This window comes from Hipposideros armiger, unplaced genomic scaffold (assembly GCF_001890085.2).
Source record: "Hipposideros armiger isolate ML-2016 unplaced genomic scaffold, ASM189008v1 scaffold_3, whole genome shotgun sequence".
In the NCBI taxonomy this organism is placed as follows: domain Eukaryota; kingdom Metazoa; phylum Chordata; class Mammalia; order Chiroptera; family Hipposideridae; genus Hipposideros; species Hipposideros armiger.
The window spans coordinates 2,193,081-2,252,032 of NW_017731353.1; the positions used below are offsets into that span (position 1 = coordinate 2,193,081).

At 52.9% G+C, this 58,952-nt stretch overlaps 3 protein-coding genes across 12 annotated transcripts; 2 read left to right on the forward strand and 1 right to left on the reverse strand.

Moving 5' to 3' along the window:
* The first annotated feature begins 6 nt into the window (after positions 1-6).
* On the forward strand, positions 7-4,663 carry CDK9 (cyclin dependent kinase 9). Its single transcript, XM_019636806.1, has 7 exons — positions 7-730; positions 1,198-1,279; positions 2,073-2,163; positions 2,517-2,683; positions 2,791-2,962; positions 3,121-3,269; positions 3,735-4,663. Exons 1-7 carry the CDS (start codon positions 291-293, stop codon positions 4,098-4,100), a joined length of 1,467 nt encoding a protein of 488 aa, XP_019492351.1. The 5' UTR covers positions 7-290; the 3' UTR covers positions 4,101-4,663.
* Positions 4,664-8,796: 4,133 nt separating this feature from the next.
* On the forward strand, positions 8,797-27,348 carry FPGS (folylpolyglutamate synthase). 10 transcript variants are annotated; one of them, XM_019636848.1, is made up of 18 exons: positions 8,797-8,823; positions 9,199-9,286; positions 9,405-9,620; positions 20,420-20,518; positions 20,609-20,662; positions 20,743-20,807; positions 21,945-22,071; positions 22,219-22,299; positions 22,426-22,487; positions 22,576-22,678; positions 23,005-23,082; positions 23,293-23,440; positions 23,524-23,622; positions 24,418-24,568; positions 24,719-24,794; positions 25,639-25,705; positions 26,197-26,301; positions 26,468-27,348. In XM_019636848.1, exons 3-18 carry the CDS (start codon positions 9,498-9,500, stop codon positions 26,875-26,877), a joined length of 1,848 nt encoding a protein of 615 aa, XP_019492393.1. In that variant the 5' UTR covers positions 8,797-8,823; positions 9,199-9,286; positions 9,405-9,497; the 3' UTR covers positions 26,878-27,348. The 10 variants fall into 10 exon arrangements, with proteins under 10 accessions (XP_019492393.1, XP_019492373.1, XP_019492378.1 ...); XM_019636828.1 differs by having other exon boundaries at positions 8,798-8,823; positions 20,390-20,518; XM_019636833.1 differs by having other exon boundaries at positions 8,798-8,823; positions 9,487-9,620; positions 20,390-20,518.
* Positions 27,349-28,196: 848 nt separating this feature from the next.
* ENG (endoglin) lies at positions 28,197-57,685 on the reverse strand. The gene is made up of 15 exons (XM_019636894.1): positions 57,259-57,685; positions 48,506-48,648; positions 39,827-39,967; positions 37,201-37,366; positions 36,319-36,484; positions 35,896-36,022; positions 35,550-35,724; positions 35,161-35,303; positions 32,439-32,576; positions 32,162-32,200; positions 31,592-31,708; positions 31,011-31,262; positions 30,303-30,357; positions 29,141-29,242; positions 28,197-29,014 (listed from the first exon to the last, which is right to left on the reverse strand). The coding sequence occupies exons 1-15, from the start codon at positions 57,656-57,658 to the stop codon at positions 28,890-28,892; spliced, it is 2,289 nt and encodes a 762-aa protein (XP_019492439.1). The 5' UTR covers positions 57,659-57,685; the 3' UTR covers positions 28,197-28,889.
* Between the last annotated feature and the right edge of the window lie 1,267 nt (positions 57,686-58,952).

Sequence of the window (58,952 nt, forward strand, 5' to 3'; positions counted from 1 at the left end):
GAGGGGAGGGCGAGGCCCGGGCACCTCCCCCTTTATAACGCGCCCCCTCCCGGGCTCTTGGGCCGCCTCCTCGTCGGCTCTTCGCGTCTCGCCCCCTCGCCTGGCTGCCCCGGCCCCGGGCCCGGCCAGGGAGCCCCCAGGTCGCGGCTCGGGGGCTGTCCCCCCGCCCGCCACCCCGCGCAGCCCGGCGGAGGCGGCGCCGTCGGAGGAGGAGGAGCAGGGCACTGCGGCTGGCCCGGGATCGGACGCCAGAGCGGCAGCGGCTTCGGCAGCAGCGGCGGCCCGGGCCAATGCAGCGGGACGCACCGCCCCGAGCCCCAGCCCCGGCGCCACGGCTTCCCGCGCCCCCAATCGGGGCCGCCGCCAGCACTGGCGGCGGCGGAGGTGGGGGCAGCGGTGGCGGCGGAGGCGCCTCTGCAGCTCCGGTTCCTCCTGGCCTCCCGGGAACTACAAGTCCCAGGGGGCCTGGCGGCGGGCGGCGGACGGAAGAGGCGGGGTCGGCGCCTCGAGGCCGGAAGTGGCCGTGGAGGCGGAAGTGGCGCGGCCGCGGAGGGGCCTGGAGCACGGCGGCGGGACCCGGAGCGGGAGCGGCGGCGGCGGCGGCGGCTGGGGGCGGCGGCGGCGCGCTAGAGGCGGCCATGGCAAAGCAGTACGATTCGGTGGAGTGCCCCTTTTGTGATGAGGTGTCCAAATATGAGAAGCTCGCTAAGATCGGCCAAGGCACCTTTGGGTAAGGATGGGCCCCGAGGGACCCGGTGCCCTGGGCCTGCACCCCTCAGGGTCGACGTCGGGACGCCTAGGGCCAGGCCAGAGGTGGTTGGGGAGCCACCTGGCCCTAGACTTGTCCCCTCCTCGTCTCCCTAGGCCGCACCGCGGCCTGCCCGGGCCTGACGGAGCTGGCTGGCGGGGAGGAGCCTGAGGCCCATGGTGGGGAACGGACAGGGATTGCAGAGAGGAGCTTGTGAGGGGAGTAGGATCTCTCCGAGAGACGCCTGACTGAAAAGAAGAGACTGAGGGGAGGAAGTAGAGGTTGGGAGAGGGATCGCAGATAGCGGGTGGTGAGGTAGCCCACTGCCCTAGGTACCAGGCTCGGCCCTGCACGGGAGTCCCTTTCCTGCCCTCCTCCTCTGAAGGGGGAGGGGCGGGCCATGCGAAAACGGCCTGATGAACCCTTTGGGTCCCCCTCTCGGCCTACAGGGAGGTGTTTAAGGCAAAGCACCGCTTGACCGGCCAAAAAGTGGCTCTGAAGAAGGTACTGATGGAGAACGAGAAGGAGGGGGTGAGTATGGGTTGGGTGGGCCAGTGGGCCAGCCATCTCCCCTGGGCACGTGGGTTTCCATCCTGCTGCTTCTAGGACTCACGTGTTAAGGATCAGTTTATGTATAGGAGCTTGGGAATGTCCATAGCCCAGGGAATTTGACTTCCATATTAAACCTTTCAGTTCAGATGTTTTAAAGCATTTGGTTTAAAGCATTTCATTCTTAGGCAAATACTAGGCAAATACAGGCCTGGGGCCAGGAGAGGGAGCTCATGCTTGCACTGAGTGCACTTTGGCTTGCGAAGTTAGAAAGCCTTTATTAAACCACTTTTTCCTTAGCATTTAATTTTGCTTAATGCAAAAGGAAAATACATGCAATGGCTTTAAAAGGGTGACTAGTACTCAACTGAAAAGGAGTAGTCCCCTTTCGCACCCCATCTTAGCTCTAGTCCAGCTTCCAGAGATGTACTTTTTAGCAAGGAAATTTCTTAATGGTCATTTGTGTTCCCACTCAGCAAGTTCAGCACAGGCACAGAGCTAAAACTTAAAGGTTGAAGAAATTAGGGAGCATTTAGTGATCAATAATGAAGTGGTTAAGCATCACTATTTCAATTCACTCTCTCAAACCAACTCCTTGAGGGGTGCATACTGCTTTACACCCATTTTACAAGTAAGGCATCTGAGATAGCTGATGTCAGAGCCTGTGCTCTTACTGTGCCTCCCAACCTGTGCCCTTTAGTATAGACCCCGTGGCCAGTTCCTTGGTCTGCAGTGTGCTTTCACTTTTGACCTCTCCTTTCTTTACCCCTCCCAGTTCCCCATTACTGCCCTGCGGGAAATCAAGATCCTGCAGCTTCTAAAACATGAGAATGTGGTCAACTTGATTGAGATCTGTCGAACTAAAGGTAAGTCGTTTGAATGTTGTTGCCCTCCCTCTTCAAATGGAGAAAATGAGGCTTAGAACTTAAGGCTTTGTTTGCAAAGTTAGAACTGGGCACCCTCTTAACCCAGGCATACATACCAATGTGACTGCTTTCTCTGGTCCTTTCATCGTGGCTGGTGCTTCCCCAGGGCCCGTCACAGCACTCAGCCCAGAGGATGCACTCAAGAAATGTTTTACCAGGGAAGGAACCCGCAGATGGATGCTGGGTGTCAGTGGGTTGGAGAGGGGTAGGAGCTGGTTGTGGGAAAATGAGTTGTCTATGGGGTTTTTTACTTTCTTCTTCTTGCCCCTCCTCCCCCATTCTTCCCACTTCAGCTTCCCCCTATAACCGCTGCAAAGGCAGTATATACCTGGTGTTTGACTTCTGCGAGCATGACCTTGCGGGGCTGCTGAGCAACGTCTTAGTCAAGTTCACACTGTCTGAGATCAAGAGGGTCATGCAGATGTTGCTAAATGGCCTCTACTACATCCACAGGAACAAGGTGGGGAGGGAGACTGTGGCTTGGCCTGCCCGTACTCCCACTGCTGGGCAGCTGGGCTAAAGGACCCTTGGGGACCTGACTGAGCCCTCACTTTTGCCCTATTGCAGATCCTGCACAGGGACATGAAGGCGGCTAACGTGCTCATCACCCGAGATGGGGTCCTGAAACTGGCAGACTTTGGACTGGCCCGGGCCTTCAGTCTGGCCAAGAACAGTCAGCCCAACCGCTATACTAACCGTGTGGTGACGCTCTGGTACCGCCCCCCAGAGCTGTTGCTCGGTGAGGACTCCTGAGTGGGCAGAAGGGGGCAGGGGCTAGGCACTTAACCTGGCCTCAGCCCCCCACTGCCAGGGCTTCTTGAGCCGCCGGCCCCGGGGCACTGCGTCTCAGGAGGCCCTCGGGCTCAAGGGGCACTCCTGGTGCGCTCTTCTTCCCAGGGGAGCGGGACTACGGCCCTCCCATTGACCTGTGGGGTGCTGGGTGCATCATGGCGGAGATGTGGACCCGCAGCCCTATCATGCAGGGCAACACGGAGCAGCACCAGCTTGCCCTCATCAGCCAGCTCTGTGGCTCCATCACCCCTGAGGTGCGTGGCCAGGCTCCCTGGGCCCTTGGGCCCTGCAGGATGCACAGGTCTCTCTGGCAGGGGAGGAGTGGGGAGTGGAACAGAAGGAAAGCTCTATAGAGGTGGCTGGTGGAGGGACAGGGCCTGCTCTTTAAGCCACACAGGCTCTTAGCTCCATCATCACTTAGTTCTGTGGCCTTGGGCAAAGCATTTGAACATCGCATCCCAGAGCTGAGTTTGTCTTCTGTGAAGCCTGTGTCAGCCTTGGCGCACATATTCCAGGCATTTTATGTGAAAGGGCCCAGCACTCGGGATGTGCCAGATACATGGTCACCGCTGCTTCACTTTGGAGGGGTGGAGTTGGCCCTCCAGGCGTGGCCTGGGAGCATCTGAATGGAGAAGTTTTAGTCCCCATCGGGTGCTTGACCAATGGACAGGCCACGCACCCGCTGAGCTAACTTGATCCTCTTTCCATGCCCGCTCCAGGTGTGGCCAAATGTGGACAAGTACGAGCTGTTTGAGAAACTGGACCTGGTCAAGGGCCAGAAGCGGAAGGTGAAGGACAGGCTGAAGGCCTATGTGCGTGACCCCTACGCGCTGGACCTCATCGACAAGCTGCTGGTGCTGGATCCCGCACAGCGCATTGACAGTGACGACGCCCTCAACCACGACTTCTTCTGGTCAGACCCCATGCCCTCGGACCTCAAGGGCATGCTGTCCACCCACCTGACATCTATGTTTGAGTACCTGGCACCACCACGTCGAAAGGGCAGCCAGATCACACAGCAGTCCACCAACCAGAGCCGAAATCCCACCACTACCAACCAGACGGAGTTCGAGCGCGTCTTCTGAGGGCCAGCCGCTGCTGCTTTTCACTGGGGCGCTTGTTTATTTTTTCTTCTGCTTTGTGACTCACATTGTGGAGATTATGGGGCATTTGAGTGTTTTCTCTAGTGCGTATTTTATTTAATCCCCACCCTGGGCACTGGGAATGCCAGCTGAATGGACTGGAGTAAAGCTTTGGCTGGAAGTCCAGGAGGGCACTGGGGCTGCCTCACCTGGTTCCCTGGCTTTCTGGTTGATGCCCAGAGGGTCTCCATTTACCTTAGGACAGGAATGGGGTGGGAAGAGAGGTGCACCCCATCAGTGACTCTTTAAGAGTTCTCAGCATGATGGGAAGAGGGGACAGGTCCCTCACCCATCTCCAACCTTCCTGTTGGGATGAGAAACTTGAGTGGGGGACATCCAGCTTCGGAAATGGGCTGCTTTTGGCCTGACCCTCAGAAGCACCGGGGCTGGCAAAAATTTGGTTTCTTCAATAGGAGAATTTTATCGTGTTTCTGATATTCGGTTGTTTAGAGACATTCCTGGACAAAGTTTGGCCAGTTATAATTAAAGTTGACTTTTTTCAGTAAGTGGCTGTGTGCTCTGTTCTGTGTTCAGACTCCCAGCTCTTAACCATACAGCCAACAGGTTGGGCCTCACGGTTGAATGTTTTGTTTTTTTTCCTAAGATTTTATTGGGGAATTGGGGGAAGGAGCAGCGTTGGGGAATCGGGGAAGGGGAACAGACAAGTTGCTGTCCTTTGGTTCTTCAGTCTAGTTGTGGAGAATGTCGCTTCAGTGGTCCATGTTGGTATTGTGATCATTGTGCTCCTCCCAGGTGAGGCAGATCTGTTGCCGGCCATTGGACAGCCGCTCATGGCAGCTCACACTGGCTGCCGGCCACTCATGGTAACTTACGGCAGCCCCTCTGCAGCCTATGCCATAGCTGGCAACTCATAGCAGCCCAGCTCCAGGTTGAGCTGTTGTTCAGCATCTTAGCTGTAGAGGGCAGTGTCACTGGCCTCTATATGTGGGATCCGAACCAGGGCCCTCTGGCATCCCAAGCCAGCTCTTAACCAACGCGCCACTCGGCTGGCCCTGAAATTTTATTTAATCAAAATTAACTTGTTTCTTCATCCCAGTTCATGTCTCCTGACATAATTATACAGGAATTTCATATTTTTTTCCCCTTCTCCAGTACCTTCCAGAACACTTGCCATCATGTTCCCCAAAGGTCAGGCTCCATGGAGCTCCCTATCTCTTCTCCACTCAGTATCAGAGGGAGCGGGAAGACAGATGAGAAAGGGGAACCTGGAGAGGGTGCTGTGAGCTGCGTCTGCAGTGGTGCCCCAGGTGGGCAGTCTGCTGTAGATGACAGATGTGTTCAAACTTGACTCATGAGCACGGGAGGCTGCAAAAGGTTCTCAATGGAATGGCAAGAGAGCTGTAGTTTGCAAAGGTCCTTCAGTAGCTGAGTAGGGGTTGGCATACAGAAGCAAAGAGAGAAAATGAGTTGAAGGATCTACAAGGGCTTGGGAAGGTGGCAATAGCTTGGATTAAAGTGGTGAGGGGATAGGACAGAAGTTGGTGTGAAGGTTGGATCTTGAGGGCTCAGAGCTGGGACCCTTAGAGGAACAACGCATCCCGGGTCTAAAGTTGGGGACAGGCGTTTTTGAGGCAAGCTCTACATTCTGTCACAGGTGGAGGCCTCTTGAAGGATTCCAGGAAAGGGAGGGTTGGCAAATCTTTCACCAGGACTGTGCTTGTGAAAATTGACCCAGATCACAGCTTCACAAAAGGCCGGTGAAAGTAAAAAAATTCTTGAGGATTAGTTTCTCGGGGCTGCCGTAACAAATTACCACAAGTGTGGCTTAAAATAAATCTGTTCTGTTGGTTCTGGAGGCTAGAAGTCCGAAAGCTAGATGCGGGCAGGGTTGGTTCCTTCTGCAGGCTCAGGGAAAATTGGTTGCGTGCCTCTCCTAGCTGCCAGTGGCTGCCAGCAGTCCTGGTGTTCCTTGTCCTGCTGTATCAGTCCCCTCTCCATCTTCACATGGTGTTCTTACCCTCCTGGTCTCACAAAGACACCAGTCATTGGATTTAGCATTCACCTTGAGCCAGTATGACCTCATTTTAACCAATTATATCTACAAAGAGCTTTTCCCATAAGGTCACATTCTGAGGTTGGGTGGACATGAACTTTGGGGAGACCCTATTCAACTCAGTACAACTAGTAATCAAAGAAATCCAAAAACGCAAGGTGTCCTATGGTGATCAAGTCGATAGGATTTGAATGACAGGTAACTGATGGAAAACTTGCAGGGCTGGTTTAATTGTTCAAAGTGTGAACTTTTCCTCTGAAGGATGAAAAGCTTCTATAAAAGGTTCATATTCTTGGACCCAGCAATTCCACTTACAGAAATTTTTTGTGAGAAAGTTGTACAGCCTGGTACCTCATTGAGTCACTGGAAGAGGGGAGAAGCGGGGCATAGTCATTGGGGCACTCCAATGTTTAGATGTCATCCAAGAATTGGGGGAAACAACAGATGAAGAAACTAGAGGGAGAGGGTTCCAGAAGCTAAGGGACAGAGTGGGGAGGAAGGGGTGGTCACCCACACAAGTTCTGCTGGTGGGTCCAAAGGGTGGGAGTGAGGATTGGCCATTGGGTTTAGGTCGAGGTCAGTGGTGACCTTGGCAAGAGCCACTTGAGTGGAGTGCCACTGAAACCCCACCGGGAGCAGCAGGATCCCTGGAGAACCTGGGGGGAAGGGAACTGAGGATAAGAAGTAGCATCTACTGGGCCGGCCGAGTGGCGCGATGGTTAAGAGCTCGCTTGGGATGCCAGAGGGCCCCGGTTCGGATCCCACATATGAGGGCCAGTGACACTGCCCTCTACAGCTAAGATGCTGAACAACAGCTCAACCTGGAGCTGGGCTGCCGTGAGTTGCTGGCGACGGCATAGGCTGCAGTCCCTGTGGCAGTGGGTTGCCATGGGCTACCGTATGTAGCCAGCAGCCAGCATGAGCGGCCAGCAGCCAGCGTGAGCGGCCAGCAGCCGCAGTGAGCGGCCGTCCAGAAGCCGGCAACTGATCTGCCTCGCCAGGGAAGAGCGCAATGATGGTGCCAACTTGGGCCAGTGAAGCAGCGTCCTCCACAACTAGACTGAAGAACAAAAAACGACAGCAACTTGTCTGTTCCCCTTCCCCTAATTCCCCAGCACTGTTCCCATCCCCCCCAATTACCCAATAAAAATCTTTAAAAAAAAAAAAAAAAAAAAGAAGTAGCATCTACCATGAAAAGAAGGATTAGGGATCAAGTTAGTATTTTTTTTTTTAGATTTTATTGGGGAATTGGGGAAGGGGAACAGTATTGGGGAGGAGGACTAGCCAAGTTGTTTTTCAGTCTTCGTTGTGGAGGCGCCAGTCACCATCTGGTTTCCCGTTGGCAGCTCGTGGCCTCTAAGCTCAAGGTGCTGTGTTCAAATCTTAGTTGCGGGTAGGCGTAGCCACCATTCCATGGGGGAGTCAAACCAGCAGCCTTGTTAAGAGCACGTGCTCTATCCACTGAGCCATCCGGGTGGCAGCTCAGCTCAAGGTGCTGAGTTCAGTCTTAGTTGCAGGTGGGCATAGCCCACCATCGATCAGGCAATCTTGTTACACCAGCAGAGCCATCCTGCCACCTGTTGGCAGCTCAGCGACAGCTCAGCTGAGGCGCAGCGTCACTGGCCCATGTGGGAATCGAACCGGCGGCCCTGTTGCTCAGAGCTCGCGCTCTTAAGCCAACTCTTAACTAACTGAGCCACATGGCCGGCCCCAAGTTAGTCTTTGTATAGGTCTAAGACTAGAGCCCTGACTTCATGGAATGACCCAGTAGCGAGGGTGCATGTTGTTTCTTGTCCCATAGACAGAAGGGCCATGTGGCCGAGTGTACACTGACCACACCAACGCTGTAGCCTCAAAGGTTGCACCCCTCACCTGTTTTCTGCTACCTCTGCCCAATGCATCCACGCTGTTCAGGGCAGCCCTGCATGTGGAAAAGCTGGAAAAGCAAAGCGTCCATCCGATTAAATAAGTTAGAGCAGCTCTTCTCCAACTTCAGGGCACTCCAAACCCTGACTCAAGGTCTGGGTGGGGCACGTCTAACAAGCTGGCGGGCAATGCCCACGCTGCTGGGATCTGAGCAGCATGGACAGGGCAGGGCCCTAGGATTAAATGCTGGGCAATGAAGAAGGATGTAGAAGTACATACACTGCGCTAGAAAGACGTTCCAAAGACAATAGGTGGAAAATACCTACCGCTTGAGCTCATTTTATAAGAAAAATGCAAGGAATCACATTAAACTACCCATGGTTATTTGGAGTGGTTCGGTCTTTTATGCCTCTCTGTGTTTTCTCATATTTCCTGGATTAATATTTTTATTAATGCAAGTAAATCATATTTTAAAACACCCAAAGCAGGCCCTACACCCTGGAGCTTCTGGCTCCGAGCTCCCCCTACACCTCACCTTCCCACAGAACACCCCTCGAGGAGGCCAGGACAAGTGGCAGGCGTGGGTCTGTCCCGCGTCAGCCTCCAGCCCTGGTTTGACAGGGGTGTCATCACAGTCTGTAGTGGAAAGTGCATGGCCCAGAACAAAAGATCCCAGAGGGCAGGACTTGTGGGGTCATGACCCTGAGGCACCTAGGGTAGTGCCTGACACCTGTGAATCTCTCAGACCGGAGTGAGTTAGCCAGCTGGGAGCAGGGGACTGAAGAGGTGGGTAAACAGGAAGAGTCTCTACCAGTCTCTACCAGCTTGTATGGACTGGCCCTGCAGCCCAGGAAATGGGTCTGTGGCCTGCCTTCTTTCTTTTTGACCAAACGATTTGGTGAAACACAGCCTCTCTCCGTAGCAGGCTCAGACTCCTTAGGTCAAGGGCACCCTTGAATCCTATCCCCACTCCCTAGGAATCCTGGCCTGGCAGGGCCAGGGCAAAAGGGCCCTAACGGTAAAGGGTAACGGGGGATGGGCTGTGATAAGAGAGGCCTGATAAAGTTAACCCAAGGGCTGGAAGTCTCCCAAGTGCTCCTCTCCTGAGTCCCCTCCCCTGCCTGCACCTCTAACCTCCCGCAGTTGTTCTTTAACTCACAGACATTCTGACTAGTCCTGCATTCCGGAAACCTCCAGGGAGGACACGAGTTCCCTGGGCAGGTCCCAGGATGAGAGCAGGAACCTACAGGTAAGGCTTTCCTCCCTGCACACTGGAGGAGGGTGGAGGGCTTGGGTGTGGGGGTGGGGAGGGGGAGAAGGGCAGGTCTTAGGTATCCTGTCAACTCCCCCTCCCATCTCTGGCCCAGCTGGAGCACAGGCAGAACGGGCTTGGCTTGGCAGAGGCACCCACACTGTGATCACTTTGTGCCTTGCCTGGCTGGGGAGCAGGAAGGCCAGGGATGAAAGGTGACAGGTCCCTGGCTACCTCCTGGCCAGTGGCCAAGAAGCTGTGGCGGGAAGCAACCATGTTGCAGCCAGGCCCATCCAGGGGGACTTTCTCGGCTACATCTGCCTCCTTCCAGGTAAGAGAACACAGCGACCTTGGGCAGGTAGCCTGCCTCTCTAAGCCTCAGTTCTTTCTTTGGTACAAATAAGTGGAAACAGCCCTCAGGAGTCCAAGGCCATAGGCAACGATAATAACCCCACAAGGCGGAACCCCAAGGGAAAAGCTTTGTCATTGATAAGCCTTGTTCTAAAAGCCTGGAGTGGTCAAGGCTCCACGGAAGCCCCCATCCAGCAGGGTGGTGAGGAGGCTCTCAAGGAGGGTCTCTCGAGCAGAACCAGGGTAGTGGCAGAGGCTACCGTGAGGGTCTTCCTGTGTGCCAGGCCTGTTTACATGATCTGTAGACTAGATTTCATCTGATTTAACTCTCAGGACTTCTCGGTGAGGAAGGACTGTTAGTCTCATTTTAATAATGATAATAATAATGACCACACTGAGCAGGTGCTTACTGCCTGCTTGGCCCAGTGCCCATTTTTATCTGTATTTTACAGATCTGAGACTATTATCTGCATTTTATAGATCTGGTAGGTGTGGTTAAGAGCTGTTAGGGACTTAGCACATTAAAGATTTCTAACGTGGACTCACATGGTGGAGCCCTCGCTCTGTGACCTGGAGATTCAGGCCCATCGCCCTCTCAATTAGCCTCATCCAGACCTCTAAGGTGGGCACGCCTGCAACCCTCGCTTTACAGATGAGGCAACATGGCTCAGTGAGGTGAGGAGACTCACCAAGGAGGCTGGCCAGCAGCGGAAGCCTTCCAGCTCCGCTCAGGCGGAGACTGGCTGAAACTGGAGATCGGAACCCCGGGCTGGGCTGCAAGGGGACGGGCGAGGAGATTTAGGTTCACGTCCTGGCAGACACTAGATAAGCTGCTTAGCCTCACCAAGCCTCGGTTTTTTCCTCTGTTGAATGGATACCATGAAATGGTGCCTTTCTCCCTCTCAGGATTTCAGTCTGAAGCCCAGGCAAGAATGCAAGGCTGTGGCAGCTCAGTTAGTGTTCCAGGGTGCTGCACACCAGGCCAGGCCACGCCTTCCCAGACCCTCCAGACACGTGGCACCATCTGCCCAGCAATAGAGGTTGGGTGGCCGGCTCCACATGCCAGGGTTTGGGAGCAGGGGCTCCTTTAAGGTCACCTAGGCCTCCTTACTTTATAGGCCAGGATCCTAGGGAGATGAGGTGACTTGCCCAGGGTCACATGGTCTAGGTCCCCTCACCAGGGGAGAGAGAATTGAGGGCAGCCCCCCAGGGTCTGGGAAGTACTGGCGTTTCACAGGGCCCTCACCGGCAGCAGGGCCTCCCTTTGAAGTAAGGGCCAGCTCAAGGCCAGAGCTCTGCTGACTAGTGACCAGGTCACCTCATGGGGCACAGGGCCAGTGGGGGCAGGGTCCAAGAGTGGCCTGGGGGTGGAATCTGGGGCCCAGTATTACAGAGCCCTGTGGATGACTGTGTTAGGCCTTTGTTGCCTACCTGAGAAATAGGTCCCAGAACAGAATCTTCCTCACCGGGTGGGTGAGGATTCAATGAGACAGATGTGTGCAAAGGTCTCTGTACAGTGCTGATGTCTAGCAAGAACTCACGTTAACTATTACATAGTTAAGAAAATCCAAATTACAAGTGAAAAAAATTAGCCAGGGGTTCCCCAGCTTGGTCAGGGGGGCTAAATCTGTAGTCACAGAAATCAAATGGAGCTGGGACGGAGCCAAGCCCTTGCTTGGCCACTTGCTAGCTGGTGACCTGCGCAGGTGATGCCTCCCCTCAAGTCCTCAGTTTCCTCACTTATAAAATGGGCTCAGCACAGCGCCTGGCAAGGAGAAGGCTTGGTAAATCTTAACCTGTTAGCAGAGAGGACCTTAACCAGCTCAGAGAGCATCCAGGCCCCTCAGGGAAGAGGCGGGCTGAGGAGGCAGGCCTGAAGTCAGCCTTTCAGTGGCCTGGCTCACCACAAGGCCCCGTCCACATGCCTGGTGTCCTTCGAGGGCCCCTCTTGGCCATGATTGGGGACCCCAGGAACTTCTGGGGAGCCATTCCTGGTTCTACGTCAGTTCTGGCCCCTTGCTGGGCCTCAGTGTTCACAACTGCTAAATAACAGAATTGGTCAAGAAGAGCTCTGAGGTGCAGCCACCCAGTGTGGTAGGAGCTGTTCGTTCTTTTTTCTAATTATGCATGTTCCCAGGAGAAACATTATAAAATACATATAAGCAAAAAGAAGATAAAAGTCACCTCCAGCCTGGCCACCCGAGCTAATGACAGTTACCATTTAGGGGATAACTTCCAAGCAATTTCTAAACTATAATTATTTTAACAAAAATGGGACCCCACTGGTCCATACTGTCTCATCACCGGGTTTGTTCCCTTAACAGTCTTTCTTTATCGTGATTCATAACACTCTTTTAAAAAAAGTATTTATTTTGAAATGCTAATACAATCATGTGACTCAAAATTCAAAAACTATAAAAGGGTGGATGGTGAAAAGAATGCAGCCAGAAGGTGACATTGGCGCAGAGAACTGGCATCACTCGGAGTAGGTCCTGTGAACTTTGGGGGAAAGAACATTGCAGGCGGAGGGAACCACCAACGCAAAGGCCCTGCGGTTTGTTATGCATTCAGTCTGTGTGACCTCTAGCTGGCTGAGTAATCCTCTGTGCCTCAGTTTCCCACGAGCATTGAATGCATACCTTTAACACTGAGTGCTCACTAGTTGTGGACTTTGGCGAAGGTGGGCATGAGGTTGGCATATCTGAGGATCAGAGAAAAGGCCCGCAGGGCTGGGGGTGATGAAAAGAGGTGGTAAGATCAAAAGTTTGGATTTCATCCTAAGTGCAAGGGGAATCCACTGGAGGGTTTTAAGCAGAAGTGAGTGAAGATCTGATTTTCTTTAAAAATGATGGAGAATGGTTGTAGGGTCCAGAGGATCAGCAGCAGAGATTCTAAGCTAGGCCAGCACTGGCGGCCTGGGCCACAGGGTGGCCTGGAGGGAAGGCAGTAGGGTAGAGTGGACAGGCCTGTGGATGGTGGGGGTTGGGGATGAGGGAGAAGAAAACCTAAGGTGAGGCCCAGCTTTAGACATGGGCAGCTGGATGGATGGTGGAGCTGTTTTCCAAGCTGGAAAGGCCTGGAGAGGAGTAGGTTTCAGGGTGGAGATGCAAGAGAACATGTGTTATAGATGTGACCAGTTTAGATGCCATCAGATGCTCAGGGCTGTAGGTCCCCAAAGAGGGACATTTGAAAGTCAGATGTCATCACAGACCTAGGACAGCAGAACCTTGGAGAGAGAGGTATGAGCCGAGGGCCTTCTAATGGGAAGATGTTAGAGGAGGTTCAGCCAGCAAGGAAGGAGCAGAACCAGGAGGGAGAGTTCTGGGAAGCCCAGAGAACAAAGGGTTTCAGGAAGAAGGGCGTCACCTGCTACCTGACATGGAGCCTGTGGGCCTCTGATCACAGCTCCAATTGTTTTCAGGGTCATGCTGAGAAGTGGAGTTACAGGGTCAAAGGGTGGCTCATTTGTCCTCCTAATAAGCCAAATTCATTAACACCTTAACAGCCGGCAAGGATTAGGAGAGGCTGTCCCACTGAAGAGACAGAGTTCTGCTTAAGGCAAGTTTTCTTCCTCCAAATTGCAGAAAAGTGTTTCCTTGTAGGTCACTGAATGTAAATAGATATTCGGAGCAGGAGGAGTCCTACCTTATATCAGAGGGACAGAGCCCTGGGGTGGATATCCCAAATGTACCAATGTATCCTCTGTTCTGAAAGCTAGTCTTCTGCACAAACCTGCCAATGAGCTAGGACCTTCCCTGGTCGCCACAGAACCCTGGGTGGGGACAGGGAAGGGGCAGCCAGACCTCTCCAGTCCAGGCTCTCAGGGAGTGTGATGGCCTTTGAAGACTTGTCCTCATTGAGACACTCCACCCCCTGCCCCCCAAGATATTCCCAGAAATTATGGGCTGGTAAAGAGCTCATTTCAGCTTTTACCCTACTAAGGAGAGACTGAGAATCAGACAGGATCAGAGAGGGGAAGCAAATTGCCCAGAGTCACACAGCACATCAACAGCAGAGAGCGAGGATGACCAGACAGGTGGTGGTGACTAAGGGCAGGCTTTAGAGTCAGCATATCCAGGTTTCAATCTTGGCTCTACCATATACTGGCTGTGTTACTCTGAGTGAGTTGCTTAACCTCCATGAGTCTTCATTTCTCCACCTGCAAAATGGGTATAATCTCTAATGCACACAATTCTCAAGAAGAAAAAAAAAGATTGCGATGCCAAGTACAGGGATAAATGCTTAATAAATGTTAGCTAAAAGCAACCTACCCAAAAAAGCAAAGAAGAAAAGCACAGGGGAAGGTGTTTCAGGCAGAGGCAAATGTGAGCAAAAGCTTGGAGGTGGACGAGGCCAAGGCCAATTCCGGAAGTCCTTGCCAGCTGGCAGGGATGGGGGCCCTGCAGTGGTGGATGAGGCTGAAGGTGGGCGGAGGCCAAGCCACTGCGGGCTTGTGGGCTTTATTAATCCTGAGGCATGAGGGCAGGAGAAGGGGCAGTAACTCAGGCAGATCTGAGTTTAGAAAGTCTACTCTGGAACCCAGTACTGTGCCTTTGCTGACCTGCTGTGTGACTCCAAGCTGTCTCTGTCCCTCTCTGGGCCTTAGCCTCCTGCCCCTATAGCAATGAAGGTGGCTTTGATCAGAGTTTGCAAATCTATCTATCTATCTATCTCTTTGTGAATTTCCTTCTTTACTGCCTTCTCACCCCCCCAGACAGGACAAGCAGACTTTGTCATGTGTCCCCAGAACCCAGTGTCCTCAGCACCCAGCCCAGGATCTGGCAGGGACAATTTCTCATCAAACGATTGAGTGAATGAATGAATGGATAGATAACATCCTTTCCCTTTGGAAGGGTGAGGGTTAAAGCAGAATCCCTCGACCCCTCACGCACCCTCCACACACCTGCAGATCTGCCTCCAGTGGGTGGACACTGGCCCACTTGCCAATTTTCCTGCACGCTTGTTTTCTTTTCGCTCCAGACAATGGCTTTGTTTCTATTCTTTCTGGAGAGCGGAAATGCCTTCGTGGTGGCAACAATGGTTCTTCAGGTGTGATGAAGGTGCCTTTAATTTACTCCCTTATACATTTCTTCATCACTTGTCAAATAAAAAGCAAGGATACAAAGGAGGTGAACAGACAGTAAAGAAAATACAAATGGTTTTTAAAATAAGAAAAAGTGGGCCGGCCGAGTGGCGCGATGGTTGGGAACTGGCTTGGGATGCCAGAGGACCCCCGTTCGGATCCCACATATGAGGGCCAGTGACACTGCCCTCTACAGCTAAGATGCTGAACAACAGCTCAACCTGGAGCTGGGCTGCCGGGAGTTGCCGGCGACGGCATAGGCTGCAGCCCCTGTGGCAGTGGGTTGCCATGGGCTACCGTATGTAGCCAGCAGCCAGCGTGAGCGGCCAGCAGCCGCCAAGAGCAGCCATCCAGAAGCTGGCGACTGATCTGCCTCGCCAGGGAAGAGCGCAATGATGGTGCCAAATTGGGCCAGTGAAGCAACGTCCTCCACAACTAGACTGAAGAACAAAACGACAGCAGCTTGTCTGTTCCAATCCCCACAATTCCCCAATAAAAATCTTAAAAAAAAAAAATAAGAAAAAGTGCTCAGCCTCCTCCAAATAAAATAAATGCAACTGATAACTGCCCTGAGAATCCATTTTTCCACCTATGTGGTTGGCAAGGATTACAGCTGGCTAGTGGCCAGTGTTGGTAAGGAAATGGCTGGCTCATGGCCTACTGGGGACATGGGGGTGGAAACCAGCCTCACCCCTCTGGAGGACAATTTGGTGATCGGTATGAAACTGTCAAATGCAAACCCCCTTCAACCCAGCAGTTGTACTTGGAATTAATCCATCAGATATATTCACTCACACATGGAAGAAATGATAAGGGTAAGATGTTACCCACTGCCACATTGCTTATGATGGCAAAATACCAGAAAGCTAAATGTCCATCAGTAGGAGACTGGCCAAATACACAATGGTACTTCCACACCAAGGAGCACTGTGCAGCTCAGAAAAAAAAAATTAGCCAGTGGGGAAGCTCTTATGTACTGACACTGTCCAGAATAAAGTGTAGGATATAAAGGCATGTGGAAAAAATACAATGCAGACTGACGTATATGGTCTTCTATCTGACTAGAAAAGGGAAATCTATGTATGTATTTGTATTTGCTTGTACATGCATAAAATATCTCTGGAAAAGTCAAAGGAAACATAGCTTTGATTGCTTTGGGGGGAGGGGAAATTAGGATGCTGGGACCTGGGGTGGGAGGTGAGCTTTTCACTGTACATCTTTATGTACCTCTGACTATTTGAATGATATAATGTATTATCCATCCAAAAATATTAGAATTTAAAATAAAGTTAAGAGTAAGGAAAAGTTTTAACAATGAGAAGAAGATAATCTAGTCTACCCCCTCCCGCTTAAATTTTTATCCCTACAAATTTCCCAGCATGACTGGCTATGAAAATTGTCCTTGGAGACCACTGAACATGTGACCTACCCAAGGCCACTGGGTGACTTTGCCAAGGCCTCAGTCACCACTTACAATTTCCTGCACAACTGGGATGACACCAGATAGGATCCCTGAAATTTTCTGTGCTGTTTCTTGCCTTCCGTGTCTGTACATCTACTTCTGTTTCTGACTGGAGCTGAGGGCTGAAGTTCAACATTTGCCAGACTGCAAATCCGCCACGCTCTAGAGATGGCTTGTCACTGGTCAGAGGGAAAGGTTGACACAGGTGGCTTTGCCCTGGGCAAAGGGAAAGAAATCAGTTAAAATTCAGGAACATAGGCAAGTGGGATTTTTTACCTTACACTCCTCCTGGGATGTCATTTTCCCTGGGACCTCATTCTTGGAGGAATGTCCCAGAGCTCCAATGCCCCCAGTGACATATGAATCAATGGAGGCTGCCACTAGTCGATTGAGGTAAAAAAAAAAAAAATCTTGCTGTGTAGAGGACAGAACTGAGGAGTAATATCTGTGATACCCAACATGCTTTTATATTTGACAAGAAGGGGATAAACAGACATTAGAGAAAAGAGCCAAAGGTGCGTGAGGCAGTTTATTGAAATAAATGCATGGAAAGTTGTTCAAGTTCACTGCAGCCGGGGAAATGCAGAGTGACAATAAGAAGATACTCTACACCCAGCAGTCTGGGGGACATCCTGGGAAAGGGGTGCCCTCCTCACACACAGCTGGTGAGATGGGAGGTTACTGCATTGGGTGAAAGGACCCAGCCCTCCCACTCGATGCAATCTCACCGCAGGAATGAGGGCCCCTGGTGTGCACACCATCCACAGCAGAAAAGCACTGAAGGTTATGTGAACGCCCTTCAGCAGGCAAGTGGAGGGTGCATTATGTTGCTGCCACTGCCACTGAGTTAGCAGTGCCCCCCTCCCAGTGGGAGTGCAGGAAGGAGGCACAGAAGGTAGGAATAAGGACTCCAGGGCCAGAGTTCGAATCTTGATTTTGTAATTTGGGCATATGCTTTTATTCCCTTGTGCCTCAGTTTCCTCACCTGTGAAATAAGGATGATAATACTAATACCTGTTTCCTAGGATTGTGATAATGAAATAAGTGACTATGTAGAAAGTATTTAGAGCAGTGCCTGGCCCAGAGAATCGCTACTTAACTATTTGCTAAGTCACTGACTTAGAGGAATCCCCGCAAGCTTTTTGTTGAGTAAGGTTAAGATGCAGAAAATATTGTCATCTGCATTGACAAGGCCTTATAGATGTCTAGGTGTGTCTGTGATTTCATGAGCATAGAAAACTATGGGACACATTGTTGGTTGTCAAGGATTTCCAAAGGAGGAAGGTGGGGGCGGGGAGGGGGTGAGTCGAGTTAGGGTACTTGGCTTCCAGAATTGAACGTTGATGGCATGGCTGTAAAATGTGCCAAGAGTAATTNGGGGAGGGGAGGGGTCGGAGGTGGCAAAAGAAAAACTTTTAGAGCTTCGTTATGATCATTTTTATATGGTTATTAAATTATATACATGTCTAGAGAGAGAGAAAGTTTCAATGATTAAAAAAACAGAAACCGGAGGAGGGAGGGAAAAACAAAAACAAAAACAACAGAAACCAAGAGAGGAAAGGGACCTCTTTATCTCCCATGGGGCCAGATGGGGGCGCCCTGCAGTTGATGTGAACAGCAGAAGTCCAGCCAGCCAAGGAAGGAATCTTCCCAACACATCATGTGTTTATTTCAAAATCAAACAACCTCTGATAAATATTTACCCCCAACCCCTGCAGGAAAGAGGGAGGGAGGTACTGAAATCCCAATCAGTTTTTTGAAGGATTGCCTTTCATCTGTAGAAACTTCCCTGGAGGGATGTTTGCAGCACCCCTTTCCCCCTCTCTGGGCCCCAGCTGTAAAAAAGGAATTTCCAAACTACGTTTTCCACTCTAGCTGTTGGAGCCAAGAAGGTAATAGGAAAAAGTTCTGAAAACTCCAAGACAAATGGAGTTTGTCCTACTACCTCCTCTCCAGATGACGCTTCGATCCAGTCTTTTCTTTTCTTTTTAAGATCTAATTGGCTTATTGAATGATTCATGAATTGGGTAGCATCCCATCTAGAAAATAGAAAGGTGCTCCTGCATGCGCAAATCTTCAAGTGGAAATCTGATCTTGTCATCTCTTTTAAAATCATTTTATTGTCATCCAAATTTAATCCAATTTTATCAGGCTACAAGGTCCTGCTGGATCTAGTATCCTGGCACTCTGGGGCAATTAGGCCCAACCGGTTGGAAGGGCAGTTCTTTTGGGTGCCTAGTTCTCTCTCCCCAATAGTTTGCTTTTCACACATTGTTCCCTGCCCACCCTGCCACCTCGCTGACTCCCCCTACCCCCGGTCTCAGACAGTATGTTGCTTTCTTCCAGGGAGACTTCCCAGGCTGCCCAGGGTCGGCTAGGGGTCCCAATAGCGAAGGTGCCGTTTTTTTGGTCTATTGCCCCGCAATCGGTGTGTCAGATTCGTGAGGGCAGAAGCCGCATCCCCGCAGCCTGAGGTCTCTGCGTTAAATTGGGACATTAGGTGCCGGTGTTCAGCGACCTCCATAAGGTCATTCCATCCAACCAGCTCAGAGCTGGTTCCTGCCTGGAGCAGAGGCTGAGGGCTACTGACTGGTGCTATTTTGGGGTGTGTGGCCAGATCCTTGGGAGGAGGATGACAAAATGGGTGCAGGTTCATCTAAGGCAGAGGCCGCCAGGGGAGTTTGCCCCTCATAATTATGGGCGAAGCCCTCCGCCCGGGATCCTGCCCCTCACAAGGATGGAATCCGCGGATTCTTATTGGTGCCAGTGGGCTCCTTGGGCGGCGTTGATTGGTGAACGGTGGGGGCGTGTCGGGGGCGGGGCAAGGGAAGCGGGTAAGGCAGTCTCAGGGCTGGGCCCAGCGTGAGGTCGCCGGCGCCGCGACTATGTCCCGGGCACGCAGCCACCTGCGTGCGGCTCTCTTCCTGGCAGCGGTTTCCCCGTGCGGTGCAACGACCCGGACCGCCGCGCGGCGAGAGTTGAGCGCTAGGCCCGCGCCGCTGAAGCCAGGCATGGAGTATCAGGTATCTAGCAGTCCTGCGGTCGGGCGTTGACATGCGGACCAGGCCTGAGCCACACAGCATCCGGCTCCGCCAGCCGAGGAGGGTTACCAAGAAGCCTGACACTGGGCTGGGACATCCTGGAGTCCGGGGTGGGAACCGGGACTAGGAAGTTGGGCCTGTGCCGCCGAATCTGGGAATTTTGAGGCTGAGGTGTCCCGCGATGAGAGCTGGAAGGGGCGCCTGGGGGTAGGACCAAGAGGTTCAGTGGCTCAGCTGGGGTTCTAGGGTTTCCGAGTCTCGGAAGTTTGAACCAGCAGTTGAGGTGTGGGAGAGGAAAGGGCTTCAGGAATTCAGACTTGAGAGATCGAAGAGTCTAGACCTGGGGTTGTAGTCACCAAGATTCAGGAGATGGAGATCCAAGTGCCTGGGACTGGGAGGCAGACAGGATTCTGACAATGAGGTGGAGATGGGTGGGGTGGAAATCTGGAAAACGGGAAACTTCCTCTTGGCTTTATGCCAGGGGCCAGTTGCCAGAGACCAGAACCTGATGCTAGCTTGGGGGTGGGTCCTCCAAACAGCCTGTGAGGCCCTGAGGGGAAATAAAAGCAAACTCACTCTCACCCGCCATGTGGACTCTCCTGAAGCTGACCTACCTGCCTTCCTGGTTGGGTGACCACGGGCACACCCCTCCTTCCACCCTCCTCTTCCCCATTTGGTGGCTTCAAGCAGCTCTACTCTGGGTCAAAAGGTGGAATCCCAAATCATCAAAGTTGGGCATGGAAGTCTTAAGGAATTCCTCATTGTAATTCCTCCAGTTCTAAGACCCCAGCCTTCTGTGGTTCTGGCCCTACCCCAGTAGGGGTCCAATACAGTGGTGGACCCATTGGAGGGAAGGAGGGCAGAGGCCCCAGAGGTGAAGCATGGGGACCCCATAGAGGAAGCAAGGCTAGTCCCGTTAGTCATGCTATCTGCTTAGCCTGGCACTCCCTGGGTGGGGCTGAACTGCCCTAGGCTACCGTCTCTGCCTGAGCAGGATTGATGCCACTTCTCTCTTACCAGTGGCCTGATCTCTATGCTGGGGCAACAGGGCTGGCACACAGGATGGTGCCTTGGCCTGGCCACTGGTGCACTGGGTTCCCCTGTCCCTATGGTCTGGACCCCTAGCGAGCCTTAACCTGCTGTCTGGGGACTGTGGTTGCCAGGATGCTGTACGCACACTCAACACCCTGCAGACCAATGCCAACTACCTGGAGCAGGTGAAGAGACAGCAGGATGACCCCCAGACAAAACTGGAAGCCATGAAGCTGTACTTGGCACGGAGTGGGCTGCAGGTAAAGTGGGCAGGGCCTGTGACCACACCCTCACTCCTATCTGTCTGTGAGTCCTGTTGCTGAGATGGGTTCCTTGTCTGTCTGTCCCAGGTGGAGGACTTGGACCGGCTGAACATCATCCATATCACAGGGACCAAGGGGAAGGTGAAGGATGGGACCCAGGAGGAGGGTGTCCACTTTAGGGGGAGGAAGGGGACTGCCCAGACAAGACCTTTTCTTTCTAGGGCTCCACCTGTGCCTTCACTGAACGTATCCTCCGAAGCTATGGCCTGAAAACCGGATTCTTTAGGTACTAAGGTGCGGAGGGATATGGTGTCTCCTAGCTCTCTGGGCGGCTGTGGAACCAGCCAGCACCTCAGGGCCAGGGTCAGCTCCAGGAACTGAGCTGCTTGTCTTTCTGCCCAATGTTTATTCATTAAACATTCAACTAGCACTCACCACATTGGCAGTCTTTAGTTTTCATAATGAAAAAAAATTTTAATGTGTACAAACTAAATATGTATCTAGAATAGTCACATGTCTTTTTATTAACTTAAATTCCATATACAATTTTTAAATCACAAATACAAATATTTATCGATTAGGATGTCTTTGCAGTAAGGAGCAGGAAACATGGCTCGTAACAGCTTAAATGATAAGCGTAGTTTATGAGTCCATGCTGCATCCTGAATGGGCAGCAGAGGGGCGCCCTTCCCGTCTGCGAGCCTCTCCTGCTGCTTTGTTCTCAAGGCAGCACCCACTCTTGGTGACACTCAGGCATCTAGACTCACACCAGACTATGGGGGGGAGGGAGGCAGGGGTATACGGGAGTCCCACTTCCCTGGGCTGCACTTGCCTCTCCTTCACCAGTCACATGTAAAGCAGTTGGATTGGCCTGGTGGTTAATTGCTCAGGATTTGGTCCTTGGAGTTGGGGCATTTAAGACTTTTGCCTCTTTTATATGTAACCAATTCCTTCAAGTGACCTCTAAGCATCTGAAACCAGCTGACTGAGGTCATTTCAGGCCAATATTTTTCACTAAATAGTTGTTTGTTCAAAATAAAGAAATTGAGAGGACTCATAATATGAGAGGGCTTTGAGGATTCAAATATAAGTCAACAACCTCTTTTCTAAAATAAGTTTTTGGATAAAAATCCAGCCGTCGACTTGAGCCCTTGTGGCCTCGTGAGCCAGCTGGGAATGCACAGAAGGTCTGGGGCGCAGGCAGCTACCAAGGGACTTAGGAGAAATGAGGCCGGTGGCATCAGGCCCACAAGGGCCTGGGAGGCTAACATGAGGAGCTAGGACTCTTGAGGGCAGGGGGAAGCCTCAGAAGGGTTTTCAGCAGGACAGTGACAAAGTCAGATTTGTGTTAACAAAAGACAGGTCTGACTGGGGAGTGGGGGAAGACCTGGTGGGCTTGGGCAGGGAGTCCTGATGACCTCAGGTCTCCCGGTAGCTCTCCCCACCTGGTGCAGGTGCGTGAACGGATCCGCATCAATGGGCAGCCCATCAGCCCCGAGCTCTTCACCAAACACTTCTGGCGCCTCTATCACCGGCTGGAGGAGACCAAGGTGCCCATGCAGGAGGGCCAGTGGGTGGGCAGGGTAGGGGCACTGGAGTTGGTGGAAGGACCTGGAAGGCACTGTACATCCCAGGATCCCATCTCCCCAGAGCAGAGGCTGCAGGGGCCCCAGGCTCTGATGTATTCCTCTCCACAGGATAGCAAGAGCTGTGTCTCCATGCCCGCCTACTTCCGTTTCCTCACGCTCATGGCCTTCCACGTCTTCCTCCAAGAGAAGGTGCACGCCCACTCCCTAGAACCCTGTGTCTGAGGCCTTGGGGAGGGGAATCTTAGCAGGTTGGGGGCTCCCATGTGGCATCCAGGTGCCCCTATACCCCTTGCCATGCCCTCTGGTCCTCTGCAGGTGGATCTGGCAGTGGTGGAAGTGGGTATCGGTGGGGCTTACGACTGCACTAACATCATCAGGTGAGGGCAGCTGCTTGGGGAGACAGATGGTGGCCAGGAGCCCAGGTGGCCCAGGGCAGGGGCATCATGACCCTTTTGTGTCCTGCAGGAAGCCTGTGGTATGTGGGGTCTCGTCTCTTGGCATCGACCACACTAGCCTCTTAGGGGACACAGTGGAGGAGATCGCATGGCAGAAAGGGGGCATCTTCAAGGTAACCAGGCAGCCCCAGGGAGGGGAGTTACATGGACAGCCTCATCCTGGTCCTTAAGCTCAGGGAAGTGGGGCTGGGGCAGGGTCTTTTGTATCCTGATTCAGGACAAGGTTTTGGGCATTAGGGGGTCTGGGTTCTTGTCTCAGCTCTTTGCGTGACTGGAGCAAGTTGAGCCCCTTCTCTGGCCTTAGTCTTCCCATCGAGGGGTTCCCATAGGTCCTATAGGGGGAGGCTAAATGGGCTGCCCAGACCCAGGGATGTGGGGGCCAGAGATGGAGGTGGAGGACCCTCGGCAGCCCCTGACTTACTCTCCATGTCCTCCACAGCATGGCGTCCCCGCCTTCACTGTACCTCAGCTTGACGGTCCCCTGGCAGTGCTGAAGGAGCGCGCCGAGCAGGTCTCAGTGAGTCTGATTGGAAGTGCTGGGGAGCCACTTTATCCTTTTGGGCCTGAGTTTGCTCATCTGTGCAGTGAAGGCCAGCTGCTCGTCCAACGGGTTCTAGGAGCAGGGCTTGATGGGTTCTGGTTGGTGGGGAAAGATGGAAGGGCTGATGACATCAGGAAGGGTCTTCTGGCCAAGGTGGCAACTGCAGCTCCCCTGACTCCTCTGTAGTGTCCCCTGTACCTGTGCCCGCCCCTGGAAGCCCTGGAGGAAGGGGGGCCACCGCTGACCCTTGGCCTGGAAGGAGAGCATCAGCGGTCCAATGCTGCCTTGGCCTTGCAGCTGGCCCGCTGCTGGCTGCAGCAGAAGGATCACCAAGGTAAGTGGGCAGGGGACACATGAAGCCTGCCCCTGAGGGTTCTGAGCACACTCAGTCCCACACAGTCCTCCCTTGCCCCCCAGGCATCAGGGAGCTGGAGGCCTCCAGGCCGAGCCTCCTGCAGCGGCTGCAGCGGCTGCCTCTGGCGCCTGTGTTCCAGCCCACATCTCACATGCGGCTTGGTGAGTTGGACCTTGTCCAGCTAGATCCCTTCAGACAATTCTTTCGGTGTCCTATTTGGGATGCGGGGGCAATTTGAGATGGTGCCCAAGAGAAAGGACTCTGAAGTCAGTAAGTTTCCCTGACTTTGAGTTCATGAACTCTCTATGAGCCTCAGTTTCCCCACCTGCCAAATGAGATGATTATAGAACCCACTGTGAGGTGACATCACTAAGGGGCTGAGCCCAGAGCCTGGCAGGTATGGGAGAAAGTGCCTAGCCAGTGGTAGCTGCCATTACCATCATCTTTATCATCATCATCATAAGACCATGAGGTTCTTGACAATGGTGATACTGTTAGGCTTCTTGCTTCCCTCTAAGCTTTCAGCACATAGTAGATGCTCATGGCTGTTAAACCCCTTCAGCAAATGGTACCAGTGTGTCCACCATGTGCCAGGCCCTGCATCAGGGCTGTGTCACAGCCCCGGAGCCTGGTAGATCTTGGATCACGTTCCAGCCCCAGGATTTACTGGCTCTGTGACCTAGTTTCTCTAAGCTAAGGGCTCTCTGCCTGTAACATGGGACTTAAGTGATAGTAGCCCAATGCAGGGCTGCCTGGAAGATTCCACCAGATGAGGCAGCCCAAGAGCTGATCCCGGTGATTGGCTGATCCTGGGCTGAGCAGCTGGCTCCTCAGAACGCTCAGATGGGGGCCCTTCCCTCGGGCTGTGTGTGTGAGTTGAGGACTGGGGTGGGAGAGGATGTGGGAGGGCTGCCCTGCAGTATCCGCTGAAGAGCTGCCTTGCCCCTCTCCCCCAGCGCTTCGGGACACCGAGTGGCTGGGCCGTTCGCAGGTGCTGCGACGCGGGCACCTCACCTGGTACCTGGACGGCGCGCATACCTCCAGCAGCATGCAGGCCTGCGTGCGCTGGTTCCGCCAGGCGCTACTCCTCGGCGAGAGGCGGGGCAGGTGAGTGCTGGAAAGGGTGGGGTCGCGGTGGGACTGGGCCAGAGGGAGGGGCGGGGACTCGGAGAAGGATGGAGCGGGGCCCCGCTGAGAAGGGGGCTGAGAAGGGGTGGGAGGCGTGGCTCTCTTATCCCCTCCTCACCCCTCTCGCAGCGGGCCAGAGGTGCGTGTCTTGCTCTTCAACTCTACCGGGGACCGGGATCCCGAGGCCCTGCTGAAGCTGCTGCAGGTGAGACTGGTTGGTGGGTGGGCAACAGGCAGCCCAGCCCTGGTTCTGGCTGTGTGACCATCTCCCCCCCCCCCCCCCCCCCCCCGCGATACCTTCATCCCTGAGCCTCCGTTTCCTCAATTGTCGAATTTCCCCCTCCTCTGAATTGTACTGAGGATTAAATGTAAAAGCCTCCGGCACATGAGGAAGTCTAGTCGCTGGTCACTGCTTTCATTCTCCTCCGTGGTCAGACTCAAGCCCAGGGTTAAAGGAAAAACCAGTAAGATACAGGCTCTGGACTCACTTGTCATGTCCCTTCAACCACTAGCATATGACCCTGGACAAGAGATGGCATTTTCCTGAGCCTCATTTTGCTATTAAGGATACCTGCTTCTCAAGTTTGGTTTAAGGAGTCACTGGGCTAAAGCATGTAGGGGCCCTTCTCTGCTCAGGGAACAGAGGCTGCCCTAGGCTGTCAGGGCTGAAGTGGTTCCTAGGGTCATTTCCCATTTCACAGGAGGCTGAGGCTGTTCTTCATATCCAGAACCTTCCGCTTTTGTGCAGAAAGCCTTTCCCAGCCCTGAATTTGGAGACTGCTCAATAGCTGGGTGACCTTAAGCTGTACCCCCCCCCCCAGCCTCTGTTTCCCTATCTGTACAGTGGCCAGGCAGGACACAGACGGAGGACCACTGAAGTGCTGGGGCTGGGTTATGCAGCATCACTGCAGTTCAGCTGGGGTGTGGGGGGAGCATCTTCACAGATGGGGATGTGTATGTGGGTTCTGGGGGTGCTGTGTGGAAGTTGGGGTGGGACTGGGGCATCCTGTCAGGGCTCTGACACCAAGCTTTACCCCTTGGCCTTGTAGCCCTGCCAGTTTGACTATGCTGCTTTCTGCCCTAACCTGACAGAGGTGTCATCCACTGACAACGCAGGTGAGAGGTGACGAGCCTGGTCCCTGAAGGTGGGCGGGGGGTGGAGGGCCTTGAGATAGACTGCTCTGTTGGTGAGAGTGGAGGCTTCTGAACTAGAAGTCTGAAGTAGGAGCTAGATTTGTTTTATTATATAAATATCCTTTGGTACATTTTGAATTTTGCATATGACTGCAATACTGAAAAAGAATTACTGGGGAAAACATTTTTCAAAATGCAAGGTTACAACCTACTTATGGTTCTTGAAATCAGTTTAGTGGGTCTCAACCAGCATTTTTTATTTTAAATAAAATGGAAAAAATCTGTGTGCCTTGCACAAAGTAAGGGCAGGTCCTGTTTTATGAAGATTCTGTGGGTCACATTCAAAAAAATTTAAATAGTATTGTAAAAAATAGAGCTCCTCAGGACCCACATTAGACTGTGGGGGAGTTCAGGGATCTGCATTTCTAGACATGCTTATGCCCACCTAGTGATGGACCCTGTTTATTTTACAGATGATGGCACTGAGGCCAGGGTAGGGAGATGTGCTCAGTGGACAAAAGCCCTAGCTCTGAAGCTAAACTGCCTGGCTCTGCTTCTCACCAGCTTTGTGATAGCGGGCAAGTCACTGAACCTTTCTGAGCCTCAGTTTCCTCGTAGCGTCCACTGTGGGGACTGATGATACGTGGAAAGGGCCTGGCATTAAGCAGGCGCTCAGTGTGCCGGCCCTTCTCCCACCTCCAGTCCCGTCCCCCGCGCTGATATGCCTTTCCCTGTGTCCTGCAGACCAGCAGAACTTCACAGTGACACTGGACCAGGTGCTGCTCCGCTGCCTGGAACACCAGCAGCACTGGAACCACCTGGATGAGAAGCAGGCCAGCCCGGGCCTCTGGAGCACCCCCAGCCCAGAGCCTGGTGGGCCCGCCTCCCTGCGGCTGGCACCCTGCCCAACCCATACCCGCAGCACTGGCTCCCTTGTCTTCAGCTGCATCTCCCATGCCTTGCAGTGGATCACCCAAGGCCGGGACCCAGTCTTTCAGCCACCCAGTCCCCCGCAGGGCCTCCTAGCCCATCCTGTGGCAGGCAGCGGGGCCAGCATACTCCGTGAGGCTGCTGCCATCCACGTGCTGGTCACAGGAAGCCTGCACCTGGTGGGCGGTGTCCTGAAGCTGCTGGAGCCCTCCCTGTCTCAGTAGCCAAGGCAGTGGGGTTGGAGGTGGGGCCTCCCACACCTGCCCTGCATCTCTTCATGAACTCCTATATTAGGTGCCTTTTGTTGTCTGCTTTGCTGATTCTGTCTAGACTGGCCCAGGGACCTGAGCTCTGGGCAGTGAAATGGAGGGCTGGTGGGTGGAAGGCTGAGATCAGACATCCTCTGTCCTGAGGCTATGGTGCCCTTGCCCTCTCCTTCCTGCTGAGACAGCCAGGGGACTTCCCAGTTCTCCTGCCGCGGCAGTAGGCCTGACAAGCCAGTCCATCTCCCTCCCACCCACCTGCTTCCTGCCTCAGGCCCAGCTTATTGTGTGAGCTGCCAGGCCAGGCCTGGGGTCCTGCCAGGTGCAGATCAACCGATTTCCTCCTCTCAGTGCCTTCTGGGAAAGGAGAGGGTCCCTGCCTGTGGACAAAGGGTGGCTGGATTGAATTAAAGCCTTTAACTTTTTTAAAAACGATAGCAAAATGTTTGATTTAACGCTTGACCTCTAGCTCCCTCAGCAGACAATCGGGGGGTGGGGGCTACAGTGGTACAGAACTGGATCTTGTAGGGCCTGGGCTGTGTGACCTGTGACAAGTCCCTCCTTCCCTCTGAGCCTCAAGTGGCCTGTCTGTGAAATGTGAAGACTAGCCTGATGTCTGTTGACCATATGCCAGGCACTGCTTTGCAGACCTCGCAGAGACCTTATGATTGAGAATTCTCATACCTATTTTACAGATGAGGAAACTGGTTGGCTTAAAGAAGCATGGGGGCCCGGCCGAGTGGCGCGATGGTTAAGAACTGGCTTAGGACGCCAGAGTGCCCCAGTTTGGATCCCACATATGAGGGTCAGTGACACTGCCTTCCACAGCTAAGATGCTGAACAACAGCTCGACCTGGAGCTGGGCTGCCGGGAGTCGCCAGCAATGGGCTACTGTATGTAGCCAGCAGCCAGCATGAGCGGCCAGCAGCCGCAATGAGTGCCTGTCCAGAAGCTGGCGACTGATCTGCCTCGCCCGGGAAGAGCGCAATGATGGTGCCAACTTGGGCCAGTGAAGCAACGTCCTCCAAACTAGACTGAAGAACAAAATGACAGCAACTTGTCTGTTCCCCTTCCCCCAATTCCCCAGTGCTGTTCCCATCCCCTCAATTCCCCAATAAAAAAAACAATAATAATAATAATCTTTAAAAAAAAAAAAGAAGCATGGGATCTGCCCACAGTCACACAGCCAATAAGTGGCAGGTCCAGAATTTGAACCCAGGGCTCTCCCCCCACACCTCCAATTTAGGTCCTCCTCCCATTCTCCCAGCCCAGCCCAGCACTCGTTTCATGGTCTGATTTATTGGTGGTGAGTATATAGGGGTGGGCCCAGGTCAGGCAGCCTGGCCACTCCCATCTGCTGCCTTCCTGATGGGCTAGGACGGAGGGGGTCTCCATGTGACAGTTGCAGGAAGGAGCTAGGCAACCCCATCCCCAGGGTGGGCATCCCTAGGCTTGAGTCCTCCCCTCCCAAAGTTGTGCCAGTCCAGGTAAGGATGCTGCTGGGATCAGATCCTGGCAGTTCTGGGCTGGCCATGGAGGAGGTGCTTTCGGCCTGGGTGGGCTGGGCAGAGTCTGTTTTGAGTTCTCACTTCCTGCCCAGCCCAGGTCACCAAGTGCAGGATCCGGGTTAAAATAACAGGGACTTGGGTTTCTACAACAATGTGGACATACAAGGTAGTGGTCTATCTTTCCGTGGTCCTGGGCAGCCATACCCCAGGCCCACTGAGTTTGAAGGTTCTGCATGGTGGCATGGGGGGACCCCAAGGTGTTCCAAGCTGGTGCCCCCGCTGGCAGCAGGCCTCTGAGAGGGAGGCAGGAGGGGCGGGTGCAGAGGGCATGGTCCATCCTTGGTCGAGCAGAAGGGTTGGGGTCCTGGGGTGAGTTCATGACCAGTGGTTTCCAGCTGGTGGCTGCTTAGTCTCTCCTGCTGGGCAAGGGCTGGCTGGGTGGTCCCCAGGGCTCCGGGCTGGATGCTACGCCATGCTGCTGGTGGAGCAGGGGGTGCTCTGGGTGCTCCCGATGCTGTGGTTGGTGCTACTGCTCTCTGAGGAGGCCGGGGCAGCCACCGCCACCACGGGCTCCCGCTTGCTGGGGGGACCTGGGGGCAGGGGCGGAGGTCAGGGCCCCAGCCAGGGCTCCCCACTCCCCCAGAGGCTTTGCCAGGCTCCCCCAGGTGGTGGTAGAGGGGTCCTGAGCACTCATGGTGGGGGCCTGGGATACTCACGCGTGTGCGAGTAGATGTACCAGAGTGCGGCGGTGAGCAGGGCCCCGATGAGGAAGGCGCCAAAAGTGATGCCCAGCACGGCGGGCAGGACAAGGGTTTTGCCTGTGCAGCCAAGGGAGGAACGGCTGTGGTCAGCACTTCTGCCTCCTCCCGGGTCCCCTACCCTGCTGTGCTGGCCAGGAGCACAGCTTTTGGTGGGAGTCCCATCTCAGCCACTGCCCTGACTTCTCTGAACCTCAGTCTTCTCATCTAGCAAACGGGTTCATCACACCCATGCGTTGCACCCAAGTCGTCTACCTAGAGGGCCTAACCAGGCCTCCTGGGCCGTACCTCTGCCTCACAAGGCTAATGGAGATGCATTTTAGGGAAAATCCGTGGTATAATCTGAGCAAAGTGAGTGGGGCCTGGGAGTCCGGAGCCTGCCCTGCCTCGCTATGTGACCTTAGGTTAGTCCCTGTCCCTCTCTGAGCCTTATACCAGGGTAGGAACCGACCAGAGCACCTCTGAGGACTCTTCAGCTTTGCTCTTGGGTTTTCCCAAGCCTCTTTCCTTCCACACTCCTGACTCCCATGTGACTATGGGCCAGGCGGTCTCCCCTTGGACCTCTGAGTTCTTATCCATGTGATGGGGTTATTAGCCCTGCTCTCCTGGTTGGGAGTTGGGAATGGCCCAGGTTGGGTGGTAAAGAGGGCGGTACCCCCACCTCTGTCCCCAGTGTTGGAATCTTCTGCCAGCTGGGGGCGAGGGCCCAGCGGGAACTGACAGAGGCTGGAGGGTTCTAGGCTGAAGGCATCCTCTACACCGGGGGCCTTAAGAAAGGTGAGGCCAGCACCACCCCATGGTGCCTTCCGTCCCATCCAGGCCTGACCCTGGAGGCGCCATCCCCCCAATAAGGTCAACCAGCAGCCATGGGGATGGAGAAGAGCCAAAGGTCTAGAACCCTGTCCCCAGGGCAGCCACATGCAAAGGCTCGCCATCAAGTCGACACAGCTATGGACCCTACTCTGGGCTGCTGGGAAGCCCTTCTCCTGCCCTCCTCCCAAGGCTGCTCTCTCTGGGGTCCTCCCTGCTGTGTGTCTAGGCCCCATCCCTCCGGGCCATCCGTGATGCCCCACTCTGACCTCAGCGACTGGAACCCCAGAGAAACCCGGAGAGAGCTCACCAGGCATGCCAGGGCTGACGATGTTCAGGCGCATGGAGACAGTCCGGTGGACTTCCTGGGGAAGCAAGAGAGAGTGGTGTGTGGCACAGCCTTCAGGAGGAAGCTTCCAGGTTTACTCCCTGGCCCTGACACCGTCACAGCCGACGCTAGGGCCTTGGCTTTGAATCCCATCTGACCACCTTCTAGCTGGGAGCCTTTGAGCAAGTCCTGGCAGACAATCCTTGGCTACTCCTGGAATGTGTCCTATGAGTTCCTGGGAGGTCCCCGACTCCCATGAGGATTGTGGGAGCACTCTGCACTGTACCCGTTACCCTTGTGAACGCCTTGGAAACGCCCAGAGGCCCAGGCTCACTGTGGCTGGAGGGAGAGGCCCACTTGGGAGCCACCCCAGAGGCTTCTCTGGGTTCATGCAACCAGGAACTCTTCTGTGTGCAAGGACCTAGGGGTGACCACCTGAGTGTGTCCAGGGCTGAGTGCCTAAGCGTGGATGGTGAAGCACTGTGACGAGTAAATGCAGAAAATCAGAAAGTTGAGTCCTCTGCCATCCTCTTCCCCGAGGTCTCCTATTTACTGAGATTACACAGGTCGGCCCAAAGTGGCTCTGCCCCTCACCAGCTGCTCTCACATCCCGGGATGTCAAGCACTTTCCTGGAAACCCCAGACCCGAAACCCACCCTTGATACTGGACCTGTCCCAGGCCCCACTCACCAGGGACCGAGTCCTGGGACGCAGAGCTACGGTGCAGCTGAGGGTGCCAGCCTTGGGTGTGGGCACCATGTAGCCACGGAGAAGGAAGCTGAAACGCGCGTCACCATGAGGGCTCGGGGACAGCAGGCTCACACAGCTGCCCTTGGCTGCCTGGCTCTGGATGAGTTCCACGGTCTCTGCCTCAGGCCCCAAGTCCAGCTGGCAGCTGTCCAGCTGAAGCATGAGCTCGGGGATTGACGGGGACACGCTCACCTGCATGGGTAGGGAAGGGGGATGAAGGATGGGCACTTACTCTTAACCCTCCACCCCACCTGCTCTCATGAACTAAGCTAGATTCGTTCTAGAGTTCCTGCCCCGGAGCCCTGATGGTGGGACAGTAGTGGGCCCGCCTGGAGGAGGAGGTGACATTCCAATCAGTGTCTCTGAGCTCTGCCTTTTCTATCTCTCCCCTCTATCATGCACCATGCTGGCTCCCTCCTTCCTCCGGGAAGTTAAATTCTCATCTTCTCGGTATTGATGGCAGGAAGAAAGGCTCTGAGAAATCCCAGGAGTTGGCAGGCCTGAGCGGTCAAGTCCAGTACCTGCACAAAGCCCTGCTGCCCCAGCTCGATGGTGTTGGAGGCCTGGAGGAACTGCGAGGTGAGGTAGAGTCCCAGCTGGAAGGAGAAGCTTTCCATATTGAGGCACTGCACCTTTTTCTGTAGGAGATGGGAAGGAGACTTGGTCAGTCCGGGAGGCGCCCGGCCAGGAAGGTGAGGGGTGGGGATGTGAGCAAGAGTCATGGTGCAAAGGAGTTGCCTGACCCTCATCCTCACCTTAAAAAAAAAAAAAAAAGAGCTTCCCATGTGTCATCTCGGTGACTGCCCACAAGCACCCCCATGGGGGATCCTTATGCCACCGCTTACAGACCTGAGCTTGGAGTCCAGAAAGCTTAGGTGATTTGCCCAAGGCCACACAGCCAATATGTGCTAGAACCCTCTGACTTGAGAGGCTGAGAACATAACCCTAAAACAGTATTGCTCCCGTTGGGAGGCTGAGACACTCTGGAGACACATGGCATGCCAGGGTCAGGGCTTGAGTTTCCTGAGGCCTGCTCCCTCCCAGGCCAGGCCCCTGGACCAGGTGGGTTAGCACGGTGACCATCATCTCACCCGCTGTGGTGATGAGCTTGACAGGAGGTTGACGACTACCTGCAGGAACAGAGCCAAGGAGCTGGTCAGAGTCAGGAAGGACCCCGGAGGGTACCCTACCCGATCCATTCATTCTATAGATGAGGAAACAGGGCCAGCCATGGTTAACATGAATTTGTCTTCCTTCTAAGCACCACACCCCAATCTCCCAAATGCCCTTCAGGCTGAAGGTCATGGAGGCCCCTGGAGGGGGCACCAACTAGGCAGGCTCGGATACCTTTCCCACCCCAGCTCTTACCTCATTACTGACCACACTTTCTGTCACTTGCATGCCACAGTTGGAGTAGGCACTGTGTAAGACAAATTGGTCACCTCTGTCCTCAGCTTGGCAGCTGGGGTCCCAGAAGGTCAGGCTCATGATGGTGCATTTCAAAGTCTAGGCGAGGGGTTGGGGTGGGGGGGGGGCACGGTCAGGAGGCACCAGGCTCCCTGGAGCCTGTTAATTAAATCACAGCCATCCCTCTCCTCCCCTCTCCATTTTTATTACATTGTGTCATCCTACACCGTTTAAGACTTAATACTTTTCCTGAACTTGACTCGCTTTTGTACTTAGCCTTGCCCTAAGCCATAAGATCTGTGACATCAAGAATTTGATTTGCTTTGTTTTTTTAATATATATTAAAATAAGTGCAGAACTATTAAAAATTTTAAATTCATTCAAGTTCTATATATAATCATCGCTCACAACCCCAGGGGCATGCAGGCGCCACCAGCAAAATCCAATCTCAGAACCATAGAATCTTAGACCTAGGGTCAGCAAACTTCCTATAAAGGGCCAGATAGTAAATATGTTAGGCTCTGCAGACCATGAGGTTTCTGTTGTAATTACCCAACTTTCCCTTCATAGCCTGAAAGCACCCATAGACAATATGTAAATAGATGGGTGTGGCTGTGTGCCAATAAAACTTTATTTACAAAAACAGACAGTGGGCCCTCATTTGTCATCTCCTGTTTTAAAACAAACAAATCTTAGAACTTTTCACACTTTTAGGATCAAAGAATCTCAGGGTCTTAGAGGTGAGTGGGCTGTGAGAGGTCCTACTTGAGTCGAGCTAACTCACATCCATTCCTCCGGAATGCTGCCCCTGATGGCTGCTGTCCCCAGCTGCCCAGCGCCACCTTAGGAGACATCAGCCCACCGAATAAAAATGGCTCTTCACTGGGAGCAGCCGCAGTGACAGTGAGCCTGGAATTCAAATTCTGCACACTGACCACATTTCATAAGTTGATGAGCGGCAAGCGTGCCCCATGTTTGGGGGTGAACCTGTTCAGATCCTTTTCTTTGTGTTTTCTTCTATACAGACATATGTACTCAGAGAAAATGTGCGGATTTTTTTGTATGTTTAACAAATGGCATCATACTGTCCTTCAGGCTGTCGCTTATTTTTTCACTGAACAATAAATCATATACGCGCACGTCTTTCTATGTTGTATTTATAGATCACATTCTTTTTAGTGCAGTGTAATGTTCCAAAGATTGATGGGTAACAATATACACATCCAGGCCCCTTGGGACTGGGCAGCAGTGATGCCAGGCATTGCTGGTCACTGCGTCACCTCCTCTACCTCCCAGACATCTGCCGGACCAGGCACAGGCAGGGGAGCAGGGGGAGATGGGCAGCCGACAGACAGAGCTCCATATAGGCCCCTATTCCCCACACCCCAAAAAACTTCCACATGGACTTAACCGCAGTTAAATGTCATTCTAAAAATCCCTAAGAACATGAATAATTGATCAAGGCTCTGGCAGCAAGATTTCCTGCCTCAGTCCAGAGGAAATCACAAGGGGGAAGATGGGTAGCTAGGGTGATCCAATGTTTTCAAATGTCCAAAAAGTTAAAAACCACTGTAGCCAAAATTTAAAGAACTATAATAAACCGGGAGAAATGATTTTGATAAGAATGAAGGACAAAGGGCCAAAATTTTATCTTTGTGTAAAAATCGTATAAAAATCATCACGAAAAATACCAAGCCACAGTGATAAAGAGCCTGCGGTTATTATCAGTCACCTGAAGCCATGCCTATACTCACTACTAGTGAAAGAATGTCACATTCCACCTCCCACATTAGCAAAGGTTTTTTTAAACCAAAATAATAGTCTATATATATATATAGAGAGAGTCATAGTGCTCTCATAAATCAGCAGTGAAAATTGGAATCATCTTTTGGAAAATGAGTCATCAACAAGTATCAAAACTTCCAGAATATTCACTCATTTTGACCCAGCAATCTCACTAATGTGGAAATCTATCCTAAGAAAATAATCCTATGTAAAAAAAAAAAGTTTCACGCCCAATGACATTTTCTGCATATTTATAACATTCTGTAATATTCTGAAAACAAGCTAAATGTCTAACAAGGGAGGAGGAGTTAATTATGGTGCGTCAATATGATGGAATAATATGTGCTCATTAAATGTGATATTAAATACATATGTCAAAGTTCTAAAATTACATTAAGTGAATATAGCAGGAGACAAACAAGTGCCTCTGATACAATTCCACCATATAAGAAATACACAGAGAAAGCATTCTAGACAGAAACACACCAAAATGTTGGTAGAATGCATTGTCTTTGGGCAGGGAGATTGAGATTTTCTTCTTTTCTAATTTTTTAAAGAGCCCATGTTATTTTTATGATAAATACCCTTGTTCTTCAATCAGGCAGAGATCATATTGTGTAGATATTCTAAGTGGCCACCCTGCTCAGCCTGCAGTTAGGATTAATAATGACAACCACCTGGTATCTACTGATTGAGCACTTACTGTGTACCACATCTAGCTTGGCGTGTCAGATCTCATTTAAGTCTCCCCACACGGTAGGCACCATTTTCAACTCCATTTTACAAGGGGGAAAACTCAAAGTTGCAGAGGGATGTGATCTGTCCCCCTGCCTGGGTTAGGACCCCAAGATTCTAGCCTCCCATGTCAGCCAGGCCGGAGAGGCAGGTGTTCCCTTACCGAGATGAGATCTTTCTTGAGTACCAGAGTCATGACGTCATCGGAGCACTTCGGCTGGATCAGGGACATGAGCAGCTCCTGATTGCAGCTCTCCTTGGGAGGGGTGGTCTGGACAGGTGTGGGTGAGGTCTGCAGCCCACTGCCTGCAAGGTAGCAGAGGTGGGCCAGGTGGACAGTCACTGAGGGCTCGCTGTGCACTGGGCACTAAGCGCTTCTATAGCTAGCTACTCTCACTGTCATGTTGCAGAGGAGGAAAATGGGGCTCCCGCAGGCTGATGCAACTTGCCCACCTCACACAGCTGTGTGGTGGTGTTCACCACACTGTGACAACTGATCCAAGGAGAGGGCAAAGGAACCAGGAGGGCAAGGATAGGGAGCCGGGTGCTCACCACAGCTGCTGGCCCTCAGAGAGAAGACATTGGCCACAGGGAGCTCCACAAAGGACGCTACCACGCTGGCGTTGAGCCTCCGGGCCTCCCCCAGCAGGCCTTGTGGTGTATCTGGGAGCGCGAAGCCAGGGATGTTCTTATCTGGAAAGATCTTGATGGAGTATTCACCAGTGGTCTAAGGATGGGGAGAGAGGCAGAACAGGGAGCCATAGACACCGTCAGGGGGCACACAGCCTGACCGGGGTGCTGCAGGGCTGGGGTGGTGGTGCAGGGCTTATGGGTTTTCTCTTTGGAGAGCCCTGGTGAGGCCTGCATGGGGCTTTCTGGATCTCGGGGCAAGACTCACCAAGATCTGCATGTTGTGATTGGCGTCGATAAGCCAGGATACGTAGGGTGGACCCTGCAGGATGAGCACGGCTTCGGGATCCCCCAAAGCGCATCTCAGCTCCACTTTCACAGTCACTGTCCGGGGCCTGCAGGCAGGCAGATCCCAGCGTCAGCGCGGGCGGGGATGCGGGATAGGGAGGGGCCTGACCCGGACTGGCCAGGCCGGGAGGAGGCTTGGAGTCGGAGAGCAGCTGCTGCTCTATTACTTAGTGGGATGTGGGCCTGAGGGATGGGCATGGAAATGAGCAGAGCTTGAGCTCATAGCGGCGGGGCGACTGTACTATTACCTGGCCAGGGGCGGGGCTAAGGCTTGGACCGGGCGGGGCTTAACAGAAGAGAGTGACGACGGGGCGGGGCCTGGGGCGGGGGCAGACACCCTTACCTGGCCTCCGGGCCTGGCAGGACCCTCAGGATGTGCGCCTCCTTGTGACCGGCCACACCTTCCAAGCGGCAGCCCCGGACCAAGGCCTTGGTGTGCGGCAGCCATTCGAGAGTGTGGCCCATGTCCATGTGGGGCTCGGGCCTGCAGGAGGACGGTGACCTCGGGGCTGCGGAAAAAAGCTCACCTCAGTCACCTCGTGGACCAGCCTGGCACCTAACTCAGAGTTCCACCCTTACCCACAGTAAAGGTGGGGCAGGCAGGATGGAGCAGCAAAGAAGTGGGGGGCATGGGGGGAACTTGACTCAAATCTCCCCTCCACCACTTACTGCCAGTCATTCAGGGCAAGTCCACTCCCCACCCTCCAACCCCCCACACACACCACCTCCGTTTCCTCATCTGTGATCACAGGGTTCTTATAAGGTGTGAACCATGGCACATGTTAGGGACAAAGGCCTCTAGCACCTCACTCCCATGTGTATCTTTCTTATAGCATTTACCATGACCTGACATTAAGTAAGTTATTTATCTGTATACCTGTTTATTGTCATCTCCCTATCACAGTGTCAGCCCCAAGAGGGCTGTCCCCACAGAGTCCCCAAATGTCTAGCATAGGGTTTGGCACATAGTAGGTGCACAATAAATATATACGAAAGTGCTATTTTTGTAGGTAAAAAAAAAACTGACAAGCAGCAATTTCACATGGTTCAATCTAATAGTTAGTGAAGGAGTAATTACTGCTCCAATGAAGCACGGACTTGCTATGTGTGACTTGGGGCAAATCACATCCTTTCTTGGAGCCTTAGTGTCCACATCTGATGAATGGGCCAGAGGAATTGAGATTCCTCCAGTCCTGAGCCCAGAGAGGCTGCCGGGGAAGCTGACCTTGGTCCAGATGGAGAAAGACGTGTTGCGGGTCATTCAGCTCGGCAATAGAGGTAATGGCGCCCCTTGTACGTGCCCAGTTGAGGACCTGGATCTTGGTAGTGAAGTTTGACAGATGTGTGATATTGAATCCTGAGGTCTTTTGAAAGATGACCATGCTGGGGTCCTGGGGAGACACGAGGAGTCTCAGGGCGCTGTTTCTGAGCCTGAGTCCCCTGTCCCTGCAGGAGGTCAGGAGGTAGTTTGGGGAGGCAGCTGTTTGCCTGAGCAGAGGCAGCCAGGGCTGGGAATGCTGAGGCCGGTGGATCTGAAGTCAGCCCAGAGCCCCCTAACTGGGGCTCCCCCAGAGCCAGATCTGCCCCATCTCCCTTCGACACCTGGAGGTCTGGATGGATACATATATCCATGTTCATCCACCTGTCCCCAATCGCCTTCCACCCCTCATAGTAATACTCATTCAACCCACACTTATGACACCAGGTGGTTACTCTCTGCTTTCCCCACACTCTATGGGTCTGTGAGGGACAACCTCTGCTTTGCCCATCCCTGCATGGTGCTCGACACATAGTAGGCACTGAGGAATATTTGTCTGACTTTGTGTCTGTCTCTAGGCCCAGCACTCAGGATACTGACAAGTCAGCTTCACCCTGACGCCTGGCACACAGCAGGTGCTCCCTGCACATGGGAAGGGAGGAAAGAAGAAATGGATGAATAAATGAATGAATAAAAGACGAATAGAAATGGTCCCTTCCCTGGGGGATCTTATCATCCAGAAACAAGCCGTGCATCATCATTTGAAACAACAGAAGACAGAGAATATTGTTTAATAAGAAACAAAGGAGCAGGACAGGTCCCCTGGATGAACAGGGATGGAAATTTCCATGGCTCCAGCACCTCGCTGCCCCTTACTGCCCATGACCCAGGGGAGACCCTGATGGGCTGGGGGAAAGGAACCAGGGAAGGTTTCCTGGTAGAGGTGCTCTGTTGAAGCCAAAGGATTCAGACGTTGTTGGAGCCTTGGATTCAGTTCCTTTGCATTCCATCTCCAAAGCCGGGGGCATTGAGCTGAAGCAGCATGAGGGCTTCAGGCTAGATACCCAGGGGGACTGCCTGACAGTGGCAATAGGCAAGACATCATAAAATGGTCCGCCTTGAATGGGGCAGGACTTTAATAAGGGAGCAAAGTGATGAGCACCTGGGTGAGGAACCTAGCCTCCATGAGGGAAGGGTTGGGGCAATGGTTTAGAGCTGGAGGGGGTAGGAGGATCTTTACCCTGTCTGACCCTCAGGGTGATGGTCTGTAAAATGGAAATGTAACAGGGATTAAAAGGCAAGGCGTTTGTTTGGGTCTGGCCCAGAGTCCCGTGCCCCCAGCAGGACAATGGCCCCTCTGGTGGTGTTCCTGCTCCGGAAGTGCAGGCCGAGGCCTAGCGCATCTCAGATGGTGCCCCGACCCTGAGTATTCTTAGCCCCAGGAGGAAGGCCAAAGAAAGCGTAGCTGACAGAGGCCAAAGCCGGGGGCTGCTCTGACCTTCCAGTCCTGGCGGGCATGTTTCACGCTCCCTGCCTCACTCAGGGCCCCACAGGGCTCAGATCCCCTGCCTGAGTCTCCTCCGGAGGGCCTGGGATGGGAAAAGAGGAGGAGGAGCCTTGACAAGACCTGGTCCCTCACTGGGCCTCAATTCGTCCCCCACTGGGAACAGGAGGATGTGCTGCACGAGGTCGGTCCAGCTCTGCCTTCCTGGTTGGCTTCAGAGGCTCCCTCACTCTGGGGGCTTTCATGCTGGCCATCTCTCTCTGTGGTGTCCCTGTCGCCAGTCCGGGTTCTTCACCCCAACAACCCCCTAACTTATCTCTGTCCTTGGGCCTGTCTCCCAGACAGCCCTGGATCCCATCTGTCTTGGGGTCTCCAGCTCCTCTCCCCCGACTGTCTCTGGTCTCTCAGAGCCTGTCTGCCTCTCCCACAGGCCCATGCTCTTTCTGTTCCATTTTTCTTTCCGTGCCTCTCTCCCCCTTGTTATCTTTGGTGTCATCAGTCCCCCCACCTCACTTTCTCTGGCTGTAAACAACAGCTGCTCCCAACTGGGGGTCACCTCCCAGGACCTCCATGTGGAGGAGGCAGTGCGGACAGTCCACCCCACTTCCTCCAGCCCTGAGTATCTTCACTGTGGGTTCCTGCCAGTTACCTCTTCTCTTAAAACTTGAATTTTTAAAAAATAATTTTTCTCCAACGTAGGCCATGTGACTTAGAACAAATCTTACAAAATAAATGTGTCCCCTAATCCCACTTCCCAGCCATAACTACTATTAACACATTGTTAGGTTTCCTCCTGACCCTTTTCCTCTGCACTTAAATATTTTTAAATATATGTAATTTTTTCAAAGACAGTGACAAGATTATTTTATGGGATGTCATCAGGTTCAGTTCTCCCACTGGACAGGTGGGAAAACTGAGGCTATGTGAGAGGATGGAGGTGGCCACCCACTTGATGCCCACCTCCGGATTTGGACTCTACCCCAGATCCTGCTGCGTTTTGGGTTCTTTCTGTCAGGGCCCATGGGATTCACCAGGTAGGACGTTCCCATGTCTAGTGCCTCAGCCTGGGCTTGGAGGTAACACACTCACATAGGCCAGGTGGAGCAGGAATCCTGGGTTTTGCAGCTGCAGGTAAACAGTCTTCTCTGTGTGGAGGACCAGAAGCACCTCTCGGGGCCGGGTGCCATTTTGCTTGGACATCTGGACAGTCAGCTCCAGAACTGACACAACCTGTAGGGGGGGCAGGGGAAAGACACACACACATAGATCAGTCAAACTTGCACAGACTGTGCCACCCACATCAGTACTGGCAGTCATCCGTCAGCTTTCACTCACTCTCCCTGCCTTGCCTATCCACCCCTGCCTCCCAGGGCCCAGCCCAGTGCCTGGCCCTCAAGAGGTGCTCAGAAAATATTTGTTGAATGAATAAAGAAGATTAGTCCCAGCAAATCCAAAGAGATAAAGAAAAAAAATGTGATGAGCCTGAGCTTTGTCCAACAGTCGATCAAGGTTTGTTATTTCTATTGAGTGCCTGCTATGTACCAGGCCTGCAAGCATGTGTGTGACTCAGAGAGTATCCTGTCCCCTTTTCTGTCCATCTGAAGCAGGATCAAGGCATGAACCCTTCCCCCAGTTTGCAGTATTCCTGTTTGCCTTCTATTTTAAAGTACTAAAATGCCCTTATTTTTGTTGATATACTACCATTATTTTGATATTTTATAAGAATGTGAAGTTGAGATCATTTATGTCTTGAGAGGTACCCACTGCACTAAAAACGTTAATTGCTCACAGTGTACACATTTAGAATGCTTCCTGAACAACAACAATACTTGACACTTATATAGTGCTTACTATGTGCCAGGACTGTTCTAAGTGCTTTTACATACTGACTCATTTAATCCTCACAGAAACCCTAAGAGGTAGGCACCAATATTAGTCTCACTTACAGATGAGGAAACAAGGCACAGAGAGGTGAAGTCATTTGCCCATGATCACACAGCAAGTAAATATGGAGCTAGGATGTGAACCTGGGCAGGCCTCTCCTCTCAGCCACTCTACAGCCCAGCCACATTTTTCTATACCTCCTTACTGCCAAGAAGAAAAAGAACCCCGCGGTCCACCAAGGCAAAACTTCTATTGAAAGAACAACATCTGCTCTGCTCGAAGAGTTTCTGAACCAGTGGAGTGTGAGCCACTGAACCTGAAACAGGTTTAGGCCTCAGAGGCTCTGCCAGGAACTGACAAGAACAAAGAATGGAAACATTTTACTGAAACACAAACTCCAGCTGCTCTCAAAAGCTGACAGCCTCGACAAAGAGACAAAACCTGCCCCCCCCAAATCTCTTCAAACTTGTCAAAAACCAGAGAGAGATTTCAAGATGAAGAGATCAATGGAAAGTTTTTAGCTTTAACTTCTAATTCTCTCTTGGCCATTTCCCCAACTGATGTCACAGAGCCAGAGAGAATGTTTCAGCTGCTGGAAAAATCTGCCCAGAAATATTTCCGTTACTCCATCATGACACCATAATCACTCTTTGTTTGTGAGTTTGCACTTGAAAACAAAAAGAGCAAATAATATTCCATTTTCAATGTTTCACAACTTTTTGTCACTTTAGTGAGCTATTTAGGTTGCTTATTTTTTAATAGTTATTTTTATGCTAATTTGTAGTGGAATGATAAGATCTGTTTGAGATGTATGTTTGTATAAGTTTGCATTTTTTTGTTAATTAATGTTGTCTGATGGGTTTATAACTTTTGGCTTTTGAAACCTGTTTCATCAATTAAAAAAAATATTATACATTCTAAACGCTTTAAAAATTAAATACTAGATTTAATATCAAGTTTTGGTAAAATATGAAATACAAACCTAAATATCAGAATGGATATTTTGTTCCAGGATTGTGATCACTACTTGAAATTAACAGGGGAGGGCGGCTAATTGGCTCAGTTGGTTAGCATGCAGTGCTCATAACACCAGGGTCGCTGGTTCGATTCCCACATGGGCCAGTGAGCTGCTCCCTCCACAACTAGATTGACAACAACGACTTGTCTTGGAGCTGATGGGTCCAGGAAAAACACACTGTTCCCCAATAAAATTTATTTTTTTAAAAAAGCAAAAAACAATAAAGAAAAGAAATTAACAGGGAAGAAGGGAGACCCACCTCGGTGATGTCAGGAAAGGCCCGTGCACAGCTGACCTTTGATAATTGACATCCTCCAGCTTCTTTACCTCGATTGCGTACGTGCTGTTAGCTTGAACGTTATGACCGCACAGCTCTGTCCATATACTAAATACCACTCAACTGTACACTTTAAATGGGCAAATTTTATCTCAATAAAATTGTGGAATATACAACCATTGAATGTCAGTAATTGCACATGGTCCAACCTAATCCGTGCCTGGCCCTGTGCTGAGCGCGTTACATGTGCTCTCACGAAGCAGGGCCAGGTTTTCTTCCATTTTACAGATGCTGCAAGTCAGACTCAGGGAGGGAACCTGCCCAGAGAACTGCTGGTGAGTGGCAAAGTCAGGCGCCCAGTGCACGTCAGCCTGGCCCAGAGTGGCGCCCACAGCCCCTGGACCTCTGAGCAGCTCATCTGCCCCATCTGTCTGTCCTCACCCAGGGGAGTAGACTTTGAGACCCCATACATGGTAAACAGGTGGGCACTGTGGTTTGGAGATGTCACGGGCTACCATGGACAAGGAGACCCATTCTCTCTGCCCCTTGGCGGACACCCACAGGCCGAAAGCCCTACAGGTGACAGAGCAGCTGGGAGCTCAGCCCCTGAGCTGGGAGGCAAAAGCCCTGTGAACATCCATTCCTGCTGATGCTCTGCCCACTGTCCCTGTTCCTCTGTACCTTACTTTCCCCGTCTGTGCAATGGGGGTAGGGCAGGGTTGGGAACCAGTACTGGGTAGGGCTCTGGATAAAGGAAGTCGAAAGAAGTGGAGGTCAGGGTCCGGTCATGCTGAGGGTGAGGGGACTAGGAGACTGGAACTTGGAGACCTTTGTTACGACACTCAGCTCTTCTCCCAGAGCTTACACACCACTCAGTTGTCACCAAGTCCCTCCCTGTAGAGTTGGGGGCTGGAGTGGGGGGCGGCGGGGTGGGGGGGGGAGCTGAGGCCCAAAGAGGGGCAGTCATGGGCCAGAGCCACACAGCAAGTGAGCAGTGTGGACACTCAGGAAGCCTGGAAAGCGGGGCTCTCTGGGGTCTCAGCTCCCGCACCTAGCTGAGGCCAGCTGGTTACCAGAGAAACCCAGTCAGGGTTTCCACAGCAAACATTTCCATCCCACAGCCCTGACTCATCGACGCCGTCACTCGCATGCACACTGACTTCCCTCTTTCCTCCCAGCCTGGAATCCAAAGGTAAGGAGAGGGGCCTGTCTTGCCTCCCACCCCCAAACTCCCAGCCTTCCGACGGGCACCATGGGAATTCTGAGAGCCTAGCATGGGAATTCTGAGAGCCTAGCCGAGGCCGGCAGCCACCTCCTTACCCCCAGCTCTACAACCTGGGCCAGCTTGGGTTGTCCTGACCCCCTCCCTGAGCGGGTGGGCGGGAGACCTCGTTTCTATTTTTGTGCCAGTGTCCCACAGATGCCATTGTTGGCCCAGCGGTCGGTGGCGGGAAGGGGGGATTTCGGTGAGGAGGTCCTGAGTACTAGTAGCCACTAATAGAAAGTCGCTTCCAGCAATTCTTCTAGGAGTGGAGCCTCGGGGCTGCTTGCAGCCCCCACCCTCCTAGGGCCAGACTGGAGCCGGCCAGATTGGAGCCAGCCGTCCCTCTGTCCACCCCAGCAGACTTAGATGGTGCATACAGGCAGGGTGGCTGGGGAAGGGGTCAAAGCCAGACTGACCTGAATTCAAATGTGGGCTCAGTCATTAGCACGTGACCCTGGGTGGTCACTTCCTCCCTCTGGGGCCTCAGTTTCCTGATCTGGAAAATGGGCCCAACAATATGCCCACTTCATAAACTTGTGAGGATTTAGTGAGATTCTGCCTGCAAAGTGGTTGTTCAGTGCCCAGCTAAATACAGAGCAGCACTGCTTGCATGACCTCCGATTTCTTCCTTGCCCACTCATCCAGGGATGCCATGGTTTGGGGGCTGGGGAGATTGGCGATAGAGGTGGGCAGCAGTTAGCTAGAACTGGGACACACCTCAGCCACACCTCATATGGCGTCCCTTCTCTAGGCCTCAGTCTCCCCATCTATGCAGCTAGGAGTTAGGCTCAGCGTGGCCTGTGGATTCCACACTGCCTGCTGGGGGTACCAGTGTGTGGCACCTGGAAGGCATGATCTCCAGCCAGGTGGCCACAGAGTGGGCTTACAGAAGCCCCAGGAGAGACATGCTACTTTCCCCAGCTGAGGGCCCCTGGTCAGCCCATGCCTTCCCCATCTCCCCACTTCATTTTCCTGTACGGGAGGCCAGCACTGGGCCCAGCTGGGGCTTTTGTGATGTCAAAGGGGGACAGGAAGAAGGCACAACTCTGTTTTCCATGAACTTGGCATAAAACAAGACTAACACCCCCAAACAACCAATGATGAACGACAAACGACACCACTAACCCCTTGGGGATAGCCAACCAATAAATGTTTATATACATACATATATTTCTCCTTCCTTCCTTCCTTTTATTATCTACTCATCTGTCCATCCATCCAACCATCCATCCATCCATCCACCCATCCATCCATCCAATATTTATTGCCAGACTGACCCTAGGCTGGATACTGGGGATACAGCAGTGAGAGAGCAAATGAAATCACTGCCATGCCCCTCCCAACCCATGCGCCTCCACCAAGCGTACCCCTAATATCTGCAACGCCTGGAACAAGAGTACAAATGGCAGCTCCTGGGCCCCAGCCCACCCCCCTTCCCTTCACAAGTACTCATGTGACAACTCAGCTTGGATACCCAAGCTCTGCCATGTCCTCCCCCCACAAAGAGTCACCTCACCACCCTTTAAGTCTAGGGGAGCTTACACAAGCCATGCAGTGCTCTCTCTAGAGAATGGGACAAGAGAGAGCCTCATGCCACTGTGGGAGGAGACTCGGTGCATTGGGGCAGGGAACCCTGGAGTCCTGGGTACCCACAGCATGAACCAGGGAGAGGGGTGCAGGTTCCAGGTGGGCACTCTGGGGGAGGGATGCAACTGGAAAAGGGGTTACTACGTGTGGGGCCCTGGGCAGGATTCCTCCTTACCCAGGTCTGAGGGCACCACGGCCTTCCATAGCCCTTCACAGCCTCTCAGGACATTCTGGGGGAGTCCAGGGCCCCTGCTGCTCTCCCTCTGCCTGAGCAGTCCTGCCCGCCCCTCTGGCCAAGAGTGAGTCAGTGCAAAAGCCCAGCAGGCTCCAATGGCTCGGGTGGGGGCATGGTCAGCTCCCTGAGTTTACCCAGAAGTGGGGTGAATCAGCAGCTGCCCCTTCTCTGGCCCAGCTGCCTGGGGTTTGTTAGGACAGCAGATCAGCGCAATCGGCCTGACGGGAACCACTGAGACACCAGGCCAGTTTCCTGTCTCTGCGGGTCAGGATGTGACCCTCGGCCCCCTCCCGGAATCCAGGCTCCGGCCGGCCCTTTGGGGACCCAGTGAGATAGAGTCCCAGCCCAGTGGCCCCCTCGTCTGTCTGCAAACCTCCCAACACACACACATACGCATACCCTGAACCTCTCTTCTTGAGGCTCTTGGCTGCCACAGCTCATCTGCCGCCCACTCACAGGAAATCTGAGGATTCAGAGGCCACGCAGGGATGGATGGGAAAGCTGTGTCTCTGTGCCAGCGTATGAAGAAGGCAGCCACAGGTCGGGAGGGATTGGGTTGATTGCTGAGATAGCCGCCACCCACGCTACCGCTGCCAGCTCATGTTTCTTGCCTTCAGGCCTTTGCTCATGCAGTGCCCTCTGCCTGGAATGCCCTTGCCCCCTCTCCGTCTAGCTAGACACTGGGAGCTGTTTCCTTAATGCCCCCTTCCCTCCATGTTCAGGGTTCATCCTTCTGGGGCCCACAGACCCCTGTACCCACTTCCCCTGTGCCCCCCAGTGCCAATTCCATTATTCAATACCAGGGCGGCCGATGCCCATCTGTCTCCCCTGGCCTGGGAGTGGCCCAAGAGCAAGGGCTGGGTCTGCTTTCTCTCTGCACCATCAGTGTCCAAAACAGGCTGGGCACAGAGCAGGCGCCTGGTGAGGACTGGTTGAGGGTGACTGTCGGGCTGTGGACCCCATTCTTAGGGGCTGCCTGGGGAAGTAGGTGCCTCTCAGTGTCACAGCAGTAGGGTCTGGTGGGATCATGGGCTCAACCCTTGGGGCAGGGAAGCCAGGAGTTCCCGGGGGTGGGTTCCATCAGGCTGGACCTCAGTTGCCCCCTATGAAAAATAGATTCACAGCCTCTGCCTCAGCTACCTGGCAGCTATAACCTTTGGAAATCAAATTAGTTGACTGATGTGAGGATGTTCTATACATTGCAGCATGCCTGGCAAAACCAGGGTATTTACAGGTGAGAGCCATGGAGCCCAAAGAGGAGCCGTTACAATAACAAGAAGCACAGCTATCAGATATCGAGCAGTCACGCTGGGTAGGCCTGCGTTCAGCATTTTTCCTGCGCTGTCCCATTGGATTGTCACAGTCCCCTAAAATGTGGGGACATCGTCTCTGTTTCCCATGGGAAAACCAAGGCTTGGAGAGGTGGCCCAAGGTCATGCCGCCATAAGCGGGGAAGCCAAAGTTCAGTTCAATGTGAAGGCTGTCTGCCTCCAGAGCCCATCTTAACCCCGACATCAAGGTCACATAGCAGTGCATTCATTCATTCATTCATTCATTCATTCGTTACTTGGTATACACCAGACCCTGGCCCAGACCCTGATACTCTGTAATTCTTTGGTGAGTCCCTGAGAGCAAGAAATGTGTGTCTATCGGAGAGTGGGGAGAAGGAGCCTCCTCAGCGTGCCAGGCACTATACGAGGTGCAGGCCAGTGAAAGGTCCAGGACTGGAGTCCCAGTCTCCTGAACCCCCGCTCTCTCCACCACGCCCTCAAACAAACATGCCTGACAGTCCTGGCGCTTGCAGCCTGGCTCCTTGAATCCAAAGCCAGGCGATCCATGGACTGAGTTGTCTGGAAGAGGCAGAGAGTGACGGGGAGAGTCTGTTGTCATGAGCTCTAGGATGACGGAGTTACAGTGGCATCCTGCCATGCCCCTGAAATTCCTCCAGTGACTGTCACTGCCCACGGGATAAAGACCAAACTCCTTAATATGATGACAGGGACTTTTCCATCCACCCCGTTCTACCCCAAGGTGACCTGTAAGCTCCTGCCACAGCGAACCACATGCTGACCCCAACTGCGGCCCACTTCCCTGCCTGTAGGTTCACTTTATCCTCTGCTCTTTCCCTCTGCCTCCTTCACTCAGTGAGCTCCTGGCTGTCCTTACTGTTGTTGCTTCCTCCAGGAAGCCCTACCTAATCCCACAGCAGCTGGGGTACCCCCGCCCTGTGCTGCCCAAGGAGGCACCAATCACCTGGCTGTGTGTCTACATGTCGCCCTCCCACAGGCCTGGGTACTTGGCAGGGGCCTTTCTCTGACTCTGGCCTGCTTTTGAGTGATTAAGGTGGGGGGATCCCGGTCACGCAGAGGAGGCACAGAGACCCGAACATCAGAACAAACAAAATGAACTCACAGAGGGCAATCTTATTTTCCATATCATCACCAAATTTGAAAAAAATTACAATGGCTATGAAAACCATATAACGTGTGTTTGGCGCTATCTGCAGTTTTGGGATTATCAAGGCCCACAGTCCTCATGGCAGGCAGGGCGGTGGGGAGCAGGCCCCCCGATATTGGTGGTCTGGGCACTGTCTTATCACTGCACAAACGCAGGGCAACTTAACAGTTTCGGGGGCAAGTTGGCCACAAGTTTACCCTGAGCTGACACTACTAAATCGCTATCAGGACCTGAGTCCGTATCAGCCAGGTGTGGTCACCAGCCCAGGCAGGCCAGGCGCTGCCTGAACACTGAGATCCACTGGGGAGCCAGGTGACAGCCTTGGGCGTGGGCACGTTGTTTCACCTCTCTAGGCCGGCCTCAGTTTCCTCCTCTGAAAAGTGGGGGTAATAACAGATCCTGCCAGATGGGCCCTTGGGAGGCTAAACATATATTAATATGTTTAATTCACTTTCTGGCACATAGTAGGCCTAGCACAGTACCTAGCACATAGTAAGCACTCAGTAAATGTGTTATTTTTAAGAAGGACTTAAACTAAGTGGTGGACCTCAGGAGGGTTCTTAGGGGCAGAATAGTCTCCAAGGCTGGCATTGCTGGCTTCCAATCTCTGAGGGGCTGCTCACCAGGTCACAGATGTTCGGTGGGGGACATTCCAGGGAGGGAGATTTGAACTCAACCGAAGCGCTTTCTCAAAGTCAAAGCTGCCTATAGTGGAGCTGTGTCTGCTGAGAAGCAACGAGCTCCCCATCACAGGACATACATGAGCAATAGCTCATCTGGTCCACTTCACCGCCCACTGTTCTTCTCTACTTGGTTGCCAACCAAACCCAGCCCTTCCCACCTGGGACTTGCGGTGGCATGTAAAAGATTGCTCCAGAAATGCCAACAATTATAGGCCCTGTGAGATGTCTGTGTCACCCTCCTGGGAGGAGCCATGGTGAAGACTTGGTCCACAGCTCAGTGACAGCCACAAGAAGGGCTCCCCTTATCCCATTGGCCCTGGGCTATCTCTGGGTTCCTCCCCTACCCTGCCATCAGGCACTCACCCTTGAGAACTTCAGGAAGAGGATGTAGACTTCAACGGTAGCGTTGGGGACATGAGCCACGCAGCCCTCAGAAACCTGGCTTGTGATATATGTCACCTCAGGGTCCACAGGCTGTAGGTCACAATAGACTGTTTCTGCAAGACCTGTTGGGGAAGCACAGTCAGAGAGAGGGCCAGATAAGAATAAGGTGGTACAGGTCCAGCCAAGTGGCTCAGTTGGTTAAGAGCTGAGCTCTGAGCAACAGGGTCGCCAGTTCAATTCACACATGGGCCAGTGAGCTGCACCCGAGTTGAGCTGCCAACAGGCATCAGGGTGGCTCAGCTGGTGAGAGCACGTGCTCCTTGCTGGTTCAACTCCAGCATGGGATGGTGGGCTGCCCTCCCCCCACCCTCCCCCGCCTCACAACAAGGATAGAACATGGCACATTGTGCTGAGCAGCCACAAGCTGTTGACAGGCAGCCAGATGGCGACTGGATTGGAGCTGAGCTAGCTACGCCCTCCACAACTAAGAATGAAGGACAACGACTTGGCTGTTCCCCTCCCTCAATTGCCCAACACTGTTCCCTTCCCCCAATTCCCCAATAAAATCTTTAAAAAAAAGAAAAAAAGAATAAGGTGGTGACAATTACTTCCACTTTGTGAATGCCTACTGGGTGCTTGGCACTGACTAAGGGCTTTATTGAATCTTCACAGCTACCTCACGATGTGGATGTCATTATATCCATTCCACAGATGAAGAACCTGGGGCTCAGAAAGGCAAAATCTCTTGCCCAAAGTCACAGTGTTACTAGGTGTAAGGTTGATAGATAAAATGCAGACACCCAGTTAAATTTGAATAAATAAAAAATGAATCATTTTATTTTTTTATTTTTTTATTGGGTAACTGTGTTTTTTCCAGCACCCATCAGCTCCAAGTCAAGTCATTGTCCTTCAATCTAATTGTGGAGGGCGCAGCTCAGCTCCAAGTTGAGTCGCCGTTTTCAATCTATTGGGTTGTCGGAAAAGTCATGACCATTTTTGCAATGAAAAACATAGAATAAATATGTCATGACTTTTCCGACAACCCAATAGTTGCGGGAGGCGCAGCCCACCATCCCATGCGGGAGTCGAACCAGCAACCTTGTTGTTAAGAGCATGTGCTCTAACCAACTGAGCCATCTGGCCGCCCCCAGAAAATAAATAATTTTTAAAGTATAAGTATATCCCAAATATTTCATGGGACATACTTATACTAAAAATTTTTTATTCTTTATCTGAAATTGAAATTTAACTGGGCATCCTATATTATATTTGCTCCAACTGGCAACCTTAACTTAATGTGTGGCAGGACCCACACATTCACACACCCAATCCTTCAGGCTGGTTAATTCCGAAGGAAGGCCAGAGCTGAGATCAGGAGACAAAACTTCCCCTCTTGAGCCTCGGGAGGCTGGGAGGAATGCGCCAAGGAGTGTTGAGAGTCTCCTGGCTCCAGGAGATACAGTGAGCCAAATGGGTCGCCCAGCTTTGAAGGGCAGCTGCCGGAGTGGGCCATGGAGCCTGCCACTGTGCTGCCCGGAAACGCGGGTCCTGAGGGAAGGGAATGGAATTTCACCCTGACCCAGAGAGGAGGAAGAGGAAATGAGGCCCCTACACCTCCGTCCTAAGGAATGTGCCGGGGGAAGGGGGGGCTCCGGAGGAGGGAAGGAGGACAGGGAAGGGGAGACTGTTTGGAAGTTTGTGTCTCCATCTTGTCGCGCTCACTTCCTGTTTTCTTGGAGATCAAAGATGGGTGCGGAGGGACTGGCTGCATGGCCAGCTGACGCCAGCTCAGAGGAGGGGGGTAGGGAGACTTCTTCTGAATCCCGGGCTATTGGGCTGCCTTTTGCATAACCCGGCCTTCTTTCCCACCTTTCCGCCGCCTTGTCGGGCTCAGGACCACCAGAGGTCAGGGAAGGACGTAAGATGGCTGGCACAGCCATGCTACACCAGCCGCCAGCAGCATCTTGGGAAGGATAAACTCAGGACAAGGACATGTAACCACCATGAGGCCCCAGGCCTTACAATTCTTTACCCTGGTCCTGTCCTATGTTCCAGGGACTTCAGGGTGCCTGGGTAATATGGCATTTTGGTTAAAACCAAGGTCCCTGGAGGCAAGCTGACTTGGGTTTGAATCTCAGTCCCAACACTTACTAGCTATGCGGCTTTAGTGAACGATTTTACCACTTTGGGCTTCAGTGTCCTTGTCTGTAAAAGGACAATAAGAATAGAACCCACACAACCCTTAGAGGTTGCTGGGAGGACTCCATGAGAAAGGGCATCTGATAGTTCTTCTCATCATAATTATTGGGTTGATTTTAGTCACTTTAGAAGAATTGACTGTCTAAGGAGAGGTGGGCTGAAGTGACTGTCTAAGAGATGGGGCAGCTCGCAGGTGAGGGATCCCTGAGGGTGTCTGATGTCTCAGGCCAGCTGACTCCCTCACCCCAGTAGACTCAAGAGCTGGCACCATCTCCTGCTGTCCCAGCCCCTTGTGACCCACCAAGCCCCTCAAGGCTCCCCGCCCTCTCCCTTTCCCTATCAATGAACACACATTTGGCTGTTACCTAGTCTAAGCCCCTCCTACACAGATGGGGATACTGAGGCCCGGAGAGGCTGGCTGTGCCAGAGTCACACTGCACGTGGCTGACCGGGCTGAGCATCGGACGCACCTCTCCCCATATGACCCAGGGTCTGGCCTGCAGATTAGTGCAGCGCCTTCCTCCTTCCTTTTGGACTTGCCCTGCCCCCTCCCCAGACTTCCAGGAACCCCAGTTCCTCCCGGATTGCCGGGGCCGCCTGGGCCACCTCCTCCATGCCGTCAGCGTCAGCGGGAGAGGCCACAGGCCTGGCCATTATGTAATGATCAGATAACAGGCCAGGCTGGAAGATCAGATAAGAGGTCCATTTATTTTGGGGCTTTTTCGAATCCTGGCCGCCCCCACCCCTCAGACGAGAATGGGGAGACAGGAGGGAGTGTGACGCCCGGGCCTGTCTCCTGGAGCCGGAGGCAGGCCCAGACAAAGCTGAAAACAATCCTCTGGCACCAAGGGGAAAGCCAGGGCCTCCTGGGACCTGAGTTGAAGGAGGTGCCACTGAGGGCCTGGGTGACCAGCCTAGCGAGAGACCCTGGAGCCACCTTCCCACCTCTTTTCCCTTCCTCCTCCTTCCTGTTTCACGAGCTCAGAGCCACCTCGGGGCTTTCCAAATGGTCACCCCCAGCCCCTTGGGAGGCCACAGATGATAATGGTCAAGAAAAGCAGCTCTGGGCCAGGAGAGTGGCTCAGTTGGTTAAGAGCTGAGCTCTGAGCAACACGGTCGCTGGTTCAATTCCCACATGAGCCAGTGAGCTGCACCCGAGCTGAGCTGCCGCTGAGCTGCCAACAGGTGGCAGGATGCCTCAGTTGGTGAGAGCATGTGCTCCTAACAACAAGGTTGTCAGTTCGACTCCAGCCTGGGATGGTGGGCTGTGCACCGCCCCCCCCTCCACCGCTGGCAACTAAGATTGAACATAGCACCTTGAGTTGAGCGGCCATGAGCTGCTAGTTTGGAGCTGAGCTAGCTGCACCCTCCACAAGATTGAAGGACAACAACTTGGCTGTTCCCCTTTCCCCAATTCCCCAACACTGTTCCCTTCCCCCCATTCCCCAATAAAATCTTTAGAAAAAAAAAGAAAGAAAAGCAGCTCGGGAGTCAGATTTCCTGGGTCAAATTCGTTCTGCTTCTTAAAAAGCTGGTCACCTTGGGCAAAAGCCTAACTTCTCTCAGGCTCAGTTTCCCCATTTGCAAAATAGCTTCCATCATGCCCACTGGGACCAGGTACTGTTTTGAGGCTTTGCATGAGCTTACTCATTTGATCCTCGCAGCCTACCAGGTGGGTACTCTTATTATAGCCAATTGACACACGGGAAAACTGAAGATCAGGGAAGTACAAGAATTGGCCACAAGGCTGCCCAGTTATTAAGTGGCAGGGCCCGTATTTGAACCCAGACAGTCCAATTCTAGCACCCAGCACCCACTTTGCAGGCTGTGCGTCAGCTTGGGGAAGTAGCCCAGTAAGTATCCTGTGATAATTTTACAAAACCAGGGCAGATCCTTTTGGAAAGGGGTCTTTTCTGCTTTTTTTTTCTTCAGCCACCCGGCCACCCAACCACCCTTTGCTTCTTTCAGGATCCAATTATAGCCTCACAGGTTTCCCAGCTTCCCGCCCAACCACTCCCGCGAGGCCTAGCCACCAGCGAGGCCTCCACACTGCTTTCTCCAGTCTTCCTCACAGCTCCCCAATGCCTGCAGGTGCCCCACAACCTAGAGAGGAGTCGAAAAGTACAGGGATCTGACAGATGCCCAAGGTTCACATCCTGATTCTGCCTCCTTCCAGCTTCCTTTCCGTGGCTCAGTCTTGTTATGTGTAAAACGGGGGTGATGATAATCATAACACCTTTCTCATCGAGTTGGTGAGAGTGTTGGTAAGATGACACATGCACAGCGCTAAGCAGGCTCCTGATGCATGAGGATTGCTCAGGAACTGGCAGCTGTTGTCATGATGATTGCTGCCCAGTCAGTGGGGAGATGTGAGCTTTTCCTTCAAACAGACCTTGTTGCTTGCCTCTGCCATGCCCTTTCCCAGACCAGTGATCTTCCTTTAGTTGTCCACTTGGTCAGCTTCTATTCATCCTTCAAAACCCTGTTGTGAAAATCTCCTCATCAGAGCTGACCAAATTACGTTCTAGGTGGGAGGACCACTGTGAGTGCAGGAAAGGGATCGAATGCCCAGGGTGAGAAGACCTCGCAACAGAGGGGTCCTTATCATCTCCCCTGAGGCAGTGTGGTGCAGTGGTTAGGCCCAGGGTCAAGCCCCAGCTGCCCATAGCTGGGCTGTGTTACTCAGGCACATTCCTTCACCAGCCTATGCCCCAGTCTCCTCAGCTGTAAAATGGGGGTGACAGTAGTGTCCACTTCATCAGGCTTCTGTGAAGGTTGAGTCTGACAGGTCTAGAGCAGCATCTGGCCTACAGTAAGCACTCTAGATGTCGACTGTTATATTTGTCTCTGCTCCGGTACCCTGGTCAGAGGTACTGAAGTCAGCTCAGCCCTGGGTGAGGGTCCTTTTCAGCCTCCAGGGCTGATGCCCAAAGCTGGGGTTGGAGCTAGGAGGGCGGGCCCAGAGCCAGGGCGATCCGCTCTCCAAGCCCCCACACCAGGCCATTAAAGGTACATTGAAAAGAAGCTGGGTTTGGAAGCAGACAGCCTGTGGTTGAAATCTGGACCTGTCACTTGTCCTGAGCCTCGATTTCTTCATCTATAAACTGGGTATAAAGACAAAGAGCTGCCGGATGCACTACGGACACAGAAGAGGTGCTTCCTTTCCCCTTGCCCAGATCCCCCCTCAGACCTTTGAGTAAATAGATCAGGCCTGTCCTCAGAGGGCCCAGCACTGACCCATCTGTGACCTTGAGACAAAGACGCTCTCTCCCTCTGGCTCTTAGTGTTACCATCTGTCTAGCTGAGGTGAGACAGAATCTTAATGCTCATGTCTCCACTGGTCCCAGGGACCCTGCCTCTTCTGGCTCACACAACTCCTGCTCCAACCTCTTTTTCCTCCTGGCAAACAGGAAGCTGCCCCAGAATGCAGACCTTAAGGGGTGGCTATTTGTGGTTTCTGTCCTGTGTCACTAACCTCCTCTCCAGAGAGTCCTAGCACCCCACATAGGTGGTGGGCAGCACGGGGACTCCCAGTCACACCTCTGGCCCATCCTCCAGGAAACATTCATCTAGGAAACACTCTTTGATCCCAGCCACCCCACACGGGCCAAGAACCCCAGCACCCCCACTTCTGGGACTCTCTCCAAGTGAAATACTCCAAAACATAGTAAAAGGTGCATGTACCAAAAATGTGCACCAAGGTGGTATTTATAACGAGCCCCAAAGAGAAAACCACCTAAATATTCAACAATAGGGGATTCATTAGGCAAATGATGGGTGGCCGTTAAGGGAGAGAACATTTCAGAACCACAGTGGGATGATGATGGAGCCCACATGACAACATCGAAGCCTCTGGGACATAAGAAGCGTACAGAAGATTCCTAAATGTTGATTCACCGGCATGAAAATTACTTTAAAAAGCTAGACAAAAGCTAGTAAGCAAGCCACCAGCATGCTAACAATTATTCCCCCTCATATCTATTTTCTTTGAGGAGTGGACTGAAGTTAATATATGATTAAATTGCTTTTTAAAAATCTCTACATGTTTGTTCTTTAAAAAACTTCCAACATGACCAAAAACATGTCTTAGAAAGTGAAAATCCCCTAGAGAAACCCGCCCGATGCTAGAGAACAAACAGGGACTTTGGGGTTTTCTCTGTGCATATTGTGAATTACTACAATTTTATTCTTATAGAAATGGAGTATCACGGTTTGGGCACCTAACAGTGTGTCCCATACATCTGCCCACAGCAGTGCAGACATAGATCTAGCTTTTTCTTGGTAGTGGCTGCTCGATAGTCCACTGCATAATAATTCATTTAATGGCACCCAGGTTGATGGACACTTGGGTGGTCTCCAGTTGTTGGGTTTTTGTTACAAGCACCTGTGGACCATACATCTTTATAGAGCTGGGGAAGTAACTCTCTAGGTCTGACTTCCAAAGGTTGGGTTGTTACATTAGTTATGTGGTTTTGAGAGATTCTGCCAAGCTGTGTTCACAGGAGGCGGGACCTGTTTTTGAACCTGTTTTGGACCCATTTGCACCCCCTCGAATTTGAATGAGGATGCCTGGGTTACCCCCACCTCCTCTCCCGGCATGGAGATCTGGGTTTCAAGCCTTGGCTGAGCCTCCCATCTGTCTTCCATGGACCTCAGTTTCCCAGATTGTCAGGGAGTTAAGGAGGATGGTTTGGGATGCCCTAGAGCCCTATGATCACTCGGTGTCAGTACCAGCTTGCAGCAGCAGATTGATAAATTACCAAGAGTTTTTCCAACTGGCTGTTCAACACAGCCATTATTAAAATTAAATTTTTATAAGCTCACAATTAAATAAATATATATTTTGAAAGGTTAATAAATATCAAACTCCTTACTTCCTAATTATTTTACTCCATTTTACTATTATCAGTGCTCTTGAGGTTATCTATGTCTGTCTTATGTGTATGATGGAAATACTAGATAAGGGTGTCCCCACGGGCACTGTGGACCAACTCCAAGTATGGTGAGTTGGAAGCTTGAAATCAGCCATGTGGGAACACTGACACCACGGAAATTGACAAACACTACCCCCCACCCCTCACCCCTGTTGTTAATTATTTGCCAACACACGACTAACTGCCTTTGATTCTATAAAACCAAACCCTAAAGAACTACATGAATCTTTCTCTGATGACCGAGAGGAAGGGAATGTTATCAAACTAGAAATGTGGGGGCCGCTGGAGAAAGGCAGGGTGGCTATCATGGAGCTCAGGTAAGGCTCCTGTTTGAGCTATACGAACTTGGCAGGCCACAGCATCCACTTCCTGTCCTGTAAAATGGGGTAACAAGGCAGCCATCTTGCATGGTTATCAGGAGCTGTATCAAGAGGGGTTGTCACATCACACACGTGGTTAGGAGCAAGAGTTCCAGGGAGCCACAGGCCTGGTGTCAAATCGCTGCTAAATCACTTAGTGCCTGAGGCTCAATTTCCTGTCTATCTGTGAGGCAGGCTGTGGTAAGAGCTTTAGAGACAAAGGATTAGGGACTTTAAACTGCTGTGAGGTTGAGAAAGTCAGGGAGGAGGGGGCCACCACTGCTGTTCCACTTCTCACCACCTCCCCCAGATCCTTTAGGAAGTTCCTGAGTGCGCCGTGGTTGAAGGGGTGTCCACAGGGCTAACCTGTGGCTTTAAGTGGATGTGTCCACAGAGCAGAGCACAGCAAGGCCACAAAAAGTGGGATGAGGGGTTGGGAGTCCCCGGCTCCTTGCGGCCCATCATCTGGCAGCTTCAGAAGGAAGGCAGCAGAGGCAATGACTTCCTGGAAGAACCCCCAGGCTGAGGAACCCCCACAGAAGCCCTAGTCTGGGACTGGGCTCCCCGTCCTACAGGCTTCCTGGGGAGTAGAGGGTGGTTAGAGGCAGGGGAAAGTGTTGCCGTCAGAAGGGGTGTAAGAGCCACTCACAGGCCCCAGGGAAGGGTGGAGGGTTTAAAGCTAATCCTAAAACAACAATAACAACACAGAAACAACCAGCCTGACTGAGAGCTTTCTCTACAAGCATTGCCTCAACACCAACCGTACCAACAGCCCGAAGTAAATCTGTAACCATCCCCACTTCGCTCAGAGGCAGGAAGCTGTTCCCCAAGATCACACCACAAGGAAGTAACTGACAACCTAAAGCCCAAGTTCCAAACGTGAGGCCTTGCGTCCTCCTTTCCACATCTTTCTCAGATGGGATCTTAAAACCCAGAGAGGGCAGGAGACGCTTGGGAGAGAGATGCACAGCACTCTGGGACCTGGGCTTTCTGGGGGAGAAACTGGGAGGGCAGAGGCCAGAGGTCAGGGTTCAGGGAAACGGCTCACCCCTGTTAGCTGAAACTTAAGGCTGAAAGTTCTTGGTCCTGCCAAACGCGGATGGCTGGTCACCCTACGGCATCTGTCTTAGGCTGTCCAAACCCCTTAGGTCAGCTCCACTGCGCATGAGCTCGGGACACAGGGAGGAGGCCAGGAACACTTGGGGCCAAGTCTCCCCACCCCGGGTCCCTGGACACCTACTTGTGGGGCTGAGGCTGCAGACGGCCAGCAGTAGGGCCACGACCAGGGAGAGCGTGCTTCGGTCCATGCTGTCCACCCCGGGGTCTGTGTGCTGGGCCTTATCCGGTGTCCAGGGGCAGGGCTGCGGGCAGGCGCAGGGGCCGGCGTGGGCTCGCGCGGGGACCCAAAGGGAGCAGGCAGCCGGAGCGACGGCGTCCCTGCTCCAGCCTTCTGAGGTGTCGGCAGAGGGGTCAGGAGAAGTGGGCACAGGGGTGCAGTGCCGGGCGGGGGTTGCTGGCCGAGGAGTGAGCAGGGACGGGGTCCGGGCTTCTATGGATGGCAGTGGTGGCAGCAGTCCAGGCCAGTGGCTGCAGATGGAGGCTGGGGTATGACCGTCAGCGGTGGGGAGCTCCTGGCTCATCCAGCCTGGCCCGGGGAGGCAGGAAATGCGCTTCCTTAGAGAAGGGGCTGGGCCAGGCGGCCTGCCAGGCGGGAGAGGAAGTGCCACGAGCTTTGTCGCTGGGTGGGGGGCCCTGTGGGGTGGGGGCAGGCAGTGGGGTGGGAGAGCCAGGCTCCAGGCTTGTCTCCCCCCACACCTCACCTTTTCATCTCACCCTCTCCAGGGCTGGCTGGTGGGGTTCGTCTGGCAGCCCCCAAGGGGCAGATGAAAACGATCACCCTAACAGCCCACCAAAGGGACCTCTCAGGGGTCAAGCCCTGGCCAAGGCAGTCCATGTGGAGGTAACAGCCCCATAAAGTCAGTGTTCCCATTTTGCAGATGAGGAAACAGAGGCCTAATGAAGTGAGGGAATTGGCCCAAGAATCTAGTCGAGTTGGGATTTGAACAGATCTCAGCGGGCACCAAAGCTGGCTTCTATATAGCATGACACTGGCTGTCATTCTCTCATTTTTCAGGCAGGGAAACTGAGACCCAGGATAGAGAAGGGACATTCCCAAATTGGCACAGTATGGCCGCTGAGACCTCAGGACCAAGAGGACAGGGTACCTGCCCAGAGCCACACACTTTGTGTCTGCCCCCTCCATGGGCAGAAAATCCTTCAGGGACAAAAGACAGCCCCAAATTGAAATGGGGACACACTCTAATGACATGTCTGAAGTCAGATGGCCCTGAGTTCAAAACCCTGCCCTGCTCGTTCTGAGCTTTGAGACCTTGAACAAATCCCCTCAACCCTTGGTCGCCCTGTTTGTAAAGTGGGCACAGCGGTGCCTTCCTTGCCAGGCTGTTTGTGAGATTTCCAGAAGTCGGGGCACTACAGTGCTGAGCCCTGGGCCTGGCACACAGAAAGTACTCCCCCATCAGTGCTCCCTGAGCCTGGGAGACAATCCCAGAACTGTCCCTTGTTCATTCTGCAAGCAGTAAGTGCCAAGTATGTGCCCACCACGGTGCTACTTATGGGTAGGATCTAGGGTCAGGCCCAAGGGAGCTCGGAGGAGGAAGCCTGGGCTGCCTAGAGGAGGCGGCATGTAGGCCCCGCCTTTGAAAGACTGGATAAGTGGGGGCGGGGTAAAAGAAAGGGGTGAGGAGGACATGTCGGGCAGGGGAACAGCCTGAGCAAAGGCACAGTGGCAGGAAGTAGTCGGACCACCGTGGGACAGCAGGGGTGTGGAGGGACAGGAAGCCTGGAAAGGCAGACTCTGGCCCTGCTTTGGGAGGGGGGCCTTGAATGCCAGGACTTTATCCTGAAGGCTATGGG

Bases quoted from the DNA above. Each gene is read 5' to 3' on its own strand.
- FPGS (XM_019636817.1), top strand. From the start codon at position 19,071: ATGTCCCGGGCACGCAGCCACCTGCGTGCGGCTCTCTTCCTGGCAGCG. The intron at 22,300-22,425 runs GTGCACGCCCAC...GGTCCTCTGCAG, and splicing joins ACGTCTTCCTCCAAGAGAAG to GTGGATCTGGCAGTGGTGGA. The intron at 26,302-26,467 runs GCAAGTCACTGA...TGTGTCCTGCAG, and splicing joins CACCAGCTTTGTGATAGCGG to ACCAGCAGAACTTCACAGTG.
- CDK9 (XM_019636806.1), top strand. From the start codon at position 291: ATGCAGCGGGACGCACCGCCCCGAGCCCCAGCCCCGGCGCCACGGCTT. The intron at 2,164-2,516 runs GTAAGTCGTTTG...TTCCCACTTCAG, and splicing joins TGAGATCTGTCGAACTAAAG to CTTCCCCCTATAACCGCTGC. The intron at 2,963-3,120 runs GTGAGGACTCCT...TCTTCTTCCCAG, and splicing joins CCCCCCAGAGCTGTTGCTCG to GGGAGCGGGACTACGGCCCT.
- ENG (XM_019636894.1), bottom strand. From the start codon at position 57,658: ATGAGCCAGGAGCTCCCCACCGCTGACGGTCATACCCCAGCCTCCATC. The intron at 48,649-57,258 runs GTAGGTGTCCAG...CTTCCCCAACAG, and splicing joins CTGCAGCCTCAGCCCCACAA to GTCTTGCAGAAACAGTCTAT. The intron at 36,485-37,200 runs GTCAGCTTCCCC...TTTTTTCCGCAG, and splicing joins CTTTCTCCATCTGGACCAAG to CCCCGAGGTCACCGTCCTCC.